Here is a 51,938-nt window from a genome sequence, read left to right on the forward strand (position 1 = left end):
GCTTGCATGTCACTTCCTCAGAGAGACCTTTCCCGCCCTGCCCCCAGCCTAGGCTCAGTCCTATGCTCTAGCCACACTGGCATTTTCCTTTACAGCATTTTATCACAATTGGAATGAGTTCTTCTAGGACATGAAATTGTGTCTCATTCCAGGGTTATGGCGTACAGAAAGGGCTGAGGAAAAATACATTTCTGTTTCCACACTCTCTAGAGACCTGTGTCCTGTCCTAACATCCCTCTGCCACACTACTCAACCTCTATCAGATTTTCTGACTCTCAGGACACCTGGGTAGCTGAGCGGTTGAGTGTCTGCCTTTGACTCAGGGTGTGATCCTGGAGTCTGGGGATCGAGTCCCACATCGGGCTCCCTGTATGGAGCCTGCTTCTCTCTGCTGGTGTCTCTGCCTTTCTCTGTCTGTGTCTCCCATGAATAAATAAAGTCTTTAAAAAAAAATTTCCTGACTCTTCAATATTTTCATTAAGATGCAAGTAACAGATATCCCAACTCAAATGGGCTTAAGCAAAATAGTGAATTTATTAGCTTATGTAATTTTAAAGTCCAGGGGTAGATCAGGGTTCAGGAACAGTCCAACCAAGATTCATTCCCTCTTTTGCTTTCTTCCCTCCACTCTCTGGCAGGTGCTCCCCAAGAGGTGACAAAGAAGGCTACCAACAGCTCTAGGCTCAAAGCCTTCCCATTTGGCAACTCTTTCCCAATTGTTCAGCAAAAGCCAGGTGGGTGGAGGTCATCTTGACCCAGACCCCATCAGCTGAGGGTAGGGTTCCTCAAGAAAGTAGAAAGGTGGGCAGCCCTGGTGGCTCAGTGGTTTAGCGCCACCTTTAGTCCAGGGTGTGATCCCGGAGACCCAGGATTGAGTCCCATGTCAGGCTCCATGCAGGGAGCCATTTCCCTCTCTCTTTCTCTCTCTCTCTTTCTGTGTCTGTCATGAATAAATAAATAAAATCTTAAAAAAATAAAGAAAGTAGAAAGGTAAGTAGATACCAGGGGGCCCAAACAAGGTATGATTCTGGAAGCCTTTCTACATAATAAACCATTCCCACACATGGTGATTTAAAACATTTAGCATTCCTCACAATTCTGTGGATTAGGTGGGCTCAGCTTGGCAGTTCTTCTGATGGTCTCTTCAGAGGTTGCTTATGCTTGTGGCTCCCATGTGCTAGATGGTCTAAGATAGCCTCCTACACATGCGTGGAGCTGGCCGATGGCCTCTCTCCACACGGTCTTTCATCTCTACTTGGTCCAGCCCAGACTTCCTTTTACAGTGGTAGGAGTGGAAGCTGCAAGGCCTAAGTTCTAGCCTTGGAAGGTTGCAGTGTTACATCACTGATCAGAGCAAGTGTCGAGGCCAGCTCAGGTTCTCCATCTTGAAGGCCTGAGTGACAAAGCCACATCACAAAAGCATACAGATGCAGGGAGGCAAAGATTCAGGAGAGGACATTACTGAAACAATTTACTGTACTTCACAGATACTCTCTTCTAGGTCCTTGAACTTACTCTCCTCCCAGCTTGGGTCCTTTGACCCTGATAACCACTGGAGTCTCAGCTCCTTGAAAAAGTCTTTCTGTGGGATCCCTGGGTGGCGCAGCGGTTTGGCGCCTGCCTTTGGCCCAGGGCGCGATCCTGGAGACCCGGGATCGAATCCCACTTCGGGCTCCCAGTGCATGGAGCCTGCTTCTCCAGTGCATGGAGCCTGCTTCTCCCTCTGCCTATGTCTCTGCCTCTCTCTCTTTCTCTCTCTGTGACTATCATAAATAAATAAAAATTAAAAAAAAAAGTCTTTCTGTGAAATCCTAGCAATGGTCTCTACTCACTTTTAACTTAGGCATTAATTGACTCAATCACTAAGCAGTTAATAAAGCAATTACAGTCCTCTACTGAGCACCAGAGACTCACTATGATAAGACCCGCTTACTGCCCTCAAAGTGTTTCTAGTCTAAAAGTGGAGACAGGGAGTTGAACAGATCATAACATAGAATATTGTTTGCTTAAGATTTTATTTATTCACGAGAGACACTCAGAGAGGCAGAGACACAGGCAGAGGGAGAAGCAGGCTCCCTGTGGGGAGCCTGATGTGGGACTCGATCCCAGGACCCTGGGATCACCACCTGAGCCAAAGGCAGATGCTCAACCACTGAACCCCCCAAGTACCCCCCCTTTTTTAAGATTTTATTTATTCATGAGAGACAGAGAGAGAGAGAACATAGTATATTAAGGGCAGTGCTAGAGGGGGCAGGGCATCTGAGAGCACAGGACAGCCAACTTAGCCTTGAGGGGTTAATGATCCTCTTGGGGTCACTGGGTTGATAAGAGAAGCTGGAACTTGTATTAGATAGTACTCCTGCTCATGTTAGAAACCCACCTTAAATTGCCTTAAGGAAAGAGAATACTGACTCACAACTAAAAGTCCTGAAAGTATTGATTTCAGGCCTGATTAGACCCAGGTGCTCATTAAAAATCAGTCATGTCTCAACTCTCAGCTGTTTTCCTCTGTGATGATTTAATTTTCATGCAGATTGTTTTTATGTGTCGACAAAGATGGCTACTAACAGCTTCAGACTTATTCTGATTGCCCAGGCTTGGGTCCCTGGGAGTGGGGTCAGTCTCTCAGGACTACAGAACTACAGGTGTAAGAATGGAAGAGCGATGTTACCCAAGGGAAAAGAGTAAAAGAAAGTCTGATGAGTAGGGTGGCCATTAAGTGTCCTCCTAGGCAGGTGAGTAAATTACAGCCTTCAAACAGTATCTTTTGGGAATGAAGGGTGGGAGGTGGAGATAGCAGTAGAGTCTTCCAAAGTATCAAGAATGATAGCAGACATGATAACAAAGACTTGAAAACATGGGGGTCAAATCCCTCCATGGCTACTTCTTGGCTGTGTAAGCTCTTTGAGATTTTGCCTCAGAGCTTCTACTGTGAAATCAAGCCTTTTTGAGTTGTCTTGAAGGCTAAATGAAAGATCAAATACAGGGGCTCAGGAAAAGTCATCCTACTCTCTTCAGTCTTTAATCAAATAGTAAGGTCTCAGGGCTGATGTACTTTGCAAAAAAGGAGCGTTCTCCACCCAGTAGCCACCAGGGTCATTGCACTGTAGGATTGACGCATTTACAGAACCGCCTCAGGTTTCTTCTGAGTATTGGAGCCTATGGACAGATGAAGCAGTTTTTGCGGAGGACAGTGAGCCTGGGAGTGCCAGAACAGGGACATGCTTGCCTTCTCCGTAATGTGGGCTGGGCACAGGGCAGAGTAGGTGAGGTTGTTAGGTGGACAGATGGCCAGAGGGAGAAATTGTTTTTCTTCTATTTGACACCAATGGCAGCTAAACAGAAGGAAGGTCTGGTTAGGGATGGGAACAGCTCATCTGGTAGGGACCCCTGTGAGCCAAGAGCTTTTTTTGTTATCTGCTTTGGGAAGAACTCTTAACGATACACTATTATCTCTTCAGGACTTGGGCTCAAACTGTGATTTCTTCCAACTTCCACCTGACAGAAGATAGCTTTGGGTCATATGAAGTTGGTGGCAGGGCTTAGACCAATACCCCAGGCACTGAATTCTAGACCAGTGTCCCCCATGACATGCTTCATGGCTGCTCTATAGCATACACAGCTCTGTGTCTGCACTGAGGGGTTATTACATCCCAACTTGCTTTTCATCCAGCTCTGGGTTAAGAGCTTTACACACGATTCCATTGTCTTCTCCTTAGGTGTCATTGGCTGCAGAACCTGAGGTCTCTGAGGTGCCTGGGATAAGCTGAGGTTCCCTAGCAGTGAAAGGTGATTTCTTGTTGGGAGCCCAAGGAAGAACCACCTCTGGCCAGCATGCTTCCCTCCCTGCTGCACCCCAATCAGACTGAATTAGGTTTCCAGCATTTCATAAATCGTTGTGCCAGATGCCATTTGCCTGTGGCCTCACATCCCCAGGGAGACCCAGAACTTACTTAAGGCCAATAACATAAGTAACATTTACATAGTATCTATCATATGTCAGATACTTTAATGTTCATATGTATCTATTCTTTTAATTCCTCAAATAATCCTATAAGGTAGATATTAATGTTCCACCTTTAGGTACAGGTCAGCTCACTGAGATCACACAGCCCTGCAGAGCTAAAATCTGAACCCTGGCTGCCCAATTCCAGAGCCTGAGTTTTTGCTGCTACACTAGACTGCCTCTCCAGGGCTTATGCCTCTCCTTCTGTGAGACCTTCCTTAGCTACCAGGGCTTATGCCTCTCCTTCTGTGAGACCTTCCTTAGCTACATAGGCAGGAGTTCCCTCTGATGTTTATCTGTTGGATTGGGCATTGTGGGTCCTGGGCACTGACATGAGAGACCATTCCAGGATAGAGAAATTCAAACCTGATCTCAGGGATGCTCAGAGTAAGAGGGGCCCTGATATTAAGTTGATATGAACCCTTGGGCTCAAATTCCCATGTGCCACAACAATGTTCAAAATTAGAAAGACTGACAATACCAAGTGCTGGCAAGTTGGTGAGTTGATAGAATCACAGTGGAAAACCATTCAGTAGTATCTAGACAAGCTAAACACACATTTATTCTATAACGCAGCAATGCCACTCCCGGGTCTATGTGTGCATGTGCACACCAAATGACACAAGCGAAAATTTTCAAAAGAATTTTATTTATAATAGTTCAAAACTGAAATAACCCAATTGTCCATCAACAGAATGGTTTAATTGTGGTATATTCATACAATGGAATACTACTACACAGCATGAACAAAAATGAACTTCTGACACACAAAAACATGGATGAATCTCGCAGGCATAATACTGAGCAAAAGAGGATGTGATTCCATTTTTATAAAACTCAAGAGCAAGCAAAACTAGTCTACGGTGATAGAGGTCAAAACAGTGTTTACTTCTGGGAGATAGTAACTAGGAAGGGGAATGACAGAAACTTCTGAGGAGCTGGCAATGTTCTGTATCTTGATCTGGAGGGTGACTGCCCAGATGTATACACATATGTAAGGATTCATCAAACTGTACTTGAAAAATTGGAGCACATTATGAAATGTAGCTCAGAAAGTTAGGGAAAGAGCGGTATTTCAAATAAAGACAGTTTCTGGATACGGCTTACACAAGCAGTTACTTTTGCCCATCCCCATCCATTCTTCTCCCTTAGTCTCCTGGAAGGAGCCCCACACTTTCTTCTTTTCTCTTCCAGTCAACGTGTTTTAAGTAGAGCTCACTCTTTCCCAGGGCCCCAAACCAGGACACCATTTCCCCTAGTTGCAGTCATTAGTTTAGGAATCAGAATAGGGCCAAACTAGCTAATGAATCAATCCAGAATTTTTTTTGGGGAACTAGTAGGTAAAGATGTTCTTTCTGTACTATAGTTGCCTATCTATCCTGGATACAAGCCTGGAGCTGCCAGTGGCCATCTTGCTAACTTCCAGAGAAAGAGGCCACACAGAGGAAAGCTGAGTAAGACTAAATTCTTCCTGAAGGGACACCTGGGTAGCTCAGTGGTTGAGCATCTGCTTTTGGCTCAGGGCTTGATCCTGAGTCCCGGGATCGAGTCCCGCATCGGGCTCCCTGCATGGCACCTACTTCTCCCTCTATGTCTCTGCCTCACTCTCTGTGTCTCTTGTGATTAAATAAAATCTTAAAGAAAAAAATTCTCCCTGAAGATACTGTCAGAACCTGGATCTATCCATCCCTGTATCGAAATTTTTCATTAGGTGAATCAATAAATTTCCCTTTTTACCTAATCACTTTGATTTCAGTTTCTTACAGTTATAACTGGAGTCTAATATACTGGAAATCTTGGATAAAATATTGAGAAGTATGAGGGGGAGTTTGGAAGATAAAATAACCACTGAGCCTTGTCCAGTCTATTTTATGGTTGCTTGCTCTGTGAGACCACAGCCCTGTTAGAAGTTGGGCGGGGGCAGGCCCAGGGGTCCTGTGGGAAGGTATTTTCTTTTTTTTTTTTTTTTTGGGAAGGTATTTTCATCCTTGTTTGGAAAGGGTTCTGGACTAGGAATCTAGAGAACTGGATTCTACTCTCCATTTTGTTGCTTCTTGGTGGCAGGTCCTTGGGCAAAATACTATATACATCTTTGAGTCTTTTCTATAAAATGGAATATCATTACCTTGCTCAAAAGGCAGTTAGGCAGATCAAATGCAGCTTTTTCATCCCCTTAGGTAAGTTAGTGCCTGCATCCTGGGCATTCTTGCTGCACCCTGTATGACCCTCTATTGCCATAATAATCTTTTTTTTTTCTTTTGATAATAATCTTTATAGTATTTCTCCCCAAGGGCAAGAAAGTATTCATTCCTGTACCCTCTTGCCAACAGAGCTGGGCACACAGCTAGTAGAGACTCCTGAATCTAGACTAAGAAGTCTTATGGGCTAGGGGCTCATTATCTGGCAGCCTACCCACCCTTTTCCCCTTCATTTCCTTGCCTGATAGATGAGGCTGATTCTGACATCCTGGATAAGGTAGAAGGACTCCAGGGAAATTGCTGAGACAGTCTAAGCTTTGGATGCTGGGAGCTGAGAACCCACCATGGGGGCTATGTGGGGCCTTTCCCAGCTGGTCAAAAGCAGGTGCTCAGGAACAGTTTGCTGAGTGAAGAATGGGGGCTGAGGCTGCCTGGGTACCCTCCTCAGATCTGGCTATCTGAAACAAATGTTGGACAAAGGGCTCCTAAGGCCATCACACTTCCCTAGCTCATTTCTGGGTCATAGAAAAGCTTCCTGTGAGAATCTCTAGGCCAAAAGTTGATGGAACAAACCTAGTTCTGAGTAAGAGCTGTGTAGGAAAAGGCCATCTTTCTTACCTATACCCTCATTCATGCATTTGTGCATTCATTCAACAAATAGTTCAGGACACACCACTCCACATTAGAGAAGTGGAGATGAAAGAGGTTAAGGCTCAGTTCTGAAGGGATTAGCCTGGAGAGAGCCATATTGGACATAGCCTCCATTTTGGCTTTCTTGTTGGTCTCTTGTTCTTCTCCCCTGCATCTCTTTTCCACTTAACAGCCAGCCAGAATGATCCTCTCAAAGAAAGTAGATTCTCGGCTGAAACCCCTTAAAGACTTCCATGAGACCCTCTGTACAGGGGGAGGCAGATAAGTGGATGAGGTTGTACTAAGCCTGGGAAGGCTTCCACAAGGTTGCCAAGCAATTCAGATGTTTATCTCTGTTCCACCTCTTAAGATCACTATTTAAAGCCCCAGGAATCTGAGAGGGGTGAGGGTAAGTGGTCAAGACACACATATTAGATCCAATGGCATTATGGCACCAAATCTCAGGTCTGTCAAGCTGCAGTCTGGCTCATGGATAAATTCTTTATTTAGACCAAGAGACAGAGCATAAACACGCGTGCGTGCGCGTACACACACACACACACACACACACACACACACAAATATGTAAAGGCATTTCACAGGCAAAGGGATAGGCAATGGGGGGAAGAAGCCACGAGAGCAGCTAGGGGCCTACAATGGTTATCATTTCTTGGAATTGCTGCTTAAAAGCTACAAGGAAAAACCCACTCCCAGTGAAGTCCCAGGCCATAAAAACACAGCAGAGTTGGAAAAGTCTAAGTTTGGGGCCTGGGGAACATCTTTTTCCTCATTGCAGAAATCTGTACCAGTTCTCCTTTCTTTTCCTGGGGGTCCTATTCTGTTCCTTGGTACCCAGGAATCTCCTGGTGGATGATGGGAGAGGGCTAGCACCACAGCAACCTGGGCAGGTGATTTGCTACATAAGGAGGAGAGGGCTAGTAGAGCCAAGGAGCAGCAATGAACCTTTGAGCTGGCTGGCATGAGGCAATTTGCCTTTAAGGGCACAGAACCATCAAGGGAACTTCCATGTGGGGACTTCCCCACATGACCCTGGGTCAGAGCACCTCTCTGATAGAGGAGGGGAAAGGCTCCCCCTTGAAGCTTTCTGTGAGCCCACAGGGTACTGAAGCCTCCTCCAGCTCTAGCTTTTCCCCAGTTGCTGCAGATCCTTAGCACCATTCAGGAACTGTGGAGAAGGGGCAAGAAGGACAGCACTGCTCTGCCAGGACTGTGTCATTGCTCCAGGAGGAAACTTCACAGTGGGCAGACAGCTGTATAACTGGCCAGTATCTGGTCCCAGGTTCAGGAAAGCCTGTACTTTTGGGGGGAATATGGAGTGTCATATTAGCTCCAAACTTCCATGGGGTAGCCACTTCCATCTACCCTTTGCCACCTAGGCCGAGGTCTGGTGTGAAAGCTCCAGGTTTTATTGGAGCTGCCTAGAGCCCAGGGAGAGCTCAGTTCTTTAGCTGCAGAGACTGGTTCAAAACTGACCTGCAGATGACAGACAGGCCTGGGGCTCATGACATGTGGCCCAAGGGGACTGGGGAAGGGGAAAGGCCTCCAAACTACTATCTTGTGAGGCCCCGAGTCCTCTCAAGATCCACCCCCTTCCCTTGTCCTGACCTACAGGGTCCATCCAAAAAGGGAAGAGCAGGGGTGTATTTGCCTGGACCAATCAGAGGCTATCTGTGGCCCACTCCTGCCTTAGGTCTATGTGTTCTCCAGGTATAAGAAACGAGGAAGAGGGAGCCAAGAGCTGACCATGGTAACGGGAAGCTGGCTCATGGCTGGTTCAACCTGGGGTGCTGGACAGAAACATCTCTAGTCTTCCAAGGTGGCTGAGTCTTTCTCAATGGGCTGCCTTTGCATTGGAATCTGGCCCAGGGGTGATGCCACTGTTTTTGGTGACCTGTAATTTGAGAAGGAATAAATGCACAGGATCAGTTTATGGTGGTTGTGAAGGTGTTCCAGGTAGTTTATTCTAAGGATAGTACAGCTCTTCCAGGGCCCTAAGAGTAATAAGGAGGGCAGCTCTCGTTTACTGAGGGCCACTGCATGCTAGGCACAATGATGGGTGCTTTGCTTCCAGCATCATATTTCATCTTCAAGGCAACTCTACAAGGAGATAGCACCCCTTTTATATATGAGGAAACTAAAGTTCAGAAAGTATAAGTCATCTGCCTCCAGTAAGCTTTTTTTTTTTTCCCAAAATGTTTCCTCCTAGTAAGCTTTTTATTTATTTACTTAAAAGATTTTATTTGTTCATTCATGAGAGACACAGAGAGAGACAGAGACATTAGGCAGAGACAGAAGCAGGCTCCCTGCAGGGGGCCTGATGCAAGACTTGATTCTAGGACCCTGGGATCATGCCCTGAATTGAAGGCAGATGCTCAACCACTGAGCCACCCAGGCATCCCCCCAGTATGCTTTTTAAAAGTGTGGTTGATTCCGGACGGCAGCCCATATCTCCACTCTACCAAGCCATTTATTCTGATTACAGGGCCCTATATGACCTGGATAGTACAGACTGACCATTTCCCGCCTCATACTAAGTCAAAAGTAGCTCTTCTGTCACTCTTTTTTTTTTTTTTTTTTTCTTTTCTTCTTCTGTCACTCTTATCCCACTCTCTGGGCATCTAGCAACACCTGTTATTATCTTATTTGTTTATGAATTTGCTTAGGATCTGCTTCTATCATTAGACGGGGATCCAAAAAATCAGGGAACACTACTGGTCTTGGATCTTACTGTAGTCCTAGTGCCCCAAACAGGGCCTGGCACAAAATAGGTACTCAATAAATATTTGAGTGAATGAAAGCTTATCTTTAATAGTTGCCCTTTTTGGTACTAGCAGAATACATATATTATCTCTAACTTTCATGTTATCTTGTAGGGTGAGGATAATGAGCTCCATTTGGAATGGCAGAGCAAAATGAATGTGCTTTGGAATTAAAAGATTTGAATTCTGGGTTTATCTCCATGTGACTAGCAATCTTGGGAAGTCACTTAACCCATCTGACATTAGGTTTCCTTGGGTTGGAAAAAGGGGGTTTGTATGTCTATAGTTCACAGCTACTATTGCAATTCAACAAATTGTAGCTATAATCTCACAGAAAAAAAAGTGGAGGTTCAGAGAGGTTTACTAACTCACCCAAAGTCACATAGCTGAAAGTGTAGAAAGAAAACAGTAAACACCAGCATTCTCAAGGTGGGGTAGCCCCAGGGAAGGGCTCTGGCTGGTCTACTGGCTGGTCTACTGAAATTGCCACCACTCAAGATGCAAGGAAAGTATGCTGAAATGGGAGTGAGCCCAGGCTAGATTGCACAGGCTTGTGTCAAGTCCATATCTAAAATAAGCCTAATGAGTCCTCCCAATTTAAAAAATATATATAAATAAATAAGAAGATCTGCTGCAATACGGGAGGGGAAACTTCAGGCAGAGAGGACCAAGGACATTTTGACTCTAATATTCTGTTTCCACCATCTTTAATTCATTCAGCTCTGTGAGCAATGCAGAACATATCACCAAAGTCAAAGAAATCATTTCAGACTTGCTTGCTTGAAACTGTTTCCTCATCTGTAAAATGGGGATATTCCCATCTCAGAAAGTTACATAGTAGCACACTGTCCACACTATCCAGTTCCCTTCTGAGAGGAAGGGACAGAACCATGTGAGTCCTCCCCGGTCAGACCATAGAACCTTATGTTATATGGTGCTACAACCTCCTTATAAGCATGATGCCCTGGAGGAGTGTCCTGTGAGCCAGACAAGACTTGAATTAGTTTGAATTATAGGCTCTGCCTCATACTATCACTTGGAATCACTATTCTGTCTGTTATAATAACCCCTTCTTCCTAGGGCTGTTGAAGGATTACTAGACAGAATTTGCTTGGCATGTGCCCTGTAACAGAACAGGGGTGCAAAGAATGTTAGTCATTTTCAAGGTTATCATGAACAGATGACTGATTCTTTTTATCTCTTCCCTTCAAAGCACTTATCATAATTTATAATTATTGGTTGTTTACTTGTTTATTGTTTGTCTCCTTCCATCAGAACGTATGGTCAGTCATGAGAGCAGGGACTGGATCTGTCTTGGTGTTCAATAAATTTTTGATCAATGTGCAAACCTGGTCATATTTGGTAATAACCCATAGAGGGAGCTCTTGCCATAGAATTGATGGCAGTCAAGACTAGGTTCTTTAGGCCAGTGGTGGGGGAAAAAAAAGCTTCCCTAGTGAGACTGCTCAAGGGCAAGAAATCTAAGTATTTTAGGAAACCATCAAGGAAATTGTCTATGCTTCTCTACTAAAACCTTCAGCCCAGTAGGTCCAAAGGCTGCAGGGAAGCTGATGGGAGAAAAACTTAGTGGAGACACTTCTTCATGTTAACTGAGAAAAGGCTGCCAGGATTCCATTTTCACAAAGGAATATCTGTTTTGATTTAGAAGCCCTGAGTTCTTGTTGCAGATCCTTGAATTTCAAAGGACAATTACTCACTGGTTCTTGTGTTTGAAGCCGCTGACATGAGCTTGATACTGTTCTATGGAGTTCAGCATTATCTTACACGTCTTGCAGGGGTAGCCCTTCCCAGCTGAAACACACATAAAAATCAAGATGCTTAGTTATCCAATAAGAAGGGACCTGGGGACTACTGCTTTTGGCAGTAAATGTCCTTCTGAGGATGGATGGTGGGGTAAGGTTAGGTGGTTGGCCCTGAGGAGAATCCCAGAGGCCTCAATGCTCAGGGGGCACAGGGTGCCTATGTGCTTCCTGGGGTTGGGAAGCATCCTGCTGCATGCCCAGCATTGAACCTGGTCCAGAGTAGCTGTCTGCTGAGTAAATAAATGATTGACAGAACAAAGAGGTGACATTTGGTATAACTGTCTTTTCTACCTTGACTGTGCTAAGTGGTCTCATTAAGGATTCCCCTCACTGAGAAATCTCTGGGAAATTTCCACTCTCCTCGCGCTTGCAATAACCGTAATTAATGAGAATGCCTACTATGAAAATTAATCTGACTTTCTACCTTGGGGCTCACAGACACCCTTACTACCAGGGCTGATTCAATGACAAAGTGGTCTTTGTTCATGTGGTCTAGTAGAGAGCATGGGTCAGGAACCAAGATATGGTTGGAGCTGGACTCCTGGCTCTGCTTTCATGTGATCTTGGCTAAATCCCTTCCACTTTCTGATTCTCAGCTTTTCTCAACTATAAGCCAATTACACCATAACTTATAACCATAACACTTATAATAATAAAAAGCATATTATTAACCAAGTACCTGATATAGGCCATGTATGCTATATAATTTTGTCTGGCCCCCATGACAATCTTGTGAGAATCATTACCATTATTTTATAGATGAGGAAAATAAGGCATAGTCACATGCCTAAGAACACAGAGTTAGGAAGTGACAAACTTAGGCTTGACAGGCCATAAAGGGTGTACTTATTCTAGCATGCCAAACATTAGCTATACAAAAAAGGCAGCTGTACACATAACTTTAAGAGCTGTCTAGTTCTGATACTTTTCTAATCATCTGCCATCCTAAAGTTTCACAATTCTGGAGTGAGATCACCTCGGCTCAAATCCCAGCTCTATCATTTCTTACCTGTAGGACCACAGGCCAGTTACTTAACCTCTCTGAGATTTGGTTTCCTCATTTGTAAAAGTGGGGCTTCTCTGAGACTCAGGTTCCTTACCTATAAAATGAGGTTAATATTAGTATCAACCTCATAAGGTTATTGTAATGATTTAAGTAAAAGCATTTGACACATAGGAAGTGCTCAACAAATGAGAGCTTTAATCACTAATATAATTTTACTCTTATGGGTTCAGTGCATAAAGAGGTGAGAGTATCTTTTTTTTTTTTTTTTTTTTGAGAGTATCTTTTAAATAGCCTTCCAACACAGCTGTTGCTACTGTGAACACCAATGATCTCTATTCTAATACGCTAGCCAATGCTCCCAGTGACATTTGTTTCCTTTGTATCTTCGGGTATTTCCCAGAAGATATATCCTTAAAAAAACTTAAGGGGAAAATTACTGCAATCAGAATTCAGGTCCTTTTTAGACATTTATGGCCAGGATTTCCAGAAGGCTTAATCTTAGACCCTCAGCTCTTCTCTCTCTAAACTCTCTAAGGGGTCTCATTCATTCCCCTGACTTCAATTACCACCTAAAACATATGAAATTACCAATATTTAACAGTTTCTGACCTACTAAATGGAAGTATGTCTAACCTAGAACTCCCCTGAGGTCTAGACCTATATATCCAACTGTCTACTTGGATATCTCATGGGCATCTTAAACTCAAGCTGACGAAACCTAGTTATCTATCTGGTTGCCTAATTTTGACTAGTCCCTTTCCTTTACTTCCCACATTTTTTTTTTTTTTTTTTGGTAAAGATTTTATTTATATGTAATCTCTACACCCAACATGGGGCTTGAACTCACAACTCTGAGATCAAGAATTTCACACTCTACTGACAGCCAGCCCTTACCTCCTACATTTGATGGCCAAATCCTGACAATTCTACTTCCAAATAACTCTTGAATCCATCTACTTCTGTCTATCTTCTCCACTGCTATCTTAATCCAAGCTCTTCTCCAGTATGAAATTACTACAATATCCCCATTGCTGGGGTCTTCCCACCCTTCTTCCTCCCTGTTCCAAAACATTCTCCACTTTGTAAGCAGAATAATCTAGTAATGCTTAAACTTAAACTGTCAGTGGCTTCCCAACACTCTTAGGATAAAGGATCAAAACCTTAACATGATCAACACCATGACTGGATAATCTCCCCAGGATAATTTTGCCCAACACTATAATCCTTATGCTCTGGGAAGTCTTCATTGATCCTTGCTCCCCTATCTTAGTTTATTCCATTTATTTCATTTCTTTTTTTTTTTCCCAAAAGATTTGTATATTTATTTTAGAGAGAGAGAGCATGCACATACATGTGTGCACAAGCAGAGTGGGGGACAGGCAGAGGGAGAATGAGGGAAAGAATCCCAAGCAGACACCCCACTGAGCATGGAGCCAGATGTGGGGCTCAATTCCAGGACCCTGAGATCATGACCTGAGCAGAAATCAAGAACTGGTTGCTTAACCAACTGAGCCACCCAGGGGCCCCCCACTTTTTATTTATTATTTTTTTAAAAAGATTTTATTTATTTATTCATGAGAGACACTGAGAGAGAGGCAGAGGCATAGGCAGTGGGAGAAGCAGGCTCCCTCTGGGGAGCCTGATGTGGGACTTGATCCCAGGACCCTGGGATCATGACCTGAGCTGAAGGCAGACACTCAACCACTGAGCCACCCAGGTGTCCTGCCACCCCTCACCCTTAAAGAAGATGTATTTATTTATTTGAGAGAGAGCAGGGGAGAGGGGCAGAGAGCATCTTAAGCAGACTCCATGCAGAGCACAGAGCCTGATGGGGGTTTCGATCTCACAACCCTGAGATCATGACTTTAGCTGAAACCAAGAGTCCAATGCTTAACTGACTGCTCCACCCAGTTGCCTCATTTTCTTTCTTTTTCTTAATATCTTATTTTTAAGTAATCTCTACACCCAAAATGGGTTCAAACTTAACAACCCTGAGATCAAGAGTTGCACATTCTATACTGACTGAGCCAACCAGGTACCGCATTTGTTTCCTTTTCTAAAGCTTGTCACATTTGTAGTTATTTGATTAATGCCTATTTTCTCTCCACTAAACTCTAAGCTCCACGAGAACATGGAATATCTGTCTTGTTTACTACCATATATAAAGTGGCATATATTAGGGAAGAACTCAACAAATATTTCTTGACTACATATGAATTTAACAAGACCTGAAAACCTGTTCTATGTAGTGGCTGAAGAAACTGGGGGGATCCATATAGGGCAGAGAAAGCAGACCTGTTCTATATAGGAGGAAAGGCCCTAAGTAGGGAGAGAAAACAGTGGGGTAAAGCAGAGGAGGATTCCAGTAACTTGAGTTGGGGAGGTCGGGGGGATGTTTAATGCTCTGGCTGTTGGAAGGATTTGGTTGCCTGTATGATATGCAGGCTTTAGCTTTGGTATTCTTGGATAAATAAGAGAAATGTGAGCCTAGAGTACAAAGCAAACTCCAAGTCCTTGCTCTGCTTGGTGGATGCTGCATCTTCTTGCGGGGGAGAGATGTGGACACTCTGGGTCATCCAACATTTGACCCATACTTGCCATAAGACACTTTGACAAGAGCCCCATGGAAACTATTCTCTGGACCCAACACAGAACTTGACCTAAGTTTCAATGCCGCCTCTGCTGCCGCCTAGTGTGGGACTCAGTACAAATCACCTCATCTTTCTAATCCAAATGACTTCATTTGTAAAATAGGGATAATCAAACTTGCACAACAGAGCTGCTGTGAGAATTAAATTACATGATTATGGGTGAGAGCATGTAGCTTAAGGCCTGAACTGCAGCAGCCACAGTTAAGTATAGATGACTGACTGAATGAACAAACAAGCTTTGACAGAGGCCAGGAGGGAAAAGTCAAGCTGCTAACAAACCTAAAATCTGGGACACCTTGGTGGCTCAGTGATTGAGCATCTGCCTTCAGCTCAGGGCGTGATCCCACGGTCCTGGGATCCAGTCCCACATTGGGCTCCCTGCTTGGAGCCTGCTTCTCCCTCTGCCTGTGTCTCTGCTTCTCTCATGAATAAATAATAAAATCTAAAAACAAAAAACAAAAAAACCCCAAAACCAAAACCAAACCTAAGACCTTTGCTAAGGTGGAACCCCTGTCATCTAGAATACATATTCTAGATTAGCATCCCACCTCTGTGGGTAAGAAGGGAGTCAGAGTGGATTCAGTGCCTCTGCTGATATTTTGTAGTTGGAAAGCCTCCTGCCACGTATACTCAGAGCCGAAGACAGAAGGAAGGGAGTCAGACCTCAGACCTGCGCTGAGGTCATCATTAACTTTTTCCAACTCCTGATGAAAAAGAAGGAACTTATTCCTTTGGTGCTGTTCATGGCCACAGCGGCAGGCGGAGCTTCGTCTTTCGATGTATATTCCCTTCAAAAATCTGATGTGATCCTAGATCGGAAAAGAAATCCAGAACCTTGGGAAACCATGGACCCTAGTGTACCTAGCAAGCTTATAACAATCAACCAAGAATGGAAGCCCATTGAAGAGTTGCGGAAGGTCCGAAGAGCCACTAAATGACCAGCCTTTGCTTCTTTCTTTCAAAGAGTACTCTATGAATCTAGTGGAAACATTGCTGCACAAACTAGATTATGGATACCAGGGTGCGGAAATGCTTCTGCTACATTTTTAGGGCTTGACTACATTTTCGGACTCGGGATAGGAATTATGAAGGTAGTACAGCAATGATCACATAGTTCAAAAATAATTTTGTGTTTATTTTCTTGTTGTAAATTTAATTTTGCATATTGAAATTTTAATGTTTATGATGCCCAAATGGTTTCCTTAAAGTGTATAGAGATTTATAAACTGAATTGTCTATAATAAAATACTGGGATCCCTGGGTGGCGCAGCGGTTTAGCGCCTGCCTTTGGCCCAGGGCGCGATCCTGGAGACCTGGGATCGAATCCCACGTCGGGCTCCCGGTGCATGGAGCCTGCTTCTCCCTCTGCCTGTGTCTCTGCCTCTCTCTCTCTCTCTCTCTGTGTGGCTATCATAAATAAATAAAAATTAAAAAAATAAAATAAAATAAAATAAAATACTATTTGTGCAATTAAAAAAAAAAAAGTAACTTTTGGAGCCAGACAGAGCTAGAGACACATACTGATACTGTCACTTATCAACATCGGGTCCTATCAGCTATGTGACCTTGAGCAAGTCACTTTGAGTCTCAACTTCTTTATCTGTGAAATGGGAAAATCGTAGCTATTTTTAGGAATGCTGTGGGAATTAAATTATAATGTATAGGTTATATCAAAGGGGGTGTGATACCCCCACCCCCTGCCTAGGTTTTCATGAAAAATTTTGGCTGATCTATAAAGCAGTCAGATGCCTCAGCAAGAAGAAAAGACATAGGATATAATTCTAGGATTAAGTATGGTAATTAGCCTTAGACAAATGGAGGAATAGATATAGGAAGGAAACTTTGGTTTAAGATAAAAGAAAAGAATGGATACAAGTTAAGATAAGCAGCTTAAAACACAGCAGTGCCTGAGTCCTGACAGTGGACAAGAGATGATGAGGAAATAACCAGGGCAGGGCCAAATAAAGGCAGGCCGGGAGCTGAAACACAGAAGGGTCAGCTGCAAGAGAACCGTGGGTAATGCTGGTTGGATGCTATCAGTCTTAGGACAAAATAGGAGAGTCACAGGAAGAGGGTTCTAAGGAGCTTGGTTCTGAATTTTCCAGATTTCTTCAGCATATAGGGCTGGCTTCTGTTAAAGGGGAAGGCTCTGTTTGTATGTGGGAACACTACAGTAAATATACAATTTTGGGGATGCCTGGGTGGCTCAGTGGTTGAGCCTCTGCCTTCGGCTCAGGGGGTGATCCCAGAGTACCTGGGATCGAGTCCTGCATTGGGCTCCCTGCATGGAGCCTGTTTCTCCCTCTGCCTCTGTCTCTGCCTCTCTGTGTTTTTCATGAATAAATAAATAAAATCTTTAAAAAAAATACATCCAATTTTGAAGAGGTTTATAAAGCAGGGTCCTTCTGTGGCATTGGAAGAGTGCTCCTTGGCACCCTGTTGAAGCCATTGTTTCATGTCCATCTCATCTTGTCAGTACTGCTCAATGATGACCTGTGTTGTATGACTGTTCTGGGTTTGGGGGTTGTTAGAGAGGCATGATCTCTTCCCTTGCTCATATGTGGTCTGGAACATCTATAGCAACTGGGTGTTCACCTTTCCAGGATTGTGGCAAGAGCACAGAAGGCTCTGAGCAGCCGGTTCCCTGAGGCCAAGTTGTTTGTACTTGGATGCCATGAGGGCCTCCAGTGTTGACTGGTGCTGCATCTCCACAGCCTGAGTGGAAACTCTGAGAATCCACATGAATGCTCATGTAGACTCCACAAGACAGGGACTATGTCAGTCTTGGTCACTACTGTACCTCAATAGGGAACACAGTAGGTACTCAATAAACATTTAGACTGAGTGAAAGAGAAAATAATAATCTCCTCCCACCCCACTCTAATGATAAGCCGTGAGTAGTTACCATAATGGGAAGGGCTCCAAACTCTTCATGAATGCTTACTTCTGTGAAGTTAGGGAAAAACTAGTATTCTCTGAGTCAGAGTGGTGTCCTTCACTATGCTATTCCAGGGATATAGGCAGGTCTCAGCTGCTGAGATGAGGGGCCCTGAGGACACTAATCTGACAGAGACTGCTGAGGCCTTCATATAGGAATGTGGATGACAGGGAGATTAAATGAGAGATTGCAGACCAGTGGCCCTTGGCCCAAATCTGGCTTGCAGACAGGTTTGATTCACACAGGGTTTAAAATTTTTAAAACCTGAGGGGAATTTTTTTTTAAGATTTTATCTTTTTTTTTTATATATCATAATTTTTCTTAAGATTTTATTTATTCATGAGAGACACACAGAGAGAGAGGTGCAGAGACACAGGCAGAGGGAGAAGCAGGCTCCATGCAGGGAGCCTGATGCGGGACTCAATCCCAGGTTTCCAGGCTCACGCCCTAGGCCAAAGGTGGTGCTAAACCACTGAGCCACCCGGGCTGCCCTTAAGATTTTATCTTTAAGTAATCTCTACAGCCAACATGAGGCTTAAACTCAATCCCAAGACCAAGAGTTGCATGCTCTACTGACTGAGCCAGCCAGGCACCCCTAAAAATGAGGGGAATTCTTAAATCTTTTTAGGGATGCCTGGGTGGCTCAAGCGGGTGAGCGTCTGCCTTCGGCTCATGGTATATGATCCTGGGATCCGGGATTGAGTCCCGTATTGGGCTCCTGCCTGTGTCTCTGCCTCTCTCTCTTTTTCTGTGTGTCTCTCATGAATAAATAAATAAAATCTTTTTAAAAATCTGACTTTCTAGATTCTTTTGGAAAACTGATGATATGATAGTAACTAACTGGAGCTGCCTGGGAGAGGCATATACTCTTCAGCTAATCATATCCCCTCTTGGCTCTTCAACTTATTTAAATCTCCTGTTTGGTTTCTGCAGGCATTTGAGTTTGCAACGCCTTCTTTAAGAGATGTAAGGAGGAAAGGGCATAGCCTTGGTTGTTTGGGGAACTCCACGGGTCAGGATCTGATCCAGCTCTGGGTGTGAGCTGGGTCCCTTACCTGATGAGTCAGTGACAGCAGGGTCTGCCAGCCGCCCATAGTGTGCCATGAGTTTGAGCTTGGTTTCCTGTTTCCTGTGTTTCTTGCCCACATAATGTTGTTGAGCCATGACAGGGTCGTTGAAAGTCGCATGGCAGAGGCTGCAGAACTTGTCTGGGTCTATCATCTCTCTATTCTGGTGCAAGGCTAAGGTGGAGGCCACAAGGAAAGGGTTTGTAAGGCGTTTCGACAGAGCTGCGGTGAGAGAGTTCAAACAGAAACAATGAAAAGACCCAGAAGGTGCCAAGCTTTCTAATATGCAGAAAGGAAAGGCTGGGTCACTAATCACACTTGTAGATGTGGCACTGCCTGTGTGAATCACACAGGGAAAACCTTCTCTAAATGTGAAAACTGGGAAGATTAGGGGGAGCTCAATGACCAGCTACTTGGTCAGCAGCTCTCACTGCATTAGGTACATGAATGCTGATTTTCTCATAGTCGGAGGAGGCTTCTACTATCAAGTTGTCAAATTACAACAGACTAGAAATGTACATGTTTGTAGTCTTTTTACCCCTCAGAATTCCCGAGAACATCACAGCAAGTGGGGTAAGAAACTAGGGTGTCATTCCCATCCTCAAAGTGCCCTAGTTACAGAACTGGGAACCAATGCACAGATGTAGCAACTGAGGGCCTGAGGACCTGGAGGTCATTTAGAAAAGGCAACTGTACTAGGGAGGCCTTTTGGGTTACAATGCCTTCTAGGCTGCTAGAGGAGAGTAGAGGAGAGCATATAACATTTAGTTACATGCTTTGTACATATATTTCCTCCTTTGGTCCGCAGAACTACCCCATGAGATAGATATTATTTTGCCACAATAGAGAGAAAAACCAGGGCTCTGATAAGTAAAGTGACTTGTCCAAGATCACCCTGCTGTCTGTGTGACACTATAAAGACTATGCTGTCTTTGTATGCTAGGCTGCCAGAATGTGGTAGGGTAACCTGAGGGTGACAGTTTATGCTTTCACCTTCAGAAAACATCCCTGGCTTTGGTCAATGTATTCACTGTTAACCAGAATCTGTTATAGACATATGCATAAGCCTCCTGTGGGTCAACAAATGTCATGGTACCAATGACAGGCCAGACTGTCAACCAGAATCTGTTATAGACATATGCATAAGCCTCCTGTGGGTTAACCAGAATTGTTACCAGAACAAATGTCATGGTACCAATGACAGGCCAGACTGCTGCTTTATGAAGTGGATGCCAAGACTCACTAATAAGTCCACATGGCTAGAATGGTGTCAGCCTTGTAACTACTGCTTTAAAAATGTGGCCTAGAACCCCCATCAATGGTGGAAGACAAGTGGAGCTTAGCAGCACTCAGATAGATGGCTCAGATGCTTGTTCATCTCTGGACTACTTCAATGGGGGAAATTTTGAGGATTTTTGGCAAGCCAGAGGAAACTTGCTGGCTTTTCTCACAATGGTTTTCCAGCATAGGAATCTCAATTTCCTTGACCACTGACTTTCCCTGTCCATTGTTTCAGTAAGTCATTTAAAAAGTAATGCACATGTTGTAGAATATTTAATATATGAGAAAATATTCAATGTGGTGTTATGTTAAGAAAGCAGGTTATACAGCAACCTGCTTATGTCTTCAGTTTTATCAAAAAAACAAATGAAAAAACATACTTGTGATACATGGAAAAAAGGCCAAAGGCATAGAATAAAAGGGTGCTTTTCAGTATTTTCCAACTTTTCTACAATGAATGTAGATTTTTCAAATCAGAAAAGAGAGACAATAATGGTCTCTCTATTAAGGCATGAAAAGGTCATTCTTTAAAAGATACTGAAGAGAAACATCAGAGGTGAATAGTTAAAAGTCAAGTTGGAGGAACTGCTTCAGGACATCCAAAAAATAACAACTAAGGGAGTCTTCTCTTAGGAAACAGCTTGAAATATGGAAAGAGTATTCTATAGGGATGTTTGCTGTACTGTTATTTATAAATATCAAAAAAGGGGAAGGGGAAAATGTTCAACATTGGTTACATGTGGTATGATGGGCTATTATACAGCCATTAAAATGTTTATGAAAAAAGCTTTTAATAACATGAGGAAGTACAAATGTTATATTAAACAGAAAGTGTATAAAGGGAATTATACACAGAATATGATCTTATTATTGTTAAAAGATATAGGCACAATCTTTATGTATGTACTGGCATTTGAAATGACATCAATATATCAATGTTTCTCTTTTGGTGGTAGGATTTGAGGGATATTTTACTTTCTTCTTTTTGCATTGTTTACTCTAGAATCACTCAGAGAGAGAACATGTAGTATCATTTTTATAAAAACAATAAGGTTATTTAAAGTATTCTATGTTTATATGCACGTATATATATGGGTTTAATCTGGATATACATAAAACAACTATACACACAGATATACACATATACACATAACAAAAGATTATAGGGGAAACAGTATTCCAAAATGTTAACAGTGGTTATCTCTGAATGGCAAAATTACAGGTACTTTTTCTTTTCATATAGCTAATATTTTCCATATTTTTTACAACATGCTTCTAATACTTTTACATTAGAAAAATGTTTAATTTCAGAAATAGAGTTCTACACTCACATAATAACTTGGAAAGTGCTTAAACTATAAAATTCAGTAAAAAGTAAAAGCAGGATACAAATGGTAGATGCGCGATGATTACAACTGTATAAAAACATATCTATATGTGGCGAAGGCTAAAAATGAATATGGAAGATAACCTCTTTGTATGGAATCTTTGGGGCCTGGCATATTCCAGGGAATTTTCCCATTTATGGAAAAGATCAATCCATATAAAGATAAATGACCTATAAAGTTCTGTTCTAGAGGTAGTTTCCCCTGGCATAATGTTTTAATCCTTTTGGTATTATGAATGGTACTGACTTTTTTTAAGTTTATCTATTTTTTTTATTAATCCCTACATAGAAGGTGGGGCTCAAACTCCTGATCCTGAGATCAAGAGTTGCATGCTTCGCTGACTGAGCCAGCCAGGTGCTTCCCAACACCAACTTTAAACAAAAGCAAGTAGTACTAGTATAACTTAATGATGAACAAACCAATAAGTAAAGCCAATGACATACTCCAGGTGGTGGATGCCTGACCAAATACTACATTTTATAAAGGGATTCTACTCACTATCTTGATGATGGTGATATTACTCGCAGAAACTATAATTTACTGAGCATCTATTATGTCCTAGTTTCATTATATACATTATTTCATCCTCACAACCTATAAAGTAGATATTAACATTTCATAGGTGAGGAAACTCAGGTACAAAGAAGCTAAGTCATATAGATGGTAAATAGCAGCACCAGGATTTAAACCTGCATATCTGTAACCTAGAGTCCATATTCTGTTGTTTCACAGCATGAACTAGATTTGGGTGTGTTAAGAGGGTATGATTTTTTTTAAAAGATTTTATTTATTCATGAGAGACACAGACAGAAAGGCAGAGACACAGGCATAGGGAGAAGCAGGCTCCATATAGGGGACCTGATGCGGGACTCAATCCTGGGACTCTAGAATCAGGCCATGGGCCGAAGGCAGGACGCTAAACCACTGAGCCACCCAGGGATCCCAAGAGCGTATGATTTTAAGTGACTTTTCACCTTATCTTCAAAATCTTCCAAATCTTGTCTTTTTTCATAATACAGTATTAAAAAATAAGTATTATAAATAGTAGTTAGTCTACTTCTTGGTCCAAAATAAAGAAAGCAGCAAAAATTACCAAGAAAAAAAATGAAATAAAAATCAAGGAACTTTCATTCTTGACTAACTGCAGTCAGCACAGGTTAAAAATCCCAGAAAGTCAGGAGTTAATGAGATGAAAATAAGGGTTGAGTACCAGTGGTGACAAGATAAAGGGGACTATTTTATTTTTTTTTAAAAAATTTTTATTTATTTATGATAGGCACACAGTGAGAGAGAGAGAGAGAGAGAGAGGCAGAGACATAGGCAGAGGGAGAAGCAGGCTCCATGCACTGGGAGCCTGACGTGGGATTCGATCCCGGATCTCCAGGATCACGCCCTGGGCCAAAGGCAGGCGCTAAACCGCTGCGCCACCCAGGGATCCCAAGGGGACTATTTTAGAAGTCACTGCACTGGGAAGGAATTCATGGCAGTTGCAAACAAGGCTTGCTGGGCATTAGTGGCAGCACTAGAGTATTCAGCTTTGAAAAGCAAGTCCCTGTCTTGAGAAGAGGCAGATTTGAGGATTAGAGTGAGCAGGGCATAACCTGAGCACACGAAAAAGACAAGGATTTAGCTTTCAATTTGGAACACATGGTAATAAGGGCAGGTGGATACTGGGAGGGGAAAAAATCTAAATGGGAGAGGTAGGAGATAGAATGCTCTCGTGGTATGGATGGCCTGGAGGACACTGGCATTCCTAATTACAATTATCTGTCAGGACAAAAGCTCAGGGCTAAGATGCTTCTATAGAAACTGATGTAACCAAAAAAAGAGAGAGAAAAAAAGAAACTGATGTAACCAAAGAAAGGGAGGTTAGGTGAACAGAACTCTGAGGCTGCATTTCACTGCAGCTGGGTTACTCTGATATTTGTAAGGCCTCTCAAAAGCAGTTCAACCTCTCCAAGTCTGTGGCCCCAGTGAGCATTTCTGGGAGCACCAGGCATTGGTGCCCTGAGGATGGGAGGGGTACCAATATAGCACTACTCAGGAAAACCAGTACCTTCCACCTTAGTGGATTGCTGCTTCAGCTTTAAGTTCTTTGCGTGGGTCTTCCCCAGGTAGTGCGACTGGGCCACGACAGGGGAGGAAAAGGTCATGTTACAGATGGGGCAGCACTGGTTCTTGTCTTTGCTTCTGCTGCTCTTCTGGTTGGGAGAAAGAACACAGGTCTGATCAAGCCACTGCCCAGCCAGAAAGTCTTCAATGGTTCCCCACTGCCCATAGAAGAATGGGCATTCAAGGCCCCCTTCATACACTAACCCCAACCTACCTTTCTGGATCTTTCTCCAGCTACTTCATTTTATGCTCTAAATCACCATTTCCCACTTTATTCTCTTTTGTTTTCTTGCTTTGCTTGGGCCATTCCTGATACCTAGAATGATCTTCCTTTTTACCTGCCTGGCATGTATCTCCATAGGCTTCAAGGCCCATATATCTATCTATCACTTCTTCTGGGAGACTGTTACTCAAGAAAATCATTCAGTACACAATTACCGAGCTGCTTTGTGTGAATATTCAGAAACAATCCTGTTCCTTCTCTGCATGCCCAGAGTACATTAAACAGACTTTTATCATACCACTTGTCACCCAAACTGACAGTGTCACATCTTAGGAGACATTGGGCATGGACCATTGGACTCATCTTTGTTTCCTATCCTTAGCACCATGTTGGAGTCTAGCACACAACAGTTATTTGGGGTTTGCAGAACAAGCAGATAACTGAGTTTTATTTGTTGATTGTGATTAGGCCAGAAAACAATTGCATTTCAAGCCTATGTTAAGAGCTCCCGGCCTCTCTCTTGGGTCTGATCTCTGAATAAAGTATTCATTACAAGAGTATTTTTCAATATTGGCACTATCGACATTTTGGACTAGTTACTCCTTTGTTGTAGAGGAAGGGAATGTCAGTCACCTCATTTGAACTACTGGATCATCCTGAGAGATGAAGTAATCAAGATACAACGAGGTGAAATAACTTGTCTAGAGTCTCAGAGTTTGTCTTGTCTTTCTGAACTCTAAATCATAAAGCAATAGGGCAACTAGGGATGGGAGTTTGAAGAAGGGATAAGTAAAGGCCCTTCTAAACTTGTGACCTCTATAATTGGAGGCAATCAGTAAATTTTCATTCACTGAGCATCCACTAGGAATTGGAATTTTACTTCACAATTCCTTTAAAAGGTAGGAATTACCTCCATTTTATGAGTAAAGTACAGAGAGGTGAAGTGATTTGCTCAAAGTCACCAAACCAGTAATTTGCAGAGCTAGTATTGGGCCCTAGTCAGCGGACTTCTCATCCCATTACATTTGAACAACCTCCCATGGAACAAAAAAAAATGGTACCCTTGAGGGACTAGGATTGTTCCAGCATAATTCTCACAGTATTTCTCAGCCAAAAAGCAAATGCATTTACAACCTCACTGGAGCAGGCATTTGGAAAGGTGTTTCTTCCACTTGTTTATTCAAAACATTCAGTGCTGAACTCAGCTCTTTCCCTCCCATTTCAAGAAAGCAAGTAGCTTGGCTTCCTTCCCCTTTTTCTCCTTGAGTAGTGAATGGGTAGCTTCTAGTCCTACTCCAATAAACCACTGAGTAGTAATGCATAACAATGGTTTCATTTACCGAGCCCCTATTATGTGCCAGGTTCTGTTTTGGGGGCTTTTGATAAACCTTCCCTCATTTTAGTTTGGAAAAATTCTAAAAGATAACTGATGTCAGCATTCTTATTTTTAGGGAAAAAGAAATCAAGGCTCAAAGTAACAAGACTTGAAAGTCACACAACATGGCCAGGATTTGAAGCCAATTCAGTTTGACTCAAAGCCTACCTTCTTTCCACCACACCAACCTGACTGCTGGCTTCATCAGGAAGCGAGTAGTCTCAACATGGCAGCTGGATTACCTGTTCTGAGTCTAGCTTCTTCGTTTCCCCTTTTAATGTCTCCATTCCATGGATTGCTAGGTATCTCTTTACTTTATTGGCATGTTTTTTGCTCTGCAAGAACACAGGAAAAAGATCAAAGATCGCCAAATGCCATTTCATATCCAAGGCACTCAAAAATACTAGATTTTCATCTGATTTATCCTCACAAAAACTTTTGAGGAGGAAAAGGTAGGGGGAAAAAACCTAGTTTATTGAGTTCCTACTCTGTTCAAAGCACTTTACATGCTATCAAATCTAACCTTCATAGTAATCTATGAGAAAATTACCATTAAAAATTTTTTTTATTTATGATAGTCACAGAGAGAGAAAGGGAGAGAGGCAGAGACATAGGCAGAGGGAGAGGCAGGCTCCATGCACCGGGAGCCTGATGTGGGATTTGATCCCGGGTCTCCAGGATCGCGCCCTGGGCCAAAGGCAGGCGCTAAACCGCTGCGCCACCCAGGGATCCCGAAAATTACCATTATCTCTATCTTACAGATAAGGAAACTAAGGCTGAATATGGTGAGGTTTCTTGCCCAAAATGAGCAGCACAGTTGTGATTATAACTCAGGTGTATTTAAAGGCAAACTGCATACTTTCTAACTATACTACACTGAGATCTAAGTATGATGATCCTGATTTAGATGGGAGAAACGAGATACAGAAAAATTAAATCAACCTTCAAGTTACAGTCAACATTATTGGATATAATGTCTGGGGGGCTAAGAAGGAATTACATACACTTCATTGTGTAAGCCATGGAGAAGTGAGGACTTGGCACTGAGTGTGGCAAGTAAAGTCTTTTTTCTTTTCTTTTTTCTTTTCTTTTCTTTTCTTTTCTTTTCTTTTCTTTTCTTTTCTTTTCTTTCTTTTCTTTCAGATTTTATTTATTTTATCAAGAGAGATACAGAGACAGAGAGGAGCAGAGACACAGGCAGAGGGAGAAGCAAGCACCACGCAGGGAGCCTGATGTGGGACTCGATCCCAGGTCTCCAGGATCATGCCCTGGGCTGAAGGCAGGCACTAAACCGCTGAGCCACCCAGGGATCTCCTCTTTTTTTCATTTTTAGAAAGTAAAGTATTTCTAAAGGTATAATGGCATACCTGGTAGTGTGCCAACTTCTGGGATTCAGAAATGAGCAGGGCGCAGCAAACCTTACACTGGGTATTGGTAAAGAGACACTGGTTCTTCTGGATCATGTGTTCCACTATAGAGAGGAAAATAAAAAATATTTGAGTTAAAAACCTGCCTCAACAGCACTGTCTTTGAATCCTGTCTCAAACGTAGGGACTGAGTAATGGAATGCCATGCTATTACATCTCAGGACACGTTAGTTACTCCTTCCCTATGCTTTCATGATTCATGCTATGTTCTCATATCACCTATACAATTACATACTTTACAATTTTGTGCAAGCCAATTTTTACTAAGTACATTTTTTGAGTTATAATTGACATGTGACATTATATTAGTTTCAGGTGTACAGTATAATGATTTGGTAGTTGTATATATTGCAAAATGGTTACCATGATGACTTTAGTTAACATTTTTCATCATATATAGTTACATATTTTTTTTCTGGTGATGAAAACTTGCCAGATTTACTCTCTCAGCAACTTTCAAATATACAATACAGCATTATTAACTATAAACACCATGATATTCTTTTAAAAATAAATCTTTAGATCATTAACTTAAATAGATACCAATAAAAATGAAATAATACTAGACAGACACTGGTGTCAGAAGCTTGGAGCTCTTCCTATGAAAAATAAGAGAGCAGCAACTGTGAAGAAAGGTATTAAAACATGACAGCATCTAAATTATTCTTCCTAGATAGCATCAGAAAGATTGAAAGACTTCAAAAAAGAATCATTTTATCACTCATTAAAAGAAATTGTAATAAATTCTGTAGCTTTTTAATTATTTGTGAACATTTTCTGTCAAATTAAAAATAAAGCAACTCCCACATTTATTCCATGAAAAAATCAATAGCATTTTATTATTTATTTTTATTTTATTATTTTATTAATTTTATTTTCATGTAATCTCTATACCCAATGTGGGGCTCAAATTCACAATCCTGAGATAAAAAGTTGCATGTTCTACTGATTGGGCCAGCCAGGAGCTGTGCACGTTCTGATTTTAAGAATTTACATTGGTATAATAACTATATACACTATTTTGGTTAGAAAATCGTATTGGGGTTTAGTTATGAATAAATAAAGAAAATCTTAAAAAAAAAGCTCATATTCTTTCATACAAAATAAATGTTCTCATCTTTCAATGAGAGACACAGAGAGAGAGGCAGAGACATAGGCACAGGGAGAGGCAAGGCTCCCTGCTGGGAGCCTGATGTGGGCCTTGATCCCAGGATCCTGAGATCATGACCTGAGCCAAAGGCAGACACTCAACCACTGAGCCACCCAGGTGCCCCTGTGAGTTTATTAAGGAATATTAAAAGTTGGTTTCTTCAGAATAAATCAGAATATTTGAAAAGCAATTTCGGAGGATAAGTATCAATTAGAAGATGCTGCTGGATGATCTTTTACCTTCATGAGAAAAGGTAAATTAATTCTGTTATCATACAGTAAACACAAACTATTATCTAATACCAGTCAAGTATGTATGGTACAAATCATGCATGATTGGGCTCCCCAGGCACGCTGACTTGGGTCCATATCCTACTGCTGTTTCTATGTGTGATTTTTTTTTTTAAGATTGATTGATTGATTGATTGATTGATTGATTTATGATAGAGAGAGAGAGAGAGAGGCAGAGACACAGGAAGAGGGAGAAGCAGGCTCCATGCTGAGAGCCCGACGTGGGACTCGATCCCGGGACTCCAGGATCGCGCCCTGGGCCAAAGGCAGGTGCTAAACTGCTGAGCCACCCAGGGATCCCCTCTATGTGTGATTTTATAAGATTACTTAATCTCTATCCTGTAGTTTTCCTCTGTTTCCAATGGGGGTCCTCCCTTATCTGGCAGTCTCACTTTCTGTGATTTCAGTTACCCATGATCAACTAGTCTGAAAGCAGATAATATTCCTTTTCACATATCTTCAGAAGGTCAACAGTAGCCTAATGTTATGTCAGAATGCCTACATCATTCACTTCACTTTATCTCATCACGTAGGTATTTTACCATTTCACATTACCACAAGGTGGGTACAGTGCAGTCAGATATTTTGAGAGATAAAAAGAGATACCACTTTCACATAACTTTTACTACATATTGTTAAAATTGTTCTATTTTATTAATAGTTGTTATTGTCAGTCTCTTACAGTGCTTAGTTTCTAAATAAAACTTTATCACAGGAATGTATATATAAGAAAAAACATAGTATATATATAGGGTTCAATACAATCTGTGGTTTAAGGCATTCAGTAGGGATCTTGGAATATATTCCCCATGAATAAGGGGAACTACTGATAACATGTATCTCATAGAATGTATTATCCTTGTGATTTTCCACACAAAGCATCTGGTACAGTGTCTAGCTTAGTACATGCTCATTGTCAATGTTATATGTCAAATTCTTTTTTTTAAAGATTATTTATTTATTTATTCATGAGACAGAGAGAGAGAGAGAGAGAGAGAGACAGAGACAGAGGGAGAAGCAGGCTTCATGCAGGGAGCCAGATGTGGGACTCGATTCCGGGACTCCGGGATCACGCCCTGAGCTGAAGGCAAAACGTTCAACCGCTGGGCCACCCAGGCATCCCAATGTCAATTCTTTTTTTTTTTTTTAAAGATTTTATTTATTTATTCATAGACACACAGAGAGAGGCAGAGACACAGACAGAGGGAGAAGCAGGCTCCATGCAGGGAGCCCGATGTGGGACTCGATCCCGGGTCTCCAGGATCACACCCCAGGCTGCAAGCTGCGTCAAACTGCTGCGCCACCAGGGCTGCACCCAATGCCAATTCTTTTTTGGGTACTATGTTTCTCTCTCTCTCTCTCTCTTTAAGATTTTATTTATTTATTCATGAGAGACAGAGAGAGAGTGTCAGAGACATAGGCAGAGGGAGAAGTAGGCTCCTCATGGGTAGCCTGATGTTGGGACTCGATCCCAGGACCCCAGGATCATGACCTGACCCAAAGGCAAACACTCAACCACTGAGCCACCCAGGTGCCCCTTGGGTACTATGCTTCTGAGCAAATTAATTATTTTCTATATTGTACCCGTGAATATATATATTTTAAAATATGGATTTTAAGTAATCTCTACGCCCAACATGGGGCTTGAGCTCACAACTCCAAGATCAAGAGTCTCATGCTTCATGGACTCAGCCAGCCAAGTGCCCCAAGATATTTTAGATTTTATTTATTTATGAGAGAGAGAGAGAAAGAGAGAGAGAGAGAGAGAGAGAGGCAGAAACAGGCAGAGGGAGAAGCAGGCTCCATGCAGGGAGCCCGACGTGGGACTCCATCCCGGGTCTCCAGGATCAGGCCCTGGGCTGAAGGTGGCGCTAAACCGCCAAGCCACCGGGGCTGCCCGGTATTTCTTATTCTAGAACTTGATAAATGTTTCTTGTTCTAGAACTTGATAAGCGTTAAGTTTTTTCTCACTGTTCTTAATCTGACGTTGAAACATCTAAATTCACCTAACATATTACACAAGTTCTACACTGTAGGAAAGTATGAGCTTAACCTGTTCTTAATTGTTGGGCCTGGGGAACTAAGCCTTACCTTTGGGGAGGAAGCAACATTTCACATAAGGCATAAGTTCTATCATGACACCAATAATCTGAGGCAGGGGCAGAGTCCAGAAAACTGTGAGGGGATAGCAAGCTCACATTTTTTATCTTCTACTCTGGACCAAAACATGGTCAAGATGCCCAGGAGGGAGGTTCTTGGTAGGAAACTTTTTTTTTTTTTTAAGATTTATTTATTTGAATGGGGAGACGAGCAGAGGGAGAGAATCTTCAAGTAGATTCCCTGCTAAGCAGAGAGTTTGATATGGGGCTTGATTCCATAACCTATGAGATCATTACCTGAGCTGAAACCAAGGGTCGGATGCCTAACTGACTGAACCACTCAGGTGCCCTTCTTGGTAGGAAACTTTTAAGGTGACTTTCCCTACTCTACTACAAAATCTAAAGTTTATTTATGCCAGCCCTTTTGGGGAGAAAGGCTTGCTATCTAGCTATATTTCTGCTCCTTGGTGTCCCTGTTTATTTCCCCATTTTTCTCCTACAGTGGTCAATAAGTTTTTGTGAAAGACCTTGCTAGCCTCAGCTGAGTTCAGAGAAACCAAGGGAAGGGGGTCTGTGAACACACCTGGGCCAGAGCTTTTATTTTATTTTATTTTTTATTTTATTTTTTATTTTTATTTTTTTCAGAGCTTTTATTTTAAAGGAAGGATGAGAGATTCCTCAGAATGCAAAGCCTATAAGGGGGGAGGTGGTACCCAGGAGTCAGAGTCCAGTCATCCTCTTCTGACCTGGAGATGCTGGATTTTTAAAAAAAAATCTTTAAAGAAGATGAGGTAAATTAAAGAAGATGAGGTTCTTTTTTAAAGATATTCAGAATCTGACCTTCAAACACTGAACAGGACAGGGACCATGTCATTTATGACTTTGTATTCCAGTATCTCGTATGATATTTGACCCATAGCAGGGCCTTGGTGAGTACCCACTGAATGAATGAAATGCACCTCTCTGGCCCAGAGAGTATATCCACATAGTCCATAAACATGTATTTGGAATGTCTTCTCTGTGCCAGCACTGGAGCCATATCAACAAGTAAGACAGAACACAAAGTTAAGTAAAAAGCAAAATAATGACAGAGAGGAAGAAATGCTATGAAAACAAAGTGAGTGGTAGAGAATGATGGGGGCAGTATAGTCAGTGAAGATCATCTTAGGAGGCATCAGCCACAAGGTCTGGGGGAAATAGTGTTCTAGCCTGAGACAGTGCCAGGTCTCTGAGGCAGGGATTAGTTCGGCATATTCGGAATAGAAAGGAAGTCAGTGTGGCTAGAGTATGGTGAAGGAGACAAAAGTGGTGGGAAATAAAGTTGGAGAGGTAGTGTGAGGCCTACCGGATCACATTGAATGAATATAACACCTCAAAAGCTATGGTTTCAACTATGGATTTTGTTTTTATGCCATGAGAGGCAACAAGGTCTGGCTTATGTTTCAAAATGATTACTCTGGTCATTATGTCAGCAGACTGTATGGGGATGGCAATGGAAGTTGGCAATGGAGACAGAGAAAGTGTGTGGATTTGGAATTATATTCTAGAAGTAGATCTGATACGCAATTTCTTCGATTGGATATAGGGGAGTGAGGGGAAGGAGTCAAGGATACTCCTAGGTTTTGAGCTTGAGCAACTGAACAGATGAGATGAAAACTGGAGGACGATAAGCTTGGAGGAGAACTTAAGACTTTTCTTTGGCTATTAAACATGAGTGGTCTATCAGATATATGGGTAGAGATATCAATAGTCAAATGGAGATTCAAGTCTGAAGCTCAAGGGAGAGGTCAGAGCTGGAGATTATAAATTGAGAATCATCAGTATATCAATCATACTTTAGGCTACGGACTAAAAGAAAATGCCTAGTGTAGACGGAAAAGGAAAGAGGTCCTGGGACTGAGTCTTGGAGCCCTCTGCCCTGAGACAGAACTGTCCAGCAAAGCCCTTCCTAAATTCCTGACCCATACAAACCATGAGAAGTTTACAAGGTTGGAGGAAGCTAAGATCCACATTGGGAAAAAGAACTTACATAAATTATCAGAATTCGGGGATACCTGGGTGGCTCAGCAGTTAAAGTGCCTGCCTTCGGCCCAGGGCATGATTCTGGAGTCCTGGGATTGAATCCCACATCAGGCTCCCTGTATGGAGCCTGCTTCTCCCTCTGCCTGTGTCTCTCATGAATAAGTAAATAAAATCTTAAAAAAAAAAAAAGAGAGAATTCTGAGAAGGTGGCCTAAATACATCTCTGTTGCCCTGATATCCATATACAACTTTAATCCAATTACTAACCATCTCCCCAGAATGGGATAGGTTTGATATAAGAAATTATACCATTGGAGAGGCTGGAGGTACTTGGTTGGGCCTCCACAAATGTCTCTAGGAACTATATATGACAGAAGAGCTATAGTTTGAGGCTTTCATTGTAACCTTGCTGAAAGTAAGAAGCTTCCATTGTCAATGAACCTACATCTCAGCCTGTGAAGCTGGATAATGGATGCTGGAACACTGATGTAGGACGATCTCATAGTTCCATGACTTTTCTTGATAGTAACAATAGTCAAAAGCCATAGGGATATGGTCTTCGCTGCATTTGTCTTCCAAATCTTATGACATGATTGGCAGATTGGATTTGTATCCATATTGTAGCCAACCAGAAAATGTGTAGGGCAGAAACTAGCACAGGGCTGATTTTCACAGGGTCAGTGAAGTATGGACACAGGTAGCGTAGGGAAGCAAGATAATTCATAAACTTAAGGAATGTAGAAGTAGTATTTGGGAGACAAAATGATCATGACACCTCAATTCAAGTTACAACTGTCTTTGGGTGACTTAATGTGCCTTAAGTTGCCTTAGGATACTTAGGGTCAGAACAGCTGGTCACTGCAGGACTTAACTACCTCCTATATTCCAATTAATGGTGAACACTGCTAATCTATAATGACTTGCTATTCCTTGGGCCCATATGTGGCCTTAGAGTCTTCAACTCAGCTCCACAGAAATTCATCGGTTGTTTGAAGTTGGTCCTCAGAGAGAGATATAACCTATTTAGTAGCGTGCTTATTATGACTTGTTGGGAGATAGTGGATTTCTAGCTACAGCTATAGTTAGTAACCACGAAAAACAAAAGATCCTAGTAAAAGCAGGTTGGATATAATCCACCAGTGGGTCAGATTTGTTAATCAGTATAGTCTAACTGGCAGGGTGGTCTACAAGAATGAATTGGCCAGTTAGCTCCATTAAGATTACTTAGCCTCGGTGCTTCTATCTATTTTGTGAATCCATATTGTTGATGGTCTGAAAAAGCTCAGATTTTAACATACAAAAAAGGCATAAAGAAAGCAAATATAATGGTATTGATGAAGTGGTGTTAAAAACTTTTTCACTTAGACTACGTATAATATAGAGTTGAGGGGCGCCTAGGTGGCTCAGTTAGTTAAGCATCTGACTCTTGATTTCGGCTCAGGTTGTGATCTCAGGGTAATGGGATTGAGTCTTGAGTTGGGTTCCATTCTGGGCATGCAATCTGATTGAGATTCTCTCTCTCCTCCTCCCCCTTTGCCCACTGCTTTCTCTCCCTCTCTTAAAAACAAAAACCAAAATACAAACAAAACAAAAAAGCAGAGTTGAGCTGAAAGTACAATAAATTAAATGAAAAATTCATGAGAAAATCAACATCAGTTTCAAAGTGGTAGAACGAATCAATGAACTTGCAGATAGATCAACAGAAATATCCAATCTGAAGGAAAGAGAAAAAAATGGAAGAATAATGAATAGAGCCTCAGAGACCTGTGGATACATCAAGCATACTAAACAAATATACATGGGGAATCTCAGGAGAGAAAGGAGTAGAAAAAAAAATACTTGAAGAAACAATGTCTGAAAACTCTCTATATTTGATTAAAGAAAAAAACATTAATCCATATAGCCAAAAGTCTCAAATACCAAGAGACCTACACCCAGATACATCATAGTCAAATTGTTGAAAGATAAAAAGATAGGAGCACCTCGGTGGCTCAGTTGGTTAAGTGTTCAACCCTTGGTTTCAGCTCAGGTTGTCATCTCATGGGTTAGACTGAGCCCCATGTCGGGATCCACATTCAGTGGGGAGTCTGCTTGAGGATTCTTTCTCTCTGCCCTTCCACCTGCTTGTGCTGTCTCTCTAAAATAAATAAATAAATAACTTTTTTTAAAAAAGGAAAGATAAAGACAGGAACCCTTTAAAGTAACAAGAGAGTGGGACGCCTGGGTGGCTCAGCGGTTGAGCATCTGCCTTTGGCTCAGGGCGTGATCCTGGAGTCCTGGGATCAAGTCCCATATCCAGCTCCCGGCATGGAGCCTGCTTCTCCCTTTGCCTGTGTCTCTGCCTCTCTCTCTGTGTCTCTCATGAATAAATAAAAAAATTTTAAAAATAACATATTTATTGATACATAATTCCTATACCATAAAATTCACCCTTGTGAAATATACAATTGTAGTTTTTAGTATATTCACAGAATTGTGCAATCACCACCACTGTCTAATTGTAGAACATTTTCATCACCCCAGAAAGAAACCATATACCCACTACTAGTTACCTCTTGCAACTACTTATCCCCTTTCTGTTTCTATAGATGTGCCTATTCTGGATGTTTTGTATAAATTGAATTGTATAATATGTGGCCTTTTGTGACTAGCTTCTGTCATTTAGCATAATATTTGAAGGATAGTTTTGCTGGACATGGAGCGGTTGGTTGACAGTTTTGATCTTCTCACTATTTTGGATATGTTATTCCACTGCCCTCTGGTCTTCATTGTTACAGATGAGAAGTTAAGTCATTAATCAAATTATTTCTCTATACATGATGAGTCATTTTTCTCTTGCTACTTTATTTTTTTTTAAGATTTTATTTATTTATTCATGAGAGACACAGGGAGAGAGAGGCAGAGACACAGGCAAAGGGAGAAGCAGGCTCCATGCAGGGAGCTGGATATGGGACTTGATCCCAGGACTCCAGGATCATGCCCTGAGCCAAAGGCAGATGCTCAACTGCTGAGCCACCCAGGCATCCCACTCTCTTGTTACTTTAAAGAGTTCCTGTCTTTATCTTTCTTAAAAAAAAAAAAAAAAAAAAAAAAGCAATTGATTGATTGATTGATTGATTGATTGATTTTAGAGAGACAGCACAAGCAGGTGGAGGGGCAGAGAGAGAGAATCCTCAAGCAGACTCCCTACTGAATGTGGATCCCGACACGGGGCTCAATCTCACAACCCATGAGATGACAAAAAGATATTATTTTAAAAAATTATTAAGACTAAAAGCAAAATAAAGACATTCCCAGATAAAGACTGAGAGAATTCACTGCTAGCAGGTTTGGTTTGCAAGAAATAGTAAAGGAAGCCCTTTTGTGTTTTTTTTTTTTTTTTTTAAGTTTTATTTATTTATGATAGTCACAGAGAGAGAGAGGCAGAGACACAGGCAGAGGGAGAAGCAGGCTCCATGCACCAGGAGCCCGATGTGGGATTCGATCCCGGGTCTCCAGGATCGCGCCCTGAGCCAAAGGCAGGTGCCAAACCGCTGCGCCACCCAGGGATCCCAAGGAAGCCCTTTTGGCCAAAAGGAAGTGGTAGTAAGTATAACTTGAATCCAGAGGAAGAAAAAAAGAACATCAGAAATGGTAAATATGTGGGTTAATATAAAAGATATTATAAATATTGTTTTCCTAATTACTTCTGTTAACTTCTTTAAAAGACATATTGTATAGGGGTGCCTGGGTAGCACAGTCAGTTGGGCACCTGATCTCGGTTTTGGCTTAGGTTGTGAGCTCAGGGTTGTGACAGTGAGACTTGCATATAACTCCATACTCAGCAGTGGAGTCTGCTTGAGATTCTCTCCTCATCTCCCTCTGCCCCTCCCCATTGCCTGCCCCTCCAAATAAATAAATAAATAAATAAATCTTTTTAAAAAGGACATACTGGGTGGCCCAGGTGGCTCAGCAGTTTAGCGCCGCCTTCAGCCCAGGGTGTGATCCTGGAGACCTGGGATCGAGTCCCATGTCAGGCTTCCTGCATGGAGCCTGCTTCTGCTTCTCCCTCTGCCTGTGTCTCTGCCTCTCTCTCTCTGTTTCTCTCTCTCTTTTTTTTTTTAATTATTTTTTTTGTTCATTTTATGATAGTCACACAGAGAGAGAAAGAGAGGCAGAGACACAGGCAGAGGGAGAAGCAGGCTCCATGCACCGGGAGCCCGATGTGGGATTCGATCCCGGGTCTCCAGGATCGCGCCCTGGGCCAAAGGCAGGCGCCAAACCACTGCGCCACCCAGGGATCCCTCTCTCTGTTTCTCTTACGAATAAATAAGTAAAATCTTAAAAAAAAAGAAAAAAGGACATATTGTATAAATCAATAATTATGACACTGAACAATTAGGCTTATAACATATCAATGTAATATATATGACAATAATAGTACAAAGGAGGGGGAGGAATGGACCACTATTAGAAGAATGTTTTTATATTTTATCAGAATTAAGTTAGTATTAATTTGAAGTAGACTGTGATGAGTTAAGATGCATCCTGTAGTCCCTTGGGTACTAAGAAAATAAAATTAAAAAGTAAAATAAAAAAAAAGTATAAAAAATATTAACAGAAATTAAAATGGTCCACTAAAAAATACTTTTTTTTTTTTTAATTTTTATTTATTTATGATAGTCACAGAGAGAGAGAGAGAGAGGCAGAGACACAGGCAGAGGGAGAAGCAGGCTCCATGCACCGGGAGCCTGATGTGGGATTCGATCCTGGGTCTCCAGGATCGCGCCCTGGGCCAAAGGCAGGCGCCAAACCGCTGCGCCACCCAGGGATCCCCACTAAAAAATACTTAAAAGAAGTCAGTAAAGGAGAAAGGGAAGAACAAAATGTAAAGGAGAGAAAAAAAAAATGTAAAGGAGATAAACAGCAAAGTAGAAAATGTAAATCTAGCCATATCAATAATGAAATTAAATGTGAATAGTCTAAAGAGCCCACTCAAAAGGCAGAGACTGTCAAAGGATAAAAAAGCAAGATCTAGGGCAGCCCAGGTGGCTCAGCGGTTTAGCGCCGCCTTCAGTCCAGGGCCTGATCCTGGGGTCCCAGGATCGAGTCCCACGTCAGGCTCCCTGCATGGAGCCTGCTTCTCCCTCTGCCTATGTCTCTGCCTTTCTCTCTCTGTGTCTTTCATGAATAAATAAATAAAATCTTAAAAAAAAAATTTAAAAACGTAAGATCGGGATCCCTGGGTGGCGCAGCGGTTTGGCGCCTGCCTTTGGCCCAGGGCGTGATCCTGGAGACCCAGGATCGAATCCTACGTCGGGCTCCCGGTGCATGGAGCCTGCTTCTCTCTCTGCCTGTATCTCTGCCTCTCTCTCTCTCTCTCTCTGTGTGACTATCATAAATAAATAAAAATTAAAAAAAAATAAAAATAAGAAAAAATAAAAAAGCAAGATCTATACAATGGGGATTCTATTTAGCAACAAAAAGTAATTAAGTACTAATACACAGTACGACTTGGCTGAACCTCAAAAACATGTTGAGAAGCCAAATGCAAAAGGCTACATATTGTATGATTTTGTTTACATGAAATGTTCAGAATAGGTAAATTTATAGAGTACAGTGGTTGCCTAGGGCAGAAGGTAAGAGTGGAGGTTTAATGTAAAGAAGCACAAAGGGGGATCCCTGGGTGGCGCAGCGGTTTGGCGCCTGCCTTTGGCCCAGGGCGCGATCCTGGAGACCTGGGATCCAATCCCATGTCAGGCTCCCGGTGCATGGAGCCTGCTTCTCCCTCTGCCTGTGTCTCTGCCTCTCTCTCTCTCTCTCTCTCTCTGTGTGACTATCATAAATAAATAAAAATTAAAAAAAAAAAAAGAAGCACAAAGGAATTAACTGGAGTGATGGAAATATTCTAAAACGCAATTCTGTACTTTTACTTAAAAAATCATTGCATTGTGCAGTTACAATGGGTGAATTTTATGGTATATAAATTATCAATAAAAGTTGCTAAGAGAGGGGATCCCTGGGTGGCTCAGTGGTTTGGCGCCTGCCTTTGGCCCAGGGCGCGATCCTGGAGTCCCGGGATCGAGTCCCACATCGAGCTCCCGACATGGAGCCTGCTTCTCCCTCTCTGTCTCTCTCTCTCATAAATAAATAAATGTTAAAAAAAAAAAAAAGTTGCTAAGAGAAAAACAAAACAAAGAGGAGTAGAACTTGGGGTTACAGGTATCTACTTAGGCCTCATATAATTATTGGAAAGTGAGGAGAGTAGGAAAAATGAGCTGGGTCCTAAGTGACACTGTACATTCATAGACACATAAGCAATTCACTTTTTAGAGCACAGCTGTTGTGTTCTCTGCTTCAAGATCAAGCGATCCCTTCTTATCCCTCAAGGACAAAGGTCACTCCCTCTTTGTGCACAACCAATTCTTATACATTCTTCTTCACTGCACCCATTACATTAAGCTGAAACTGTTTTGGTGTCTGCTTCCTGGACTAGAACTATAAAATCCCTTCAGGACAAGGACAGTATCTTCCTCATCTCTGTAGCTCTGATGCCCAGCCATCCTGGGTACTGAGCAGGTATCAATGAATGTTTGTCAAATTAGTGAAAGGAAAATTGGGGTGTGTTTGGGGGAGGATTTGTATCAAACAAGTTTGAAATTATGAGGCAGAAAGAGGGCCCATATTAATTTAGGAGTCAGACTAGACTAGTTTTTAAATTGGAGAAGCATACAAAAGGGCATAGGTCTGTGTACCACCCCAAATGTAAACATACCTTCCTTGGATGTGGCCAAAATTCCATTTTATTCCAGGGTAATCAGTTCACAAGCAATACATTAAACTTTCCAAGATTAGTCTGCTCACCAAGTAAACAAATTATCTGATTTCCCTATAGATTACTTGACAGGATTAGCACAGGCCAAACAGTTCTTGTACTTCTGGCTAAGAGTTAAGCAGCTAACTGCTAAGGACTATGAAAGAGGTCACACAACCAAGTCAGGCCAGCTTTTACCATCCTCCTCTATCTCCACTTTACCCAGTGCCAGGTCAAATGCAGAGCAAGCTGGGAAGCTTTCAGCCCAGAAGTGGCCTCTCCTGTATCCTGTTCTCCACAACTTTGGCACAAGCATGGGATACAAAGAAGCTGGAGCCAAAGTATACTCTGGCCAGTTTCTCAGTCTCCCGGCCCTCACCTCATAAAAAGGACCCAGGCAGTTGAGACCAGACACCTAGAAACAGGGGTAAATCAGGTTCAAGACACCAAGGCCAGGAGGAACATAGGGTTAAGAAGACCTTCTGGACGGGCAGCCCGGGTGGCTCAGCGGTTTAGTGCCGCCTGCAGCCCAAGGTGTGATCCTGGAGACCTGGGATCGAGTCCCACGTCGGGGTCCCTGCGTGGAGCCTGCTTCTCTCTCTACCCCTCTCTCTCTGTGTCTCTCATGAATAAATAAATCTTAAAAAAAAAAAAATCTTAAATGTTTAAAAAAAAAAAAAAGAAGACCTTCTGGAGTCCTTGGCAGTGTGGGGTATGAGAGAAAGGATGCAAAGGAGGCAAGGGACATAGGGGTGGGGGAACCTGTGGACTGGGACGATGGAGTCTGTGAGAAATGGTGGGGGGCTAGTAGTCTGGCGGGGAAGGCTCCGTGGGTCTCCGAGAAGGGATGGATAGGAATGAAAGTCGTTTAAGAAGAGTTGAAGAAGAGCTGCGCTCTGGTGGGTGAGAATGGAGGGACCGGAGTACGAGAGGGGCCTTGACCATTTAAGCCCGGAGACCTCATTCCTGTGGTGCTGCGGCCTCAATTTTCGGGGTGCCTGGCCCATGGTACCCAGGCCCTGCTGGGGTGCACGAGTCCAGGAGTCCCGGGGCGCGTCACGCAAGGGGGCGGGCCGGGCGCCAGGGGGTGTGACCGGAGACCCGGGGGCTGTCCGTGCTCCCGCCCCGCGCTCCCGCCCCTCCCCGTGAAATGAGCGGGCGGTTGAACTCGCTGCCTCTGAGGTCCCCGGACTCACCTTCCTCCCTCCCCACTGGTTGGGCCCCGGACACTGCTTCCCAGAGGCGGCGCGCCCTCTCGCGGTCGAAGCGCAGCCCGTCCGGTTCCCGTCCTTCTCGTTCCTCGGAGCTGTTGTATGGCCGGGCCCCTCCACTGTCCGCGGCCTCTACGGTGCCCAACCCGCGATACTCCATCTTTCCAGCAAGCCCTAACCGGCCGATAGTCACTCATAAACCTTGGTCTCGCGAGATGTGGGACGTTGCCCGGCCAACAAATCTCGCGAGGTTTGGGCTCTGCGGACCGCCTTGCGGTAGGGGGCCCACACGCTTCTCTTTGGTCGCTGCTGGGGGTTCTCGGAGTGTGTGCTGTGGAATTGAAAGTCAGTCTCTGGTTTAACAGCAGCCCCCTCCCTCTGGTACAGGTTCGTGCAGTCTTAAGCCAAAGGTTTTCACCTTGCTCACTGTCAGCCTTCAACACTTCTCATTTCATTCTCTTGAAGGCCCTTGTTATGTGGGAACACTTTCTCCATTTTACTTAGGGAAACTGAGGCCCAGAACCTAGAAATAGTCGACTCAACAGTTTGCTACCAGGATGTGGTAGAGTCAGGACTCCATCTGCATGATTGGTTTACTGCTGATAATAAATAATACCATTTGAGTTTCAAGTTCTAACTCCCAGAGCAGACCTCCCCCTTAAACTCTCCCAATGTGACTGTCGGATCCAAAATTTCATCTTCCATCCCCACAACTCCTCCTCCCCGAGTCTTGGGGAGCCATCATCTCTTGCCAAGGTTATTGTAGCGTCTTCACTGGTCCTTTCCCTTGCCCTTCAGGTATTCGAAGCACAGCAGCCCCAGCAATCCTCTTAAAACAAGCCGCATCATGATACCCTGATGCTCCTATTCTTCAACAGTTTACCATCTCGCTCTTGGTAAAAGCCAAAGTCTTAGTCTAGCCAAAGGGCTCTATACAGTCCAACTCCCCTAACCTCCCTGTCTCATCCTTTATTGTGTTACTCTCCAACACCTTCATTATTGTGCCAGTTACCATGACCTGGAATGCATTTCCCCCGTATATCCTCAGGGCTCAGCCTCTCATTTCATTCTCTGATTACCCTATCTAAAATTTAACACCTCCACACATATTTCATGTCCTTCTTTCCTGCTTTATTATTTTTTTCCTTCTTAACACTTAACATTATCAGATATAGTATGTTTTTACTTTTTAACCTTGTTTTTTCTTTGTTTCCCCACTAGTAGTCATACCCCAAGAAAGAGATTTTTGTCTATTTTGTTCTCAGTTGAATCCCCAGCATCTTGAAATAGAACCTGGGCTCTCATAGGTACATACAAAATATTTGTTGAATGAATGAAAATGAAACTTTTAATATAATTATCATATTTCAACTTCATTTATTCAAATGCTTATTGAGAGTTTACTATGAGTTAGATGTTATCTTGGGCATTGGAATACAGTTGTGGACAGGGAAGCTCTAGTATAGTGTTTTTTTTTTTTTTTTCTAGTGGAGGAGAGTGTAATAAGTCAACAGATAGTAATAAGTGCTAAGGAGAAAATAAAACAGGAATATATATTGGGTGAATGACGTGGAAGGAATATTACTCACTGAATAATAAAGCCTCTGAATAAATGACATTTTATCTAAGACTGGATTGATGAGAACTGGAAAGTCATGCAAAGAGCTGGGGAAGAATGTTTCAGGAAGAGGGAACAGCAGGTCCAAAGGACCTGCGGCAGGGGTGAGCTTGCTCTGCTGGAAGAACAGGAAAAAGGACTGTATGTCTGGAGCCCAATGAACTAGGGGGAGGTGGTTATCAGAGAAGGCAAAAGAGAGAAACTGAGATGTTTCTTGCCTGAGATCACCCAGCTCACCAGTGGGGTTTACTTATTTATACTATAAATATTGTGCATCAGCTCTGTGTCAGACCTCATGCCTGACTCATCTATTACAATGCAATAGATGGTTGATAATTGTGTAGTGTTATAGTTTACAAAGCACCTTTAACATTTAATCCCCAGGGTAGTTCTCCTATGAAGGATTCTTTCTTATTCGACAATAAAGAAACAGACTGGGAGAGGTAAGGGTTTTATCAGGGTCACACAGCTAGTTAATATTAGAGCTTATGCTTGAACACCAGTCCTCAGGCTGCAAATCTGTGTCCTTTTGCCAATACCAGATGACTAGCCTAAAAAACAATGACTATACATTACTTATTTATCTCATAGAAAGTTTCTAGTTGCCCACATTTCCATAGCAGAGTTATTCAGCTAGAAATCCAAAGGTATGAAGGACATTTTTGTAAAATTCCCAGAATTCAAGCATGTATATTTGACAAAATGGAGCAAAAAATAGTCCCTTTCCCCTCATTCTCAATCTGATTAGATGCTCAAAACAATTTAGATTTATTCTCTAGTGAACACTACCATGAGGCTTTCTACTTCTCAGCTCTGTGAACACATCTCTAGTTGTTAGAAGTGACCATAAATTAAGTTTTACTAACAGGATGTGTACAAACATTATTTGACTCAGAATCTGAAATTGGTCTGAACAGCAGGGTTTGTTCTTGAGGAAAACAGTGACAAAGCTATGCTGACGTTGGCTGGGGGAAGGAGGGTGATGATGACATCCACCCCCCCATCTTTGCTGCAATCCTAGTCCATGGCTCAGGATGGGTCATTTTATAGTATCTTCAAGGCTGCAGGGAAGCATTGTCTTCAGGACTTGCCAAATTTTAAATCAGTGACTTTCCAAGAACAGATTGAAGATGTAGGGATGTTTGTTGATTACTGGTTTGGGATTTCCAGATGGTTTTTAGAAGGGAAAGGAGGAGAATTAGATTCAAGTAGAGCTTTCCAACTTTTTCCATGTCACAGCCCACTTAGAAAATGAGCATATCTGTATGGCAAGTTAGACTAAACAGATAAGGCAGCTTTTCTCATTACCCCACTGGTGGTCCTGGGACTCCCAACTATTCCAGGCCCTGCTGAGCTCCCCCTTGGGACAGGAGGAGTGGATGTTCAGAGCCATGTGAGGTACAATGGATGGCCATGATGTCTTGTACTCTGACAATGTCTGAGCCAGCAGGATTGGGATTAATTCCAATAATCTCTGAGATATAAACAGGCCATCAGTTAAAGCCATGAGATACTCAGCTTGATATCAACAGCTCCATTCTGCAGTCTTGACCTATGCAATATTAGGTAAATCATTTAATATTTGTAAATTAGCTTTTTCATCTGTAAAATGAGGAAATGACATCTGCTTTAAAGGTGGTTGTAAAGATAAACCAAAATAATTTCCATAAACTACTTACCACATTGCCTAGCACAAAATAAATGGTAGCTGTTATCAGTCTATTCTGAAAACTATATTTTTCTGATAATTTTACAAACTAATATTAGGTTCTAGTCTCCATCTCCATGAACCTAAACCCTACTTTTCTAGATCTAGAGTTTTAGATCCCATAATTTTTAGAACCTATTTCAATTAATTGTGCATTTGACTATGGATCAGAGTGAATTAGTTTATTTTTTAATTTTAATTTTTAAAAAAGATTTTATTTAGTTGACAGAGAGAGAGAGAGAGAGTACAAGCAGGGGGAGTGGCAGGGAGAGGGATCAGCAGGCTCCCCGCTGAGCTGAGATCCTGAGGTGGGGCTGGATCTCAGACCCTGGGATCATGACCTGAGCCAAAGGCTTAACTGACTGAGCCAGCCAGGCGCCCCTAGGGTGGCTTTAAATGATACAGTGAAGCTCTGTCATCTCTACTGACAGATTGCTAAGAAATTGATATAGATCTTCAACTGGCATAGTAATATCAAATCAACAGACTTTATTTTGGGCCTACTATATACTATGTCAGTATTTGTGTCCATTTGAACTACTGTAACAAAATACCATAGCCCAAATGGCTTAAATATCAGTTTATTTCTCGCAGTTCTGGAGGCTTGAAGGTCCAAGATCAATGTCCTGGCAGATCTGGTGTCTGGTGGGAGCTGTCTTCCTGATTTATAGATAGCCATCTTCTCCCTCTATCCTAACGTGGCAGAAGGGGTGAGAGAGTTCCCTAGGGTCTCTTTCATAAAGGCACCCAATCAGTTCCCAAAGCCCTACCTCCTAATAGCATCACATTGGGGGTTAGGACTTCAACATCTTAATTTTTGGAGAACATAAGGTGCCTATTACATCCAGGCACTGTACTATACTCCCTTACCAACAATACTTAATGTTTTCCTATTGCTCATAGGAGAAAGTTAAAATGTCCTACTGTGGAATAAGAGGCCCATTGTAAAGTCTGACTCCTTCCTTCTCCACTCCCTCCTCCTCCTCCTTTTTCTTCTTCTTCTTCATTTTATTTATTTATTTGAGAGAGAGAAAGAGCACAAGCAGGGGGAGGGGAGGGTCAGAGGAGGAGTGGAAGGAACAGAAGGAGAGGGGCAGGGGAGAGGGAAAAGCAGACTCCCTACTGATCAGGGAGCTGGACATAGGGCTTGATCCCAGGACCCTGAGATCATGACCGGAGTTAAGGGGAGATACTTAACTGACAGAGCCACCTAGTGCCCTATCCATTCCCTTCTTCTGATACTCTCGCAAGCACCTTGTGTTCCAGCCATACTGAGAGCTTTTCAGCCTTGTGGGTTGTTTCCTGGCTGGGGCATCCTTTCATAGCTCTGCTCTTTGCCTGTGCATGTACTGTTCATACTGCATTTTTTAAAAAAAGATTTATTTATTTATTCATGATAGACATAGAGAGAGAGAGAGAGAGAGAGGCAGAGACACAGGCAGAGGGAGAAGCAGGCTCCATGCGGGGAGCCCGTCGCAGGACTCCAGGATCACGCCCCGGGCCAAAGGCAGGCGCCAAACCGCTGAGCCACCCAGGGATCCCTCTTCATACTGCATTTAATGCCCTTACACTATCTTGTCTTGTACACTTGATATACTTTGTTGATTTTGCTTTGTATTTTTTGGCTGTAATGTATCATAACCATAAGTGCAGCTGTATACTGAATCCTATGAGTCCTTGAGTCAGTCATCAAACCTGGGTGATCATGGGGATCCCTGACACACCTACTAAATGAAATTCTCCTTAACTTTTCCTCTTCTTCTAGGAAGAAGTAACCAACTCCTTTCTCTGTGCTTCTATAACACTTTCTACTGCTTTTTCCTTATTTAAAAAAATTTAAATCATCATATTTAATGCATATACATTAGATATAACTTATAAAGAGTAATAGTATAATGAAACTCATGAATTCATCATCCAGTCTGACTAGAACATTATCACTGCTCCTATTCTTTTTTTTTTTTTTTTTAGGATTTATTTATTTATTTATTTATTTGAGAGAGAGGGTAAGAGCACATGCATGTGAGCAGGGGTGGATTGGGAGTGGGAAGGGGCAGAGAGAGAGTCTTAAGCAAATGCCAGCTGAGCATGTGACTTGATCTCATGACCCTTAGATGATGACTTGAGCCAAAACCAAGAATTGGACCTTTAATAGACGGTGCCACTCAGGCACCCCATATCACCCCATGCATTCTTTTTTTTTTTTTTTTTTTAAGGTTTATTTGTTTTAGAGAGAAGGAGAGAGTGGGGGGTGGGGCAGAGGGAGAGAATCTTCAAGCAGACTCTGTTGAGTGTGGATCTGGACGTGGAGCCTGATCTCATGACCCATGAGATCATGACCCAAGCTGAAACTGAGTCAGACACCTAACTGAGAGTCACCCAGGCACCTTGCCTAACCCTGACTCTGATTTTTGTTTTTTTTTTAAGATTTGTTTATCTTAGAGACAGAGCATGTATGAGTTAGGGGAAGGGTAGAGGCAGAGGGAGAGAACCCTCAAGCATACTCAAGATCCTGAGATCATGACCTGAGCTGAAATCAAGAGTCAGATGCTCAACCAAGTGAGCCACCCAGGTTCCCCTCACCCTACCTATTTTTTTTTAAGATTAGATTTATTTATTTATTTGAGAGAGAGAGAGAGCATGAGAGAGTGCATGAGAAGGGGGAGAGGTAGAGAGAGAAGCAGATCCCATGAGATCATGACCTGAGCCTAAGGCAGATGCTTAATTGACCAAGCCACCCAGTTGCCCCATCACCCCACCTATTCTTAACCACTATTCTGAATTTTCTGTTTTTAATTGCTCTGCTTTAAAAAGTTATGTATATGCTTAAACAACATATTAATTTTGCTTACATTTGATCTTCACAACATGGTATCATACTACTTGTATTTTTTCTGTGACTTCCCTTTTTCCCTCGACATTGTTTCTTTAAAATTTTTTAATTAATTAATTAATTAATTAATTAATTAATTTGACAGAGAGAAAGAGCATGATAGAGTGGGGGGAGAGGCAGAGGGAAGGGAGAAGCAGGCTCCCCGCTGAGCAGGGAACCCAATGCAGGGCTTGATCCCAGGATCCCGGCATCATGACCTGAGGTGAAGGTAGACACTTAACTGACTAACCCTAGGTGCCCCTCAACATTAAGTTTCTAATATCCATGTTGTTGCAAGTAAGTATAGTTTATTAATTTTTAAAAAGGATTGTATTTATTTATTCATGAGAGACACGGAGAGAGAGAGGCAGAGACACAGGCAGAGGGAGAAGCAGGCCCCATGCAGGGAGCCCGATGCAGGACCTGATCCCGGGACCCCAGGATCACACCCTGAGCTGAAAGCAGATGTTCAACCACTGAGCCACTCAGGCGTCCTATAATTTTTTTTTTTTTAAGTAGGCTCTACACTCAACCTAGGGCTTGAACTCACAACCCTGAGATTAAGAATCACTTGCTCCACTGACTGAGCTGGCCTGGCACCCCTAGTTCATTCATTTTTCATTGTGGGATAATATTCTGTTATGTGAGTATACCATAATTGATTTATCTGTTCTGTTGATGGACATTTGAAATGTTTCAATTTTTGCTATTATGAACAAGGTTACTATTAACATTTTTTTTTAATTTTTATTTATTTATGATAGTCACAGAGAGAGAGAGAGAGGCAGAGACACAGGCAGAGGGAGAAGCAGGTTCCATGCACCGGGAGCCTGACGTGGGATTCGATCCCGGGTCTCCAGGATCGCGCCCTGGGCCAAAGGCAGGCGCTAAACCACTGCGCCACCCAGGGATCCCTACTATTAACATTTTTAAAAAGATTTTTAATTTTTCTAAGTAACCTCTACACCCAGTGTAGGGCTCAAACTCACAACCCCAAGAGTTGCATGCTCTACCAACCAAGATACCAGGTACCCCAACATTTTTATATTTAACTCCTGGTGCATTTGGACAGCAGTTTCTTAGAATATATACCTAAGAATTGAATTGCTAGTTGATAGGGTTTATGAATGTTGTACTTTACAAGCTAATGCCAAATTGTTTTCTCAAGTGGTTGTATCAATTTATATTCTCATCAGCAAAGTATAAGAGTTCCTATTGATTTTCTTTTTTTTTTTTAATTTTTTAAAATTTATTTATGATAGTCACAGAGAGAGAAAGAGGGAGAGGCAGAGACATAGGCAGAGGGAGAAGCAGGCTCCATGCACCGAGAGCCCGATGTGGGATTCGATCTCGGGTCTCCAGGATCGCGCCCTGGGCCAAAGGCAGGCGCCAAACCGCTGCGCCACCCAGGGATCCCATCCTATTGATTTTCATTCTCTCCACTTCGTACTGTCAGACTTCTTTATCTTTTGCCAATCTAGTGGGTGTAAATGCTATTAGCTGTGTGGTAGGTCTTTTTATTCTATTTTTTTAATCTCTTTCCTTTTTTTAACTCATCAAACATTTTTTTTTAATTTTTATTTTTTCAAACATTTTTTAAAAGATCTTATTTATTCATGAGAGACAGAGAGGGAGAGAGGCAGAGACAAAGGCAGAGGGAGAAGCAGGCTCCATGTAGGGAACCTGATGTGGGACTAGATCTCGGAACCCCAAGATCACGCCCTTAGCAGAAGGCAGATGCCCAACTGCTGAGCCAGCCAGGTGTCTCTGATTTACTTTTTTTTACTGAGGTATAACTTACATGGAATAAAGGATACAAGTACAAATATTGAATAAATTTTTATATATAAATACACCTGTGTAATCACTACCCATATTAAGATGTAGACCATTTCAAGTCCCAGAATGCTCACTATACTTCTTTTCAGCCAAAGGGAATCATCCTGAATACTATTGTTACAGATTCATTTTGTCCAATCTTGAACCTTGTATAAATGAGTTGCTCATTTCCAAATATTTGGGGTTTTCTAGATTTCTTATTGTTAATTTCTGATTTAATCCATTGTGATCACAGAACATATTCTGTAAGACTTCAGGCTTTTGAAAACATTTTTTATTTTTTTATTTTTATTTATTTTATTTTATTTTTTTTAAATTTATTTTTTATTGGTGTTCAATTTACTAACATACAGAATAACCCCCAGTGCCCGTCACCCATTCACTCCCACCCCCCGCCCTCCTCCCCTTCCACCACCCCTAGTTCGTTTCCCAGAGTTAGCAGTCTTTACGTTCTGTCTCCCTTTCTGATATTTCCCACACATTTCTTCCCCCTTCCCTTATATTCCCTTTCACTATTATTTATATTCCCCAAATGAATGAGAACATATAATGTTTGTCCTTCTCCGACTGGCTTACTTCACTCAGCTGAAAACATTTTTTAAAAGAACTTATTTGGGATCCCTGGGTGGTGCAGTGGTTTAGCGCCTGCCTTTGGCCCAGGGCGTGATTCTGGAAATTCGGGATCGAATCCCACGTTGGGCTCCCGGTGCATGGAGCCTGCTTCTCCCTCTGCCTGTGTCTCTGCCTCTCTTTCTGTGTGTGTGACTATCATAAATAAATAAATAAAAAATAAAAGATTTTATTTATTTATTCATGGCAGAGAGAGAGAGAAGTAGGCTCCATGCAGGGAACCGAACATGGGATTCAATCCCAGGTCTCCAGGATCACACCCCAAGCTGAAGGTGGCGCTAAACCGCTGGACCACCGGGGCTGCGCAGTCTTTCAAGATCTTAAGATTTGTTTTATAGCTCAGTGTATGGTCTTTTTGGTGACTATTCCATTTGTATTTGAAAAGAATGTGTAGGGACACCTGGATGGCCCAGCGGTTGAGTGTATCTGCCTTTGGCTTGGGGCGTGATCCCTGGGTGCCAGGATCTAGTCCCACATCGGGCTCCCTGCAGGAAGCCTGTTTCTCCCTCTGCCTATGTCTCTGTCTCTCTCTCTCTGTCTTTCATAAATAAATACATAAAATCTTTAAAAAAGAAAAGAATGTGTATTTTGCAGTTGTGTGTAGCATTATATAAATATTCAATTATGTCGGGCAGCCCTGGTGGCTCAGCGGTTTGGTGCCCTCTTCAGCCCAGGGCCTGATCCTGAAGACCTGGGATTGAGTCCCGCGTCGGGCTCCCTGCATGGAGCCTGCTTCTCCCTCTGCCTGTGTCTCTACCTCTCTCTCTCTGTGTCTCTCATGAATAAATAAATAAATAAATCTTAAAAAAAAAAAAAAGATATAGACTATCTGAATACAGCATCAACCACGTTGACATAATTTAATTTTTTTTAAAGATTTTATTTATTTATTCATGAGAGACAGAGAGAGAGAGAGAGAGAGACTTAGGCAGGGGGAGAAGCAGGCTCCCTGCAAGGAGCCTGAGCAAGGAGCCTGATGTGGGACTAGATCCCAGGATCACGCCCTCAGGCGAAAGCAGAGGCTCAACCGCTGAGCCACTCATCCCTGAGGATCCCCAGATAGTCTATATCTTTACTGAAATTTTTTTAGTTCTATCGATTATTGAGGTGGGGTGCATGTGTTCAAATCTCCAACTGTGACTGAATTCCTCTACTTCACTTTTTGGTCTGTTGGGGTTTTTTTGCTTCATTTATTTTATTTCTGCTTTTTTTAACTTTTTTTTTTACTTTTTTTTTTTTTAAAGATTTTTATTTATTTATTCATGATAGTCACAGAGAGAGAGAGAGAGGCAGAGACACAGGCAGAGGGAGAAGCAGGCTCCATGCACCGGGGGCCCGATGTGGGATTCGATCCCGAGTCTCCAGGATCGCGCCCTGGGCCAAAGGCAGGCGCCAAACCGCTGCGCCACCCAGGGATCCCATTTATTTTATTTCTGAATATATAATAGGAACGTCATAAAAAAGTAAAAAACATAAAAAAGAGTCTAACTATAAAAGTTAGACTCTTATCAGTGTGGAATGCTCTTCCTTATCTCTAGTAATACTTAAAGTCTACTTTTTTTTTTTTTAATTACAGGCTTATTTATTCAGGGGGGGGGGGCAGAGACACAGGCAGAAGGAGAAGCAGGCGCCATGCAGGGAGCCTGACGTGGGACTCGATCCCAGGTCCCCAGGATCACACCCCGGGCTGCAGGCGGCGCTAAACCGCTGCACCACCGGGGCTGCCCTCTAAAGTCTACTTTATCTGATATTAATTTAGCTTAGCTAGCTCTTTTCTGTTTGTATTTACATAGTACATATTTTTCTATCCTGTTGCTATGTGTTCTTTTAACCTTGATGACATTATATTTAAAATGCATCTCTGTGAATAGCATATAGTTGAATTTTTAAAGCCCAGTATGACAAAATAAAATAAAATAAAATAAAATAAACAACAAAAAATCCAGTATGACAGTCCTTTTCTTTTATTTATGAGTGTCTAGTCTATTTCTGTTTACTGATATAGTGAGTTTATTTTTTACCATTTTGCTGTTTTCTGTTCACTCCATCTATTCTTTGTTCCTTTATTCTCTTCTTTTTTTGCCTTCTCTTGGATTGGATAATACATTTTATCATTCTATTTTTTTTTTAATTTTTATTTATTTATGATAGTCACAGAGAGAGAGAGAGAGAGGCACAGAGACATAGGCAGAGGGAGAAGCAGGCTCCATGCACCGGGAGCCTGATGTGGGATTCGATCCTGGGTCTCCAGGATCGCGCCCTGGGCCAAAGGCAGGCGCCAAACCGCTGCGCCACCCAGGGATCCCTCATTCTATTTTTTTATCCTTTATTTTTTATTATTTAACTATTCAGATATTTGATCATTATTTGATTATTCTTTCAGTGGTTGTTCTAGAGGTTATAATATAACCTTAACTCATCATGGTCTTCATGATGAGTTAACTCATCATGACTTAACTCATCATCCTTAACTCATCATGGTCTACCCTAAAATTAGTTTTTTTCCACACTTTCTGAAAAATGCTAGCACTTTAAAATTGTTTAACACTTTCTGCATACTGTGTTTTGTTGTCCTATATTTTATTTCAATGTATTGTTTTAAATCCCACAAGACATTATTTTTGTTTTAAATTGTCAGTGTGTTTACCAATTTAGTCACCCTTTTAGATATTCTTCATTCTGTTTTGTAGTCCCATGTCTCCATCTGGCTCATTTTCCTTCACCTAAGATTCCATTAGTATTTCTTGTAGTATTGGTCTGCTCATGATGAATTCTCTCAGTTTTTGATTGTCAAAACATGC

The 51,938-nt window shown here is 42.2% G+C and overlaps 2 protein-coding genes across 6 annotated transcripts; one reads left to right on the top strand and one right to left on the bottom strand.

The window, feature by feature from the left end:
• Nucleotides 1-5,925: 5,925 nt before the first annotated feature.
• On the bottom strand, nucleotides 5,926-40,678 carry ZNF346 (zinc finger protein 346). 5 transcript variants are annotated; one of them, XR_005358124.1, is made up of 8 exons: nucleotides 40,456-40,678; nucleotides 26,846-26,949; nucleotides 25,721-25,813; nucleotides 23,825-23,969; nucleotides 19,088-19,321; nucleotides 12,447-12,537; nucleotides 11,333-11,426; nucleotides 8,698-8,746 (listed from the first exon to the last, which is right to left on the bottom strand). XR_005358124.1 is itself a non-coding variant. In XM_038534671.1 (7 exons), exons 1-7 carry the CDS (start codon nucleotides 40,628-40,630, stop codon nucleotides 8,659-8,661), a joined length of 885 nt encoding a protein of 294 aa, XP_038390599.1. In that variant the 5' UTR covers nucleotides 40,631-40,678; the 3' UTR covers nucleotides 5,926-8,658. The 5 variants fall into 5 exon arrangements, 4 of the variants coding, with proteins under 4 accessions (XP_038390599.1, XP_038390598.1, XP_038390600.1 ...); XM_038534671.1 differs by lacking the exon at nucleotides 12,447-12,537 and having other exon boundaries at nucleotides 5,926-8,746; nucleotides 19,088-19,273; XM_038534670.1 differs by lacking the exon at nucleotides 12,447-12,537 and having other exon boundaries at nucleotides 5,926-8,746; nucleotides 40,456-40,677.
• Nucleotides 12,664-16,308, top strand: LOC102152168 (normal mucosa of esophagus-specific gene 1 protein). The gene is made up of 2 exons (XM_038533759.1): nucleotides 12,664-12,684; nucleotides 15,700-16,308. The coding sequence occupies exons 1-2, from the start codon at nucleotides 12,664-12,666 to the stop codon at nucleotides 16,030-16,032; spliced, it is 354 nt and encodes a 117-aa protein (XP_038389687.1). The 3' UTR covers nucleotides 16,033-16,308.
• Nucleotides 40,679-51,938: the final 11,260 nt, after the last annotated feature.

Source organism: Canis lupus, chromosome 4 (genome assembly GCF_011100685.1).
Source record: "Canis lupus familiaris isolate Mischka breed German Shepherd chromosome 4, alternate assembly UU_Cfam_GSD_1.0, whole genome shotgun sequence".
Lineage (NCBI taxonomy): Eukaryota > Metazoa > Chordata > Mammalia > Carnivora > Canidae > Canis > Canis lupus.

Excerpts from the sequence above, each read along its gene's own strand:
- LOC102152168 (XM_038533759.1), top strand. The coding sequence starts at position 12,664 with ATGGGTTCAGTGCATAAAGAG. Across the intron at positions 12,685-15,699 it reads TGGGTTCAGTGCATAAAGAG|TTGGAAAGCCTCCTGCCACG; the intron begins GTGAGAGTATCT and ends GATATTTTGTAG.
- ZNF346 (XM_038534670.1), bottom strand. The coding sequence starts at position 40,630 with ATGGAGTATCGCGGGTTGGGCACCGTAGAGGCCGCGGACAGTGGAGGG. Across the intron at positions 11,427-19,087 it reads TGCTGTCACTGACTCATCAG|CTGGGAAGGGCTACCCCTGC; the intron begins GTAAGGGACCCA and ends TGTGTGTTTCAG. Across the intron at positions 8,747-11,332 it reads GGCTTCAAACACAAGAACCA|GTCACCAAAAACAGTGGCAT; the intron begins GTGAGTAATTGT and ends CTCAAATTACAG.